The sequence below is a fragment of the Aythya marila genome (genome assembly GCF_965140915.1).
Source record: "Aythya marila genome assembly, chromosome: 9".
NCBI lineage: Eukaryota > Metazoa > Chordata > Aves > Anseriformes > Anatidae > Aythya > Aythya marila.
In genome coordinates this window covers 22,562,951-22,621,151 of record NC_139050.1, presented here as the reverse complement: position 1 = coordinate 22,621,151, position 58,201 = coordinate 22,562,951, and the positions used below count along the sequence as shown (strand labels likewise).

The 58,201-nt window shown below is 41.8% G+C and overlaps 1 protein-coding gene across 3 annotated transcripts; it reads right to left on the bottom strand.

The window, feature by feature from the left end:
• Positions 1-12,157: 12,157 nt before the first annotated feature.
• Positions 12,158-44,663, bottom strand: GOLIM4 (golgi integral membrane protein 4). Of its 3 annotated transcripts, none has more exons than XM_082767539.1 (16): positions 43,839-44,663; positions 30,188-30,262; positions 28,927-28,976; positions 28,234-28,287; positions 27,573-27,723; positions 26,174-26,256; positions 25,528-25,611; positions 22,495-22,662; positions 21,376-21,708; positions 19,878-20,116; positions 19,217-19,296; positions 18,639-18,748; positions 17,221-17,391; positions 16,419-16,487; positions 14,383-14,463; positions 12,158-14,035 (listed from the first exon to the last, which is right to left on the bottom strand). In XM_082767539.1, the coding sequence occupies exons 1-16, from the start codon at positions 44,023-44,025 to the stop codon at positions 13,883-13,885; spliced, it is 2,088 nt and encodes a 695-aa protein (XP_082623665.1). In that variant the 5' UTR covers positions 44,026-44,663; the 3' UTR covers positions 12,158-13,882. The 3 variants fall into 3 exon arrangements, with proteins under 3 accessions (XP_082623665.1, XP_082623667.1, XP_082623666.1); XM_082767541.1 differs by lacking the exon at positions 43,839-44,663 and adding an exon at positions 43,351-43,384; XM_082767540.1 differs by lacking the exon at positions 25,528-25,611 and having other exon boundaries at positions 43,839-44,658.
• Between the last annotated feature and the right edge of the window lie 13,538 nt (positions 44,664-58,201).

The window sequence follows — 58,201 nt, the reverse complement described above, 5'->3', positions numbered from 1 at the left end:
GGACGAGACAAGCATGGATAGTAACAAATTGGGAATGACCAGAAAGTTCTTGAATAGTCAAACTATAGGAAACTGTGCAGTCAGCCCTGAGGATTGAAATCCAAGCCTTTTTTTTCTTTTCTTTTCTTTTCTTTTCTTTTCTTTTCTTTTCTTTTCTTTTCTTTTCTTTTCTTTTCTTTTCTTTTCTTTTCTTTTCTTTTCTTTTCTTTTCTTTTTCTTTTTCACACTGATCATTTTATTTTTATTTTTGTTAACATAATAAATTTCCCACTTCTACTCTATGTACTGTCTGTTTTCTTTCTATTAGATTGCTGGAATTACTGCTTTCAATCTGAGCACTGAGCTGGTTTAAGGATGCTCCTATTAAAAGCAACTGATGATGAAGTCAGATGTTTCCGTGACACAACTGCAATTTCCTGCATAAAATGTACAAAGCTCCATTTTTCTGAACACAAGGGAAGTCAAACAGGAGACTGCATCTATGCTGGGGGCTCCAAGCCCTTTTATAGTCAGTACTTTTCTCTCATCTTTTCTCAGCATTGCACATCTTTGAGTTTTACCCTTTGGGGTCTTATCCTGCATCTTCTTCTGTGTTAGCTCAGTGCCAATCTTGTAGCTCCAGAGACCTTCTTTGTGTTGGGCCCATGCTTCTCTTGAGCATAAAACTCCAGCCCAGGCTGGGTCTGGTCACTCCGGCTGCTGCAAGCCTTTTGTTGCCTGCCAGGCCCAGCTGTTCTCCCAGTTTCTCCCAGTTTCTCCCACTTCCACCTTCAGGTCCACCACTGCATGTGGTATGCTTGGTATCATGGAGGCAAAGCAAGACCATTGGTGCAGCAACAAGTTCTGTGGATTTAAATAAATCAGTAAAATAATTTAAATTAAACAGACATCCATTCTGTATGAGCTGTCCCTCTTTAATCTTTCAAAGGCAGAGTTCTTTGTGAGGACAGATGTCTAATTCAGGGCACAAGATTATAGAAGAATGAGTTCAACTTGGAGGACATTTAAAATCAACAGTGTCTACAAGATAAAGGATAAAGAGCTTAGACCTGCTGCAGTTCTTCACTCAGCTTAATGTTTTACCACTGATTCTAACTTGGCAGTATTGGCATGCTGTTTTCCTCTGCTCTTTTGCTTTGTTTATTGTCTTTGTCTAAACATTGCAATGCATACAAGCCTAAAACCACAGCTTAAGTTCAAAAGTATAGATCTATGCCCAGAGAGAAATTGGAATATAATGTTAATTTAACTACAAAGGGAAGTGTTCAAAGTACTTATCATGTCCTGTGCCACAAAAATTAGATAAAAGTGTCCTAAGGTTTTTCCTGCGACAGTATCACACTTGGGCACTGTGAACCAAAAAGAGACTCACAATAGCAGAGTGCCTAATTATTATATGTGTCAGCTTGAACGTACCGGAATAATTCCAGGACAAATTTGTCTCCAGTTATAATTCCATTTATTCTAGTCGGGTCTATTTACTGTCCAGATGTCTGCCAGTTACTGAAAAGGCTATAATTATGTCCACACTAAACCTGCCTTTAAATTTTGGATTGTCACATCCCAATGCCTGAATGGGTGAAGGAGCTGCATTGTTGGAAGCAGGATAACGTTAGCACAACGTGTGTGAGCCTGGGCAGGGTCACACTACAGTGGTTTGTGCCATGACGACGAGCCAGACCAGGCTGCGGGGATTCACCGGAGGGTCGGACGGCTGGGGACCACCTTGGGCTGGGCCAGAGCCTGGGCAAGGGCTAGAAGGGTGGTGTTGGAGAGACATTTCAGCTCTACAGCACTGCCTGATGCCTCGGTGGCCCAGAAGCTGGATTGCCGTGCCTTGCTTGTGACTGTGATGCAGTGCTCAGTTACCTTCAGGTGTGCAACCACAAACATGGCTGAAAAGGTAATGTCTTCTGTGGTAATTAGCAGTGGTGAAAGTCGTGATAAGTAATTAAAGCCCCAGATAGCCCAAATATCTACACTTATGGCAAAATATACTGGGACATAGTAACTCCGTGTGTGTGTTTAACATCAAGCAACTTTACAGTAAGGGCAGCTAGAAAGTGCCGCTTGTAATGTGAGAGAAGTGTCAGGGCTTTGGGAACATGGCGTGGTTTGGTTGGTAAATGTATGTAAATGGTCGTTTCTGAAATACACTAGGCCTTTTTTAAACAACTGCAGTGGAACATATCTCGTGACAATATTGGGAGAAAAAAATATCTCAGTTTCTGTTTCTAATTATAAACATCTGTGTGTAAGCGAAAGCCGTTTCTGCCTCTATAAGCAGATTTCCTCCATGGGCCTGATTCCTCTGAAGGGCCAGAGTCCAGTATGGCTGCTGCAAGGCCTATCGCTAAGTGAGCTGGACTCCTGACGTGCTCATATTCCAGTTGCTACTGATTGCTCCCTCTCCTCCTTCCCCTGCCTCTAAATTAAAAAATAGGCTTCCCTCCAGGCCTGGGGCCTGCGCAGCCATCTCCAAATACAAGGCAGCCCTTCCAGTACAGGCAGGGCTTTTGTGAGGCTCTCAGGAAGCTGAAGACAGGAGCCATGAGGCCCCCACCAAACACAAATGGTGAAGGACATGTTTATAAGGCCCAGAGCCAAAGCATGGCCAGCAGACCAAGGCATCTGTGGGCTTTGCTTAATTAGGTAAAACTTGGTCACCTGAACTTTGGAGCCTGCAAAGAAAGAGTAGATGAAGGGTTTGGGTGTGGAGTGGCAGGGAAGAGGATCACAGAGGTTGAATTTTTTTGTGCAAGCACTTTGCCCCTCAGGACTTACTGTGGGTTGCTCCCCCAGCCTCGGCCGACTTGCTGAAGCCCCTTCCCAGCAGTCTGAGGACAGCTACCAACACGCGAATGGAAGCAGATAAGGAGGCAACATGGTGCTAAACAAGGTAAGCTAATTATAACACATCTTTCATAGACCATAAAGCTTGGGTTATTAATTACTGAATGTGACTTTGTTGGGGGAAAGCAGCTGGTAAACAAGTTTCTTTACAGGATATATATTGCTGAAGGTTAACGCTCTCTGTGCATTTATCAACCTTCCAATAGTACTGTCTGCTCTCCAACATGGGGCAGCATGCTGAAACACCCTCTTTGGCGATTTTGCTGTAAATTAAGGGTGCATTTTATGCTATGCAAGTATCGCATCTTCTATGCTGTCTGCTGCGACTCTAAATCTTTCCAAAGTAGCCTGCTGCTGTGTTCCCATTCAATCTCTGCTTCTTTTTGTTTCTAAATACAAGCTGACTTTGGAGTGAGTGATTTCTGTGCTCGGGAAGCACGCTGTGGTAAAGAGGTACATTTGTGAAGCCATCTACCTGGGAAAAGTCGTGCCCCCTGGGAATAACTGATGGCAATTCCTGTGCTGGTGATGGATGGTAACCAAATGTCTTTTTTCAAAGTGCTGCTAGGGCTGGAGTTCCCTTAGGACTGGCCTGAATTAATCCTTCTTTCCCCATCCTTCTTGTGTAGTTTTAATTAAGTTATAATTCATCTCTTTCTTTAGAATAAATTGTTTTTCTAATTTACTCGGAGACGCATCCTTTAGTCTGAGATAGGGCTATACGGATGGTGTGCTATTTGCAGTAGAGCCTAGGTGCAATCTTTCAAAGAAAACAAATAGGGTTTCTCAGATATGCTTAGCTCTTGTTCTCTTCTGGAGATTGGTGAAGGGCAAATCTGCATATCACCAGCCCATACACAGATCCTTCCCAAAGCAGGGGCTTTGTAACTCTCTCACTACTAACTGTAGTTACTTGCTATAAAATCTTCTTTTATTCATCTCATTGTCAAGCTCTGTTTCAATAAAGCACACTGATTGGAAGAGAAGATAGATCTACACAGAATTGGTGGTGGTGGTTTAGCTGTTAGATACCTGTATGAGCTCTGAAAACTTCCACAGCAATTAATATTATCTTGGGCAAAATAATAGGACCTGAATTATCTAATGAGAACAACAGCAGAGAGCAGAGTAGCCACCAAACCTGGGCTGATGAGCTTCAGTACAGCTGTCAAAAGTTAAAATGAATGAGTAAAATAAAAAGGTTTTTTTTTTTTTTTTTTTTTTTTTTTTTTGTCCCCCTGTGGAATGAACTTCAGCCAAACGAAAGACTGATTTCACAGAGAAACACTGATTTTTTTGACAATAACAATCAGCTGCAATTTGCTGCTCTTTCTTTCTTTCTTAAGCCATTCTGGATCCCTCGGTTGTTGACTGTGCTGAAAGTGTAGCCTGTTGTGTCCAGCATGCCTGAAAGAGCCTACCTGAGGCAGCTGCCAGCAGGCCTTAGGCTTAAAGTGCTTTTTCCCGTCTTTGTGATAATTTTGGGGGTTCTGCAAATTGTTCTTGAGGGCCTCCTGGTGGCTTCAAAGAATTCCATGTCATGGAGTTCTCAAAGGAATGAAATCTCTTTATCACAGCATTTCTTAGAATTAACTAGATGTTCATTTTAAGGGTGTCTAGACTCACAAGGTGCCTTTTCTGTCCCAAGATACTCAGCTCTAACAAGCACTGTACAACAGAGCACATTCAGCTCCGCAAAGCACCCCAAGTATCTATCATGACCTGTTTCTGTTTAACCACTTTTTCCTACAAAACTATGAAGTTTCCTCTTTCCCTGTTCACTTACATGTTAAATAAAGTCGTATCACTATTGCCATTCCTCAGTCTGGGCATGGGGGGGAGCAGCCCCTGTTGCTTCGTGCAGGTTTTGCACCCTCATGTAGCCATCCCCTCTCGCCAAACACCGCTGCTTTTGATGCAGGTCTCACAAGTGTGTCTTGCTGGAACACTTTGTGGTGCTTGGTGCACTCTGTGCAGTGCTTTCGATGGAAAGGTTGTGTTGTAGGAGAGTTCGAGTTGAACGAACATCTCTGGAGGGCTTCTGGCCCAACCTCCCCCAGAGAAGGGAAGCTCCTGTGTTGGAAAGACTTCTTTTCCAAGCTGGGCAGAAAACTGATGTGTCTTACATCTGTTCCAGGTTCCCTGTTGGTTATACCCAGGATCTCTGTTTTCATATAATCTCTGTATTAATGAGTACGTGAAACATAAGCCACACAGAGTGCAGCACTAAGCTGTGATTTGAGAGCAGTATTTAAGCAGTAATGTCAAAGAAATGGTGTCCGCTATTTTGCTTGGATATCAGCTGACAAGCTGAAAGGAATTTTAGTCAATAGGTATTTATCCAACGGTTTTTCTAGCTGTAATAATACCCAGTATAGGGTTTTCACCCACTCAGCTTGATTCAGTAGGAATCAAGATGTTATATACAGGGAAAAGAAGTTGTCGTAGTTTGTTTTCGAGGGCTTTTTTAGTTGACCTTGTGCAGTATAATGGGAAGTTCAGGTTGCTTTGATATTGTACAATGTCTGAGCTAATTCAGCCATCCGTATTTCCTAATCCTTTCACAATAAAGCAAATATTTTTCCTTTATTGAGAGATAACAGAAATCCCTCTTAAAACACAAAGCAGAGCTAAACAAACAAACAAAAACTTCTTGTAAAATTAAATTGCATGCGGTAATACTGAGAAGACATTTCAAAGATGGTGAAGCCCATACAGAAAAGTAACTCCAGCCAGCAGCTGCTGTCTGCAAGAATACTTTTAAAGTATTTCCACGTTTTTCATGCTCTTTTATTTGACCTTTAGTTCAAGGCCATCTGTGCTGAGCTACTGACTTTTCTTGGTCCCTTGAGTGACTGCTGAAGATAGGCTTCAGTATACATAATGAGGAACAAAACCTGTTTTTAAACCTCCCCCCTTCCAGATAACGTATGATAAAACTAATTTAGCCCTTGAAGGAGCAAGTCTATTAGCCCTTTGATAGCTAATTTGATTCCTGATAATTTATTGTGCTGTATGAGCTGGGAAAACAGATTCAAATGTCTTTTGGAGGGCAATAAGAAATCATTATCAGGAAAAATCACTATGGAAGAGGAAAACAGTTGAAAGATCAGGCAGAGATAGATGGAAGTGCCTGCCTGACATGGGCTCTGCGAGGATTTGGCAGCTCGAAGGAGGAAGCCGAAGGCAAGCACGGTATCTAGGGAGAGGATAAGGCTAGGAACTTGGCTGGAAGGCAAATACATGCTAGTTTTAGGCTGGTTTGTTGTCTTGAGGCTTCAGGAGCTCGTGCTTTGTCAGATAAAAAGGTCTCTTCTAATTTCTGTGTGAGAAGAAGTAGGTAATGTTAAAAAATGATAAAAATTCTGATTTTTTTTTTTTTTATTATTTTTTTTTCCCTGAACCTCAGGGATGTATATAATTTTTTCAAATTCATCTATTGTTCCCACAGACCTTTATTTCTACTTATGGCCACAAAGTCCTAATTTGTAGAGATCCCCTGTTGGCTTTTCTTGTTGTTGAGTCAGGAGGATGGCACCACGGTCCCTAACTGAACAGCCAGTGTCAAAACAAGTTATTTGTATGGTAATCCAAAAAGAGATAATTTATTGGCACATGCTAGGCGTCTGGCATACAAGGGTAGATAAATGTTCTGCCAGCAAGCTAAGGGAGCAGCAAAGCTACTCGTGTTCGCAGGACATCTTGCATATTAACGTGCGCTTTCCCTCAAACTCAGCCATCCTGCCGGTTCGGTGAGCACAGCACAGTCACCAAAGTCCAAGTCTCTCATATATGCCTCTCCTCCTCTTGTAATGTATTTTGTAGCGCGGCAGTTGCTGCCAGTCTCATTTGATGACTGCCATGTGTTAACAATTTTCCTACCATAAAACCAGCTAGCTAATGCCCGATCTTTCTGTTTTGGTTAGGCTCTGGACTGGGACACAAATTTCAAGGCATGCAGGAGCACTGGTCTCATTTCAATTTGTGGCCTTGTCATAAATTTCCCGTTTGTTTTCAGGCACGCTGCCTTCCCTCTCCGTGTCTCCTTCTTTAACGTGCAGTGACAAGATCATTAATGGAAAATTTGGTTGGTTGAAGCGTAAGGTTGTCAGGCGGCCATCAGGTAAACCCACTTTGAAACCCCGTTGAGGCCTTCACAGTTGGGCTGAACCATGCCGTGTTCCCTCCTGCATCATCCTCACGTGCCATGAGTTTTGGTGGGGTTGGCCCTCCAAGCACTGAGGTGGCCTCTCTGCCATCCCACAGTGTTTTGGGGACCAGACATCGGCCCATCGAAGGGAAGGGACAAAGTGGGACAGGCACAGAGGCTGCGGCCGCGGCGGCTGAGAGGCCGGTTGTCTCCAGAGGCAAAGCTGTCAGGGCTGGCAGGTTGTTAGAGACGCATCTTCATTTATGAGCCATGAAATAAAGCTCATCTCCCCGGCAATTTACTGCCATGCAGTCCCATCGATTTTATGGGAATTGCCCGGTGTGTCATGGCAGAATGTAATTCTGTTTTTTTTTTCCTGAACGTTTCGGATTTGACAGTCTTTCATTTAATGGTTCAGTCAAAAGCCCACTGAGCATTTTATGGTATTTAGATGGCAGGCATTAGCTTAGCGTGGATATTTTAATGTACTTATATATGAATCTTTAATATATTCTTATTGATCTAATCCTCGTGTGATAGCAAAGTGCTTTTATCCCCGTTTATAGACAGAAAATTGAAACACAGATGTGAAAATAACTTCAAATGTCATGCAGGATTTAGCAGCAAAGACTCAAAACTGCTTACTCCAAACCAAGTGTCCTGGCTTCTGTATCACCCATTTCCTTGGAGAAGGTTTATTTGCTAAGGTTTGTGGGTGTCAGGTTGATGGCACACACAAGGGGATTCTTTGTCTCTGTCCCTGTGGTGTTCCCTTGGTTGGGGGGGCTTAGGCCTGGCCCACACTGAGTCTTGATTTACAGTTAGAAGAGATGCAAAGGAGCCAAATGAGGTCCTCGGGTTAAAAAGCCCTGAAGTTAGTTATTAATTAATGAGGGTAAATTGTTGGTAAGATTATGTGAGCCTGTGGAAACAACTCTTGGGGTCATTAAAAAACACACGCAGATTTATTGACTGCTCAGATGTCAGCAAGCTTCCCTTACAAGTGTGGACATCGTATCCTGTGAGGGAGTAAGAACAGGCAGGGAAGGTATCTGCGATTGCTAATGCAATATTAAAGAGAAATCCTCTCTACTTAATCCTCTTATTAGGTATTGCATTACGTCGGCTGTTAGCGTGCTTGCTACCTGTTGGTAAAAGCAAGTAATGAAGCGACCTGTCAGTGCTGAGGAGGCTGTAAGTGGTTTGTATGGAAAGGGAAAGTTGGCATTGGTACGGCACAAGAGATGATGCCCATATGGGCACAGATCTTTCGAGGGTTGGGGCATATTTACCAAAAGTGAGACGAATGGCCTCTCTTGCAGAGGATGAGCATACCCTGTGGTTCTGCTCCCTGAGTTGTTGAACATGGGCCCAGTAATGCACAGTGTGGAAGGGCTTCACCTCCACGTGAAATCAGGGGGAACCAAGCAAACCAAGGCCCTCCTGGGAGGGCTGAAGCCCCTCTTTTTGTTGCTCTGCGCTGTAAGGAAGTTTGTGGGTTTCAGAGGCAGGGAGGTGTTCAGAGGGGCTGAACTCTGTCACGCTGCAAATTCAGCAGCTGATGCCAGGCTTGTAATGGCAGCGCACCGCGGTGCTGAGTGCCTGTACAGATGGGGTGTTAATCGGTGGCTGAGTGATCGGTAAACAGAACCAGAGAGGGAGCTCAACAGAGTCCCCCAGAAAGCCAAGCTGGCAGCTGGCTGGCTTCTGGACAGAACTAGCCCAAGAAAACAGCTTCAGAAGGAAAAATATCATCCCATGCAGGCGAGTGAACAGAAAGGTTTGAAAACTAAGGCCCAACTCTGTGCTGATACTTAAAATACGTCCATCCCGTGCTAGATCTTAGACCATACATCTGTGATGCCTTATGTTGTATCAAAAATCCCACACTTCTAAAACACCAAAAAGGACAAGAAAACTGCTTTCAGTGTCGCATTTAAGAGTGGCAGACCAATAGTTCTTTGTGTTAGTGGAACAAAATGACAGGAAGGTTTGTCTCGATGGGGAGCATAGCGGGCACCGAGGTCAGGCGTGAATTTAATGGCCTTTGCTTGAGGACAAGCCCCAAGGAGAGCACTGGACAGAATGGCATCACCTGCAAAACGACCTGGGGAACAACTAATTACATCACAGTAAGAATCGATACAGCAGGTCGAAGCAGGCTAGCAGCTCTGACATATTCCTTCCTTGAGCTTGCACTAAATCACCTTGGTTTTTAACAGCCACCAGGTAATCTGCACAACCTCTTGGAGTTTTCAGTTTTCAGGACAGCAGAGCTAGATCTGCCTCCTGGAAGAGCTTATGAAGCTCTACATAAAAACACCAATGAATTCCTTTCTAAGAGACTCGTCTATTATTCTGAAACTGGTCCAATATTCTGGTACAAAGAAACTTTCTCTAGAACAAATCTCAATGCCTTTTCAGGAATAACATGATTTGTGACCTCTCACATTTATCACTGCAAACTGTAGTGCTTCTACAAAGACTTGTTCAATTTCAGCATTATTTTCAATGTTTCATTTAAAAACATCAGAATATTGATCCTGAGATGGGAAACATCTCAGCCTACTTAGTCATTGCACCACGTCCCCTAATTTCACAAGCGGATCGATTGGATAACATGGCCATCTGACATACTGGCAAGACAACTGGAACCATTTCCACATCTTCTGGAGCATTTGGAAGCCCAAAGTGTGTACAGGAGTCAGTTTTTTCTGCTGCGCCATGTAACATTATTGCTCCTCAGTGAAAGATTTGCACATTCAGAGAGGTGTAGCGCAGATCCCAGGAGATCCTTCCCAAGTGCCTTGCATCCCAGCTGCACCCCGGCGTTGCTCTGGTGCAGGGCTGAGCTTGTAAAAGCTGATAAAGCAGCCCTGGTGTCCAGGACTTGCCATGAGGTTGCTCGTAAGCTTTCCACGGTGTCACTGCTGCAGCAGGCATTTGCATATGTTCATTGCTCATACATCTTGGTCGGTCCCACGGCGAAATAGAAAACTCCTTTAATCTTTCTTTAATGTCAGATTTCTGGCACGGGCCCTGTTAGCTGTGACTTGAATAGAGCAGTTTTCGTTGGCACCACTGCTGCTTTTAGGAGCTGATGCTGGAGGTGCACCGAGGTGTCTCTGGCAGTCGTCCACCTCGATTTGTGCTCTGCACCAACTTTTCAGCAAACACTCCAAGCATTTGTTTTTCTCCCCAGAAACTGAGTTTACTCTTTGACACTGCAGCATAAAACTGTTAGTAAAGCTAAATCCGTGTAGGATTTGGGGCTGAGGAGCCTTTAGCAGTATAAACAGTCACTGGGGCCTTTGTGTTTCTGGCCTGTCAAAAGAAAGGACTGAAACATGTGAGCAGGGCTGCTCCATCTCTCCTGCAGATGAGCAGCTCGGGGTCTGTGCCCTGCACAGGGCCGCCCTGGGCTGTTCACCACAGTTACTGGGGTAGGACGGTGCCTTGCAGCTCCTGCCAGGAACGATCGAGCTCGTCTGTCCCACAGGTCAGAGAGAAACTGCAGGTCTTGCCACCCGCTTTGACACCGGTAGAATAAGGCACCTCAGACAGATTGTGCATTAATTTCATAATCCCATTTTTACATGACTGTGGCTATTTGATTTTGGTGACGGCTAACAGTATCATTTGTTCATTAATTAAGGATGCTGCCTTTTCCCAAATGCCATCTATGACATTTTGTTCCCTTGGCGTAAGGCAGTGTATAAAATACCCCGTGAAGTTTAACCTTTCATTAAAGCTAACCTTCTTTATCTACTTCAGTACATGGCTACATTCTTAATTGCATCTTGCAGACAGATGTGAAATGGTCAGCACTGACATGAATACGAGCTCCTTCAGGAGTGTAACTCTGCGAACATTCGCATTTGTAAGCCAAAATCCCTGGTAAGAGGGGTGTTTCCATCAGACATTTCACAAATTCATGGTAAATCTAGCAGCCTTTGGAGGGACACCGATACAAACACAGACCCTCTGTGTTTGTCCTCTGATGCAGGAGCTCCCCTAATCCTGCCCCCGTGCCAGCATTCATTTTGAACTGTATTGTTGAGTGATGTTTTGAGTCATGCCAGCCTCCAAGGCAGCCAGCAGCAGAGGTTGGCTGGGAAGCCCTGGGGAAGCCCCAGCAGTCATCGCTGGAGCTGGAGCTGGGGCGTGTTACGGAGCCTGTACGCTGCTATTGTCAGCCAAGACTTAAATCTCATGCAGAGTTGATCTTCAGTCAAGTAACTCTTCTCTGAAGTGAACAGGCCCTTGACGAAGAACAGAAGAGGCTTTCATTAAGACTTTCTTGGCTGAACTTGTTATGCTTGCTGAAGTAAACATTGCATCTGCTGCGAACACTGGCTCACACAAGACATAACAGGATCCCTTTATTCCGTTGCTTCTGATTCTGGGCAGTTTTGTTGTCACTCCGGACTTTTGCTGGAGTCGCAGGTTATGCAAGTGAAGCCCCACTGCCTGACAGCACACCGAAGGGTATCATCATAGCTGCACAATAAATATGCTCTGTGCCCAGGGGCCTTGGCAGCACTACAGCCCGTAATCCAGCAAAACGTGCAAGCACCCGTGTAACTTCATCTGAGAATTCCTCAAGCAATTGCTTTCTTGACTTGGGAGGAACAAGCACCAGCTTATTTTGGCACGGTGATGCTATAGTGGTAGAGACTGCAGATCATTTGCATCTGCAGATGATTTTGGCTTTTTCCACTTCTGCAGAAAAGACAGAAGACAGAGAGCCTCCATTCTCAGCATCTTTACCAGCACTGAAGCTGCCATATGCATTCTGTAAGAGGTAATGCTGTGTCATTAAAGTAACTGAAGTACACCTCTAGGTGTGAGAGGTACTGTGAAAACAGAGCCCTTTGTATTCTGAGGTGCAGCTGAGTTCAGTTTGTGTCCCTGTACCTTCAGAGCTCCAGTCCTGTCCCTCTGCCATGGGGCAACAGAAGAGCTGCAAGAGGAGGGGAGACTCAGCTAAAGCTGCCACTATTGTTAGCGCTGGCCTTAGCACAGCTCCACTTCACTGCAAATGCCACCATGGCTGCTCCTTCACCTCTCTGCCAGTCTCTGCTGTACTCTATCTTAAAATATAGCATGAACACAGCATTTGGAAAAATAAAACAAACTGCCATGCTTGTGAAAGTTCAGTGACTATATTCTAGTTTATTGACTGCAGTCAAGTTTTATTATGCCTCAAATAATTAAATACTGTAACAGTGACATTAAAAATACAGGCCAATTTACCAAAATAATTGTATTCTGCAGATTATGTACATATTATACATTTTACAGTATCATGTAAACTTTTTTTTTATACATAAGGTAACTCTGATTTATGGTAACTAAAACCCAAAATACTTGCTGACGAAAATATTCCTATGAAACATAAGCGTTGTGTCTAGGATACTCAGGAAAATTGCAAAAAATGGAAACCAGCTATAAAACATAATTGAGTTAGTAGAAAAATGAATTAAATTACATTCATATAAAAAGTTAAACTAAAAACATTGCTATGCGTCATTATTTAAAAAGGGAAAAATCCCAAACCTTCTCCTTTTATATATTAACACACACTTTCATGGGAAGCTACAGTGCGCCCCATTTCCAGCAACGGGGCATAGCCTAGGAAATCCAGATTCCCATTCTCCTTATAACATATATTAAATAACTAGGGTCTGTACCAATACAAATATTGTATATATTCATGCACTGTGATTATGTTCCTAGTAGCCTACCAAGGCACAATTTTGTGTCATTCCCCACCCCCCTCTCCCTTACATTTAGGCATGCAGCGCTAGAGATGCTCGCTGTTCAAAAAGCTCCTGTAGGATGTCTCTAGTCTGATTTTCACACTAGAGGACACAGAAATCTTTCCAGATTAGACTTAAAAATAAATAAGTAAAAGAAGGTAAAGGCCTTCGTTCAACACCTTGCACCGATCATGTCAACTCATTTAAAATGCCTTAACCACCTCCACAGTCTCCAGAAAGCAGGTCACTAAGGTGACGGAATTCCATTTGTCCAGTCAAATTTATAACATATTAACTAGGATGACAAAATTGTCCCTTCTGGAGATTTTCTTCGTGTGGCAGCTGTAGTGTTTTGATTTGGCATAACGGATCGTCAAGTCTAAATAGATTTCTAGCTCACATCTCAGCAGAGCACCATTTACGTTATCTGCTATGTAGTGCATGTAATTGAAGTACCTAGGTATGCTCATTAAAATAAATGCATAATTTAACTGTATATAAACAGCTGCCAAAATGAGCAGCTGTTAACCTGGCTGTCTTTTGAAGGCTTGTAAAACTTGCATATTTTATAACCGCCCTGCATCTATAAGAGGCTTGGTCCTGCAGATAGCTGGGCATGTGCTTATCTTTAAGGATTTGAAGACTCTCATGAGATTACAATGAATGAAACTGCCTGCAGGCCTCCAGGAGCACTGCAGGTTGTGCCTTGGACACGTAGTGTGGCCAGCCATTAGTCCCCTATGTAGTGTCAAGGAAGATGGAACTTGACTACTACAGACTGGGTTTAGGCACTAGATAGATTCCCTCAGATGTTGAACATATCTGAAATTAGACCAAACATCTCAGACTTGGATAAGGTGAAAATGTGTTACAAAATGGCCTCTTAAAACATGCCCAGAATTATAGAAAATGAAACCTATATGATGTCTGTTTATGTACATCTTTAATAGAAAAGAAATCCTAATCTAGAGTATCAAAATACTGTATTCATATAAACATATGAGAGCATCTAAATAGAAAAGTAAAAAGTGTAAAACACAAACTTCTTTGGGGAATTAAATATCCTAAAAAAGTTTTTCTTAAAATCAGGAATGTATGTGCTGCAAAAGATTGAGGACTACATCTCCCCTCGTCTACGTGTTTTTGCTGCAGCAGCTCCACGTTCCTCCTCCTCCTCCTCTTCATAATTTTCTTCATGGACTTCTTTCTGGTTGTTCTCTTCTGGCATTTCTTGCTCTTGGTCTGCTCCCCCGTTATTCTTTTCGTCTGCCTGATTAAAAAAAAAAAAAAAAAGTAAGATTCCATGGAAGTGACAGTTTTATTATAGTTTAATCTTGGGCCATGAGATGAAGTTAAAGAACACAAAAAATGACTCAGAGTTGTTAGAGCCTATGACCAAACACAGGAAAAAACTTTTCAGAGGTCTTCAAGCAGCAAAAATGTATGTGGGGGTGGAAGGATGAGCAAAAGGAAGTTCAGACAGTGTGAAATATTAAGGTTTATAATCTAAAGAACGCTACTACAATTATTGTGCAGTGTCGCTGTGACATGATCACAGCTGTGTTAAGCGTTTAATCCTGTCATGTCACCGAGTTTATGGGTTTACGCAGTACTCACATTTTCATCATTTTCACCATATGGCTCTTCAGCATTGCGTTCCAGTTCTCGTTTCTTCTCTTCAGTCAAATCTTCCTGAATCTGCAAAGCACAGAGATGTTCTGTACATTTTAATTTCCTTTAAAAAAGCAACCTGTGGCATAAGGGTGCACATTTTCACGGCTAAACTTTTGCAGAATTAAGACAAGGGCATGGAGAGTTTAAGGGAAAAAAGGAACAAATCAGGAAACTCAATTCCTCTGAAAGTGTATTTAATTTTAACTGCAGTTTTTACAGACCCTCTTATCATCAGCTAATTTATTTTAAATTGCTTTTCCACATTTAACTCGATGCATACGGTATTTTCTGCTTGTCTTTTACAGTGAGAGTATCATGACAACGAAGAGTCACTACTAACATTCCATCCTACCGTGGGCTCCTATAAATATATCAGCTCTGACAGGTGATGTGCGTATTTAATGCTAATGCTGTCCATGTTTTCCTAGTGGTTGAGTGATCCCTCTGCTAACTGCTCTTGGAAAATCAGAGAAGAGCAAGTGGGGACTGGTAGGAAAGGATGATCTCTTCCATCCTTTCTGTGAGCACTTTCCCTCACGTCCATGCCCCTTCATGTTTCTTTATGTTTAGGTCCAAGTTAGAAAGAAGTAAACTTGATTTTCTGTTGGAAAAATGTGAGCTTTTGTGCACAGCTGCTCCAAACAGTGTCCTATAAGTTGGGGAAGATGCTTCCCTAAAGCCTTTCAGCTTCCCTCATGGAAAACAGCCATTTCACCTGGCTGGGGAATATTCACCACTCACTGCTGCCACCTACCCCGCCACAACAGCAGGAATACAACTGCTGCTTCTGACTGGGCTCCCTTCCTGTAGCAGATAGCAGCAACAGCCAAATACTTTTTCTCTCCCTCCTTGTATCAACCTTCACCAGTAGCAGGACAGTTTATTTATCAGCTTCTTCCATCAGGAGGGGAAAGCTGCTTGAGAACATGTTGTTTGAGGTTAGGTATTACTGCTACCAGATAAGCAACTATCAAACCTGGATCACTGAAGAATTTATTGGAAAGATCTGAATAATCTTTCCAGTGTGCAGTATTTTAGTCACCACACTAAAGAAACTGTTCCTAATTATAGCATCTTACCTCACTCTTGATTACCCATTCAATCGCTGCTCACTCTTAATACTTCCAGTAAGCACGCTGGTTCTAGTCCTTCATGAAACATGCATCAAATTATTTCCTGTAAGCCAAGGTAATTGCCAAAGGCCAACTATTCCCAGTTCCTGATGACCTAATTTGATTTAAGTAACCATATTTTGGAGTGGTGAATTCTAATTGCATTCCAGCTAATCTAGACAAAGTACTCCCCACAACTGAATAATGAATAGCCTTTTCTATTGCTTTTTGTAAATCATTATGTATGAAGTAGAAAACAGCAATTGATTAGGTATGGAAGAAATGCAGAGCAGAATATATGCTGCTGCATGCATTATGAGCATGCCATTCAACATACGAAGGATAAGTCCCTTCTTCCTCCAGTTCAAAGCAATGTGCTCCACGAATAGTAGGAGCTTATGTAACTTGGGCTGCTCAGGAAGAGCACAGATAAAGTGAAGTCAGTCCTAAAGAGTAAATAACTGACCAAGAAAGCAGTTGGCCCAGAACAGTGGTGTGTGATTAAGGGTGCAAAGTTCATGAGGTTTTCAGTGACCTCCAAAGGGCTTGAGGTTTGCAGGAATTTTTCCTTGCATTGTGAATGGCTTAATCTTTGCAATTATTGCACAATTAATGCTGTGTTGTACAGAAGGCTAATAGATTACAACACTAATAGATTACAACAGGTAAGCATGAATAACACTAAATGTGTTCATTAGTGGAGAGCAGAGTAATGGCAAAGACTCCTTAGGTTTCACAAAGTCAGAAACTACCATTGGCAAAGTGATTTGGGTTCATTTTGCAGTTAGAAACGGTACCAGCATTGAAAGTTAACGAGCATTTGCTATACTACCTGAGTCCACATACACCTTACATCTGCTTTCTTACCTCTTCTTCTCCTTCTTCCTGATACTGTTCATCCACATTATCTTCCTGCTGGTCAGGATTTCCTGCCATCTGCAGAAAGATCATGTGAAAATTTAGCTCTGCGTACATATCTATTAACTTTAGAAGACCAAGGGTTAAAGCTTCTTGTTCTGGGACTAAAGACTTCATGTCAAGACAAAGGAACAATAACAGCGTACGAAGTTATAGTGCTTTCATTAGCATTAATGATAGCCTGGCTACATGATTTAGAATTGCCCTAAATAAAAAAATAGACAGCAGAATGATTACAATAAAATTCATTTCACAGAATAAAGCCAGACTTTCCATACTAATCAGGAAGACAATGACACAGTCTTACCAGTAAAGACCGATGTCAGAAAAATATGAATTATCTCTGCCTAGAGAAGTTTACAGTGAAGACAACTCAAGTGTGCAGCATTCACTGGAATGGCCATAGAAGGAAATGGACACCACTGCTTACAGCTGATTGAGTGCTGATGGCATGGAACCAGCACAGCAGGAATTTGTGCAAAAACAGTAAGATCGTATGAACAGGAGTTCCTGCAGGCAATTATGTGAAGGGAAATAGGGAACCCTTAAGCATGACATTACAGAACCTTGGTGAGTGAATCTCGTGGTGAAAGCAATCCTGGTATATCACCAGGAATAGTTTCATACTTCTACCTGCACGTCGTATGTGGTTTAATACAGATCTTTAAAACTGGAGTTCAGTGTTCTATCATCAGGCAGTGCTACAGTGTTCCTAAAAGGGACCTGCAGATCTTTCCTTCCCTTTACTGACCACTAGGTGCTCTTCAACTCCCGGATGTCCTTGTTTCTCACTGTTCTGCTTGTGCTTTTCATTTTCATCTGGTAGATTTTCTTCTCTCTCTTGCTCAGCCTCCTCAAATTCATCTTCTCCCTGGTTGTTGGGGTCATCAGCAGGGTTCAAATCTTCCATGGCTGCTGCCTTCTGTAATTTTCAGAAATGAATATTAAATACATATTTGTAATTTCACAGCTGAATTCCACTTCACTTCAAAGCTACCCTAGAGCATGAGCTATAGTAGAGCCAACTCCATACCCACTGAAACCAGCTGGAATCTCGACAGACATCAGGGGTCACTACATCAAAACCTAGTCACCAGAGAATAGTCAGTTCTGAAAGAAAGAGTACTGAACACACGCTAAGAGTACAGAACTGCATGCTAAAACCTGGAATGAAGCTGGTGACTTATTTCTCATCAGCTGCTGAACTCTGTTTACTGACTATCTGACAACTGGCAATGCCTAATAAGACCAGCTTTAAAAAAATACCGAAGAGTTTAATTAGTGTTCACAGCTCAAGAGCTGATGACATCTTTCATGATCAATCTGTCCTATAATATTGACCTCATCTATGGTAACAGGAGCTTGAAGGAAAATACCCAAACACACACCAACACATGCCGTCTTCATTATAGTTTACCATTCAGAAAATGAGCATTTTATTACTGCTTTTTTTTTTTCAAGAAAAGCGTTTCCAATATCTTTATAAATGACAATATAAAGTTCCTTTGAAATATCTGCTATACAAATAATTTTGCTGAAGAGAAGGGGAGGAAAAATGATGCATTTTATGTTCTACTACACCAAATAACATGAAACTTGGGGAAAGCACAGTACTGAATCTCCTGAATCTGTGTAATCCATATTATGGCTGCATTCAGCACTGCAGTTATGTTCTCTTTCAAGAGCTCACACTTCTTCGATACTGAAAAGGTTTTGATTTAGTGATCACAGATTCCTGTGGGAAGACTCCAGCTGGTTTCAGTGATTATTAAGTTGGCTCTCACCCTCTTATCTAATGATAAGAAAAAAAAAAATATACTGTCACCACTCTTTGACTGACCACCAATGAATTACTTCTGTTATTTTTTTGAATCCAATTTTCCCTGTTCAGTCCCAGCTAAGTCCAAATCCTTTGTTCAACATAAAACACAGATCAAAGGAATGTAGAAAAGCAACTTGCTTCCAACAAGAAAGCTCTTTTTTATTTCTTCCCAAATCAGTAACAGCAACTTTAAATAGATTGCGGATGTAGCTTTAAACTGTCAAACTTGTCTTCCTAGCAGACCTCTGCTTCACCTTACTTCTGCAATGTATAATTATGTTAGATGAGACTTCTGGGTTTTCATTTCAGTAGCAATTGCAATCCATAGCATCTTAATTCATACTCACTGATTCATCAACCTGCTGATTTTCTACTTGATGTTCTGGTTCTTGCTGTTCATTTGCATTATTTTGATCATCTTCACCTTCATCCTGGTGCTGGTTGTCACGTTCATAAGCTGACAAATTTTTGATATTATTATTGTATTACAGAAGTTTCTACTTAGCCCTTTTAAGAAACAGTCTCCTATATAATAGCTTCCATACGTGCTTTTAGCAGTAGGCAGCTTCTCCCTGAAGTGTTTACTAAACAGATAATACCAACAAAATTGTTTTACTGCTAGTAGGAGACCAACGCTGGAAGATTATACAAGTTGAAGACATCAGACAAAATCATAGGCAGAGCCAGGAATGTAACAGAGACACAATCCTAGTGGCTTAATCAAAAGGGCACTCTTCTTTTCAGCAATATGGATAGGATCTTTATTAACACCTGTATTTCAGTCAGTTTAGCCAGTGTTATTTGAGCTTGGGATTTTAAACTGAGTTTGTATTTCATTTAAATCCAAACTGGATATTAAAATCCCACATGAAAGGAGGTTCAGAGGGAACCTATGAACATGGTAGGGGCATAAATGTTATCTTACCTGCTTCTTCTTCCTGAATACCTTGCTCTTCTTCCCCTTGTACAATGTCATGGTCCATGTTATCATAACGAGCCTGTTGACTGAGAAGAGTAAATGCAAATTCATCATTTCAGCTTCAAAAAGAATGTTTTTGCTTCAAGAAACAAACCACCCTACCTCATCTCTGCCTCTCCCAGCTCCTGCCAGAATGGGTTTCAGTTTAGCTCTCTATTAGGTGTTATATTTTTGCATCATCTTTCCTGAAAGAAGGTGCTCTGTGTAGAACAAAGTCACTTGTTCCACTGCACTAACTTCTGTACTTACATTTCACTATATACCAATGGGATCTGCCTTGCATTTTTAAAACTCCTAAGCTAGGGTAGTCCTTAATCAAAGCAAAATGCTATGAACTGGAACGTGCACCCATTAGTCCAGACATCAGAGCTTCTATAGTAAAAGGGGAAAAATAAAAAAAAAACAACACCAAAATCCACCGAAAACCACCCTTAAAATAGCAACCAGATTTATCCTTGGAAAGAAGGAGATGAGGCTCACTGTATTTATTTAGTTTCTGGGCAGTCCAGGTTTATAGCTTTCAGCCAGCCTCTTGTCAGTGATTGTGCGGTGGAAGCCATGAAGCCCAGAGCCCTGACCATAACAAGCTTACATAAAAGATTTTAACCTTAGCCGGTTTTTATAGAGTTTTTCCCCTTGTTCTGCCTCCTTCTGTAGCTGAAGCTCTTTTTCTTGAAGCTGCTGCTGCCGCAATAGCTGTGTTCGCAGTCTTTGCTGGTGCAGCGATTCCTGATGTTCTCTCAGCTGGTCGGCCTCCTCTGCTCTTTGGGCTGCAAGGTGCTGCTGCTCCAGCTGTTGCTCATAGGCTGCCTTATATCTTTTTGTTACAGCTTTTGTTGGTGTTATCTGTCAGAGAAATGGTTTAGTCATAGTTTAATCCTAGATTCAATGATCAAAAACAAGCATGCAGAAACTTATAGCACCAAAAAGAAGAAGGAAAGTTATGCTGATGCTACATGCAATCGAGAAAATTACAGAAAAGATTTTTTGTTTATTTTTGTCTTTGTTTAAATTTATATTAATTTTTCACTACACAGACCTTGGAAGTTTTGGTGTGTTTGTGGAGAACACGGCTAAGGGGATAACAGACCTGGGGAAGCCATGCATTTCTTACAGGTTAATAAAAAACCCAACATATTACCAGATAAAAAAAAGCTTTGAGGGCTGGCAATAAAGACAGTAAATAGGCTTCCGTTGACTATGGGTAGATTCAGCAGGGGCTGCTGTGTGGTAGTTAAGTGAGACGCTGCACATTCTTTACAGCCAAATTGTAAGTCCTCTTTCACAGCTTAACCTATCGCTGTTGTTCTAATCCGCTGCACCTGTTCAGCAATGACTTCTCATCCCTTTGGAGTTGCACAGTTAATCTGCTAGGAGAGTAAGTGTTTACAAGGCCTAAAGTGAGATCAGTAAAACATATTTTCCATTGGAGATCCGATCCGGAATGTAAATCCACGTTTCAATGGTTTTATTCAGAGCTGTACAGAGCAAGACTTGCCACTGCTCTGCACTGGTTTTCCCGGACTATTTTAGTCACGTTCATCTTGTTGTTAAAAAAACCTGTTAAATGACCCTCAGATGGAAGCATTTACAGAAAGCAGGTATACCTGAGAAGGAAACTGCAATTTGCTGAGATGCCTCAAGTTACTAAGGTGGGACACCTCCTCACCAAAGTGCTGAACAGAAGTCCTTTCCAGCTCAAGATATTCTATGATTTGTGCTCATCACGTGTCTTCCTTCCATCAGCTACCACAGGCCTCAAATTTAAAGCGGGAGATAGGATTCAACCTGACAGCTCTTTTCTTCCATCTGTTGCTTTTTATCAGCAGAATTAATGTTCATTAAGCTGCACTTGGCAAGCAGAGCAGTGAGCATGTGCTAAAGCTGAGCCTGAATCCTACGCATCTAAGTGCTCTGAATCCCAAATTTTCTATAAATATGACATTAGTTTTACCTAAAAACAGGTGAGTGCTCTGAATCCCAAGCTTTCTGTAAATATGATTTTATCTAGGAACAGCTGAGTGCAATATAGGGCCAGCAATGATAAGAGATGCCTCCATTTCAACAGCAAATCTAATCAATTAGTAGGAAAAAGCTCTCCATACCTCTGACTGAGAACGTTCACCCAACATGTTGGTTTCTTCTTCCTTCTGTTCCTGTTTCTTCCACTCGTGTTCTTCTGGTACTTGATCCTGTTCCTCTTCTAAGTGCTCAGGCTGACCTGCCTGCTCCATTTCTTCCTCCTCAAGTTCTTTTTTGTGTTCCTCTTCAACTTGGTCAACATGTTGCTCATCATCCTCTCCAGCTTCTTGTTGCTCCTGAATGTTGAGTTCTTTGGCGTGATGGCCCTCATTAGGCCTTCTTTGTAGATGAAAAGGCTCAGCTCTGTCTTCTCTTTCCTGGGTGTTTATTTCTTCTCTCTCTTTTGGTTTCTCATCCTGAAAAACACGCACAAGACATTAAGGATTTCATATTTTCAAGAGAGCTATAGACCAGATATGGATACCTTTAATCCAGCCTGCAGTAGTGAATCTGTAGTCAGGAGAGCCAAGTGCCTGCCTCAGAACAAACTACCCTTCCTGCCAAGAGGGATGAGTACCTGGCTCCTGGCTCTACATAGCTAAACAACTTGTTGCACAACAGCATCATAAAAGCAGTTTAAGCCTCACTTTATTCTGAGGTGGAACAAACTATTACCATTTTGCATCTAAAAAGAATGCTCTGTGTTTTTATTTCCTGTAGGTTCTGCCAGTCAATAACTCTAGTAAAACAAAAACACTACTGGTATTTTAACCTGTAGACTTTACCCACATCTTTGCCTTTTTTATCTTTGAGCATCAGGTAGTATGTCAATTTTAACTATACTGACTTCAAGTGTGCCACTGAAACCTTATGAAACGCATGACAAGACAATTTCTTCAGAACTAAGCTAAAGCTTTTTATAACACATGAAATATCTAAAATGTTATGGACAACGTATTATTAAACTTCATATTTTTAGCAACTTCTGAAAACAGCTTACATAAAACAGTTTTAAAGGCCTTTGAACATCATCTTGACCGTAGTTTTCTACTACTCAATCAAATTAAACTGTTCCTAACCACCTTATACAATAAGTGACAAACACGTATAATTATCCACACGTTTCTAAGGGAAGCTGAGCGCACAGCTAGTGTTTTGCTGAATGAGAACTATTTCCCACAGCTCCAGTCAGTGCTGCGTACCTCCTTAGGCTCTTCAGCCACAGCTTCGTGGTGTACTGGGAGGCTGCTGTGGGGAGACGGTGCCCGCACCTCTGGTTGCTCATTTGGTTGTTCCAACCTCTCAGGCTGCCGGAAACTTGGCATTTTGTTGAGTGTGTCCTTCAGCTGTTTGTATTCCTCCACCTGGGACTAAAGTCAACACATTAATTACACCGTGTCCCGATCAACAAAAACCAATAAAAGTGTTTTAATAAAACAGTCACCCCTGAGTGAACTTGCTGGCAAGACGTATGCTAGAACGACTCGATATTCACATCAGAGCAAAGACTGGGGAGAAGCAGGGATGAGAGCTTTTAAGATTGGTTGTTTCCATGCGCTAAACAGCATTGATTCATCACGATCTTTTCAGCCAAAGTGCACATGCATACAAAGATGCTGGAAAAATCCCCATGGGACAAAGACAAAGATTGTTTTTTTCATGCCAAGCAGGAGAATTTTCAGAAGAGGATGATTCAGTTTTCTTGGAAGACTAAAGCGAGGGAAATTGAGAGCACCACAACTTCTTTACTGGTAGAAAGCAGTGCCACTTTTTTGGAACCAGGAGTTTATATACACATCATGAAAACACCAACTCCACAACATTTAGGCAGGTGTTATAAAAGACAACAGTCAAGGTACGGAACTGAGGCAAAGAAAGTCACAGAACACCTTTGGTGAAGAGCAAGAAACAAAGGAAAAGAAAAAAAAACGATGACGACATGTAAATTTGTCTTCCTAAAATGCAACAGTGGGATGTTGTATTTTGGTTTGCAGCTTAACTCTGTACAAGATCAGAGTATTTTCAACAAGCTTTAAAGTCCAGTGTGAGAAGCAAGACCAGCTGGCACACCAGTCACTGTCTATACAGCAGAGAATAGAGTAATAATTTTAAGGCATAAGACTTATAAAAGCTGACCAACAAGAGGTGGTGCCCCATGACAGGGTTCCTCTGTTGCTCCAGGGGAGGTGGTGGGAGTGTTTACTGTTCTGAAGTCAGAGGTGCTTTTTGTAAGTCATTTAAGAGTTGGGGTTAGAACCATTACACTTTACACTCAGCACTGTGTGTGCCACTTTGTGTGTGTTACGTGGTATCATAGCAATCAATAGTACAGCAGACAGGCACGATGCATTGATGTACAATGCATGATACTCATACAAAACAATATCCACAGTGCTACGGATTGACATGATGCAATGCATAACAGCTCTCAAGCTAGACGCACCTCGAGGCATCTTCAAAAGACTATGGCATCCATTAAAACGGATGGGCCTAAAAGCAAAGCAAAGCAGAGTTCAAAGTAATTACACTCATCATTCCAGAAGGGCACTGCTGTTCCCTGATTAGCTGCTGGAGAGTGCAGTAAGAAACTTTAGAGTAAAAACCAGTATTTATTTAGCCATAGGCTAATACAGAGGTCTTTGTTTTTTCTCCCCGCTCGCTGACCATGCAGAGAGACTTAATACACGTGGATATTTAAACTGTGCACGTCTAGAATCGACGTACTCCACCCCACCATACAAATCATTCTCAGCTGAACACTGTGATCCAAGGCCACAGCCTAAAAGGTATTAATGCTGGCAGACAGATGGGGTTTGTAAAAATATATGAAGGATCTGTCTGGCTGTTTGAACTATGGGAAAGGACAAAGATCACAAAGTCTTAAAGATTCAGGTCACAAATACATTAGTGCTGGGTTGACTACTGATATTTTATGTCTAGAATACACCTAGAAACAGCGGGGTAATTTACAGAGCTGTGTTTCTAAGCAATAATCCCCTGTGAACTTTCTGTAGCTAGTTTGCAGGAGAAACTGCGTGACTGTGCTGAACACCTTCTGTTCTGAAAGGCTCCACAAGATCCTCAACTCGAACAAAGGCTCTCCATGAGAAATGCCACATTCTGATTGCAGACAGGAAGGCTGTGTGAGACACAGGTGTTCAAAATAAAGAACTGAATAAAAGCCAGAAGTAAGAGGAGCCTCCCTTTGGCTTTGGTGGACCTTAAGTCAGACCTTCCATCTGCTCTGGGTGAGTTTCTGATATAAGCAAATATGTACCACATAACTAATAGGGCCAGGGGGAGAAGAGGTTACAATTAGCTTCCAGTATGTTTTAGTGCTGGAAATTCAAAATCTTTGCATATTTATTCTCTGAGTGACTTTCCTGGTCTTTCCCTATTGCTTGAATATCTACATGTGACACATAAAACAAGCAGAACTCAAATAAATTCAGTCCTTTTAGTGCTACTCATGGTTTTTTGGACCTTGAAAAACACTCAAATGAAGAAAATTAGTCAGGAATAAGAGTATCTTCATTCTACCTCATTACCTTCCCTCTGATCTTTCACAGAAGTCTTTCTTGCTCAAAATTACCTTCTTTACTCCTAATTTCCAATTCCCTGTGACCTACACAGGTGGTACAGCTGACTGAATTTGCCACAGCCTAGCAAAGTTTGTGCTACATGGATAGGTCATTTGAAATTGGCATTTAAGACACTGCTGCTGATTTATTTTTTAAACAAAAACCTAATTTGGGTTTCATATGGAGCTTGCATACTTTGGTATATACCGGACCCCTGTAGCACTGATGTATATAGCTTTCTAAACATTCTAGGTGTACATAAAATGAAACTTTGAAATATCAATAGATCTGCATTTTAAAAGTGATACAAGTGAATGTCAGAAAGTGAGACATTAAACTAACAGAAGCTCTATCAGAGAAGACAGAAAGGTATTCTACAGCTCTCGTGAATGCAGAGGTACTTTTCTTACCAGTAATACATGCACTCTTGGGCCTACAAACAGAGCTTTGTGTTTTCTGACAGCCATATAAGCTGTTGCAGCTTCTTCTTAAAAGCAACCTCTTAACTCATGCAGTTCCCTGCAGTGTGCAGCATGGTGCTACCTGCAAATTCCCCATGCGAAAGGCTACATGCAGAACATTACAGTCAGCTGAACTAGGAGAAAGGAGTTTTAAGGAAGGTTAGAGCTACTACAAGCTGCTTTCCTTTCTGACCTGTGCAGCAGCTAGTGCACTCTTGTGGTCTTCCAATGTCACTACAAGCTGGTTGTGCTGGGAGAGTAAATTCTTATGCTGTTGCTACACAAAAAAAAGAACATAACATGTTTCACAAAGTTCATTCTAAAGGTAAATTAGGTAGCCTGGGGGGTTCTGAGCTAAGAAGATAATTCAGTGTATTCTAAAATGAAAACACTGAGTTGGCATAACAGCATTTATTTATTTAACCTGGAATGCATATTAAGCATAGAGAAAGCGAGCGGTGCCAGGAAAGAAAATCTGAAGTCCAGAATTTATGCAACTAAAAATTGGAGTCGATTTCAATAAATGCTTGATAAAATAGAGCTGGGAAACATTCTTTTTGGCAAACACACAGTTCATTACTTACAAAGTCACATTTCCAATTCCAATTTCTATACTAAATACTTCTCTTCCAATTTAGTCTTTAGTTCATTATTTTATTGTAAATGAGCATGTTCCTTAAATGCTGGTGGCAGAAGACAAATCCAGTTCAGCTATATTCTTTTGCCACAGTAGAGAAACTACAACTCTTTGTTATTGCCCATTTCTGGCTTGTTAGAACTTGGAAAATCTGTTCTTGTTGCTAATTGCTTTGACAGTTCTCCTTCAAAACAAAGCCTACCTTTACATCTTGTAACTGGGTATGAATGTCTTGGTGAGCTTTTCTCAACTGTCTGTTCTCCTCCCGTAAATTATACAGGGATTCTGTTTAAAAGGAACAAAATACAGAGGTTAAGCCCAGATTTATAATACTAAAGCACTGTAACATTAACTACAATTAATTCTAAACAATTCCTGTAGTAACTCTGGATTAGAGTAATTGTAGGATTTGCTTACCTTACATCTCCCCCCCACCCTGTACAGAACTTTACATTTTTAAGCAGAAAACTTAATAGTTGGTTAAATTTCATTTTGGTGCACCCACTGTGCAACTGGAACTATGCATTATTGTTCATTCTAGGGTCTGCAGATGGCAAAATTCATTATGGTAATCCAAATCTTTAAAATGCAGAGAGGAAGACACCCTCTGCTCTTCCTTCTTCCCCCACATCGCATCTGGTGAGTGAGAGTTTTGTTCTGTAGGACTACGCTATTATTTTGGAAAAGGTGCCCAGATGGCCAGCATACTTAAGCAGCACTACATTCTGGGACCAGGGAGAGGGGCTTTTCTTCCCACTTGTTACATTATGGTGATGTGGAATACTGCAAGCACACACAAGCAAGCTCTACCGACACGCCAAGCTGCTAGGCTGCAATCCAGCTCAGTCCAAGAGCTCGCTGTATGACTTCACTGGTGTGGTGCCAAGGCAGAACTAATGAACACAGCCTCTGCCTGCAAAATACTGTGCAGACAAAACTGCAGACAGCTCCAAAACTAACTCGTGTTAGTGACACATGGCAGAAAGTGGCCAAAGGCCCTCGATGGGAAATGCCTCATCCTTTTGTTCTATGCTATTGTATTATTAGGATTGAAAAGTTCTGCAAACTGCAAGAAATCTCTGTAATAGGAAGCTGGATGCTAAGAGTAAAAAAATTACTAATTCATCCCCTAAGTATACAGGTGCAACATGTTTCAGAGGAGCTGAGAAAGAGAAAATTAGGCCTATGAGAAATTATGTAAATTATCTTCATAAAAAGGCACATTTAGGTCTCTAATAGAAATGACAAAAACTCTTTACCTTTTTTGGTAAACAAAAGGCAAAGAGGGAGACCTATTTCTCCAGCTTTTATATGAATTTTAGAACTAAAAATGAATGGTAGGATAAACCAGCCTCTGACACTTGATGGGCTTTTGAGTGATCTGTTTCTTACTACTTCCCTAATCTAGATTGAAACAGAAAGCACAAATACAAAGAACTTTCAGAAAGAGGCCATGGAAAATCATCAAGAAAGTGTAACTTATCGTAGGCATAGGCTGTGCGTGAATGACCTGTTAGTGAGAACAGAGACACTGCCTTTGTGTCACATCACACAAAACACGATGACAGACACGCACTTTAATATGGACAGCCAGCACATACCCTTCAGCTTAGAGATCTCCTGCTCTTTTTCCTGCTGCAGTTGTAAATATCTCTCCTTGTGATCACTGAATGTTCTGCTAAACTCTTCTCCTTGTTTTCGGTGATCTTCCTCAAGGTCAGCATGCTGTTTCTTTAGTTCTTCATGTTGACTCTGCAAATACCAAGTTGGACACCGGAACAGTTCTGTATTAGCATATCCGCCTAATATTGTCTTTGGCAATTTATTTAATAAGTCCAGATGAATACGAAGCTTTCATAAAAGGAAGCTTATTATTCAAAGCATGCACACTGCAGATCCTTTCAAACACAAAATGATCTCTGTGATGAGTAGTCTCCTTTTCTAGGGCTACGTCACCTCACTCAGCAGTTGCACTGTCCCATGGGGAGCTGCTGAATGTGTCTAAGAAATTCCTTAGATGCCAAAATATGTGAAGTTTGATTAGTCACTGCTCCATGCAAGTAATTGCATTTGAGAAGGTTAAATTATCCACTGGAAAGCCTGACTAGTGAAAACCACAATAAATCATCTTTCAACAGTACTGCTGCGCGAGGAAGGCACTGTCAATGTATTGATGTTCTGGAATGAATTTCCAGAAGCCACTGAGGCCGTACACCCTTCGAACTGCATTGTCCTGTGACACCGGTTACCTCAGTCACCTACCTTCAACATCTGGTGTTGTACACTCAGTGCACTGTATCGGCTGTTTGAGTCTTGCTGTAAAAAGAAAACAAAACAGTGTTCATCAGAACAATATTGTCATTCTTCTAACCTCTGTACATGCTTATTTAGAAGTCACAAGCCAATGGACGTAACTTCACAGGAAACAAATTAAGCTCTCCACTTGTTTTGACCATAGCAAGTATACATATTTTGCACTTGGCTGCAGCAACTGTGTAGTTGTAACATACCTAACTCAGCTCACAAAGTCTTTCCACTTTCAACCTGAAGTGTCCATAAAATACTAGCTTATTCTCTTCTTTATAAAGAGTTCTCTACAGGTCTCTGGGTCCTTTACCAGACACATCCTTCTTTCTAGCACTTGATATCTAAAACAGGTTCATGATTTACTTATTTTTATACTTTTCAGTTCAAAGACCACTTGTTAGAAAGTTGTCGCTGTTCTTTTCCCTGCAGACTAAGCAATGAAAAGATTTCCAAATCTTATAAAGTAAGAGGTAAAAATAATTAAGAACAGCAGAGCAGAAATGGAGTGAGAGCTCCTTCAATTAGCACTTGTGAGACCTCTTTCTTTGAACAGCTATAATTGCAAAGCACTTCCTTGTTCTTGCAGCTCTAATAGCATCAAATATTAGCAAAATATTAAAAGCTGGTACTAGGAATGATGAGACTTACCCTTCCTTTATTTAGTGTTTCCTGTGCTTCTAGTTTATAAACAAGAAAATCTAAAACATAAAAGGAAAAATACTGATGAATAAAAAAACATCCGTACTTAAATAGCATAACTGTCTGTACATAATTTCTCTTAAGAGCCGAATACTTATGCAGTTACAATTTTCCAAGAGATCTTCACTAACAGAGGAACTTTAAAAAATGTTCAAGTTTTGCCCAAATATTTTCATTCAGAAAAAAAGTCATAAATAACAATGTATTTTAAATCTTTGTGTGAGATATAGGGGATATAGACTATAAGGCTCACATATAAAGGCTCAAGACTATGGAAACAATAATCATATACCACATGAGCTTTCTCAGTAGAGGCGCAGTAGCATCATTCAAAAGGAACAGGACATTTATAAATCGTGCATATTTTTATTACAATAAAGATACATACTTCAATTTAGTTTTGACTTCCAAACTTTTTGAAGTGCAACAACAATCTCCTCTTTTTGCTTTTTTTCAGGATTTAAAAATGATGACTCACCTTTGCATACCTATGAGGCAGCTGTCCACCAGATGGCACCAGACAGCTATCAGGAGCTGCACACTAAGAAGTTTGTTGTTTTTTTAAATGCTCTTAACCTTCGCTAAAGTAGTTATTTGAATGCAGTGGCTGAGTCATCGGTTTTAGGAATAACGCAGACTTCACTCCGAGAATTACAGTGAATTTACAACTACAAAAGTCTCGGAGAAAACTCAAACTTCTGCATTCTGCTAAAGTTTTGTTGAGGGGAGATGTTAAGAAAAAAAAGTAAGAAATAAAATGTGTGAACACTTCTCCATCACACACATCAAGAACTTAATTTTAAATCAGAAAAAGGTATGCAAGCATGCGTGTACCTTTAAGTAAATCAGAGTGAATCAATTTAACTGAATCAGTCTAATTTCACATTGGAATGCAGGAAAAGATCTTATGTTTTTGTTGCAAGGTTTAAAACTTTGTTATGCTGTAACAGGATTTACACATGCCCATACTCCACATACATTTTTGTTGTAGGTATATCCATATATATGTTTCCTGTGCATACTGTGCCACGTTGTAGTGATCTGTGAAAAGCACTAAAAATGTATTCCACAGATCTGCCAAGGTGGTCCTCCTGATGTGTTGTTTTTTAAATATATTGACAACTCATTTAAAATTGAACAATAAACATCTAAAGTCACTATTTTTAATAGTCAATTTATCATAGATATCAAGGTGAAAATCATATTTTACCTTCTTTTGCTTTCTTATGTTCAAGCCTTTCTTTTTGCAATGATTTTTCTAATCTTGATCTGTGTTCATATACAACTGAAAAGACAGATTTTATACACAGTTAATTTTAAAAGCAGGATATTAAAATATATAAAAGTCCCCATCTCCCAGAACACCCAAAGAAAAAAAAACATACCCAGAAAATACAAGTGGAATGAGGTCATAAGGTTAAGGACTGCTTACATCTTTTTTTATTTTTATTTTTGCATGTGATATTGGTCCTGATTTTTTTTTGTTATTTCTATTGCAGTACAGAGTACAGTTACTGCATTCTATCCTTGGTGCAGTCAGCTATGGTTGTTCTACACGAAAGCTGTGTAGATCATCGTTCCTTCTAGGGTATGTACATACGCATTTTTCCATGCTTTCCTCATCTTCTGCCTTTTTTGTAAAGAGACAGAAGATAAAGCAGGAAGAACAAAATAAGCCATCTGAGGGGCTAGCATAGCTAAAATAAACAAAAACAAACAAACAAAAAAAAAACACATCCCATAGCACTTCTCTGTAAGGCTTGGGTATCAGAGATTGCTGGTCGTGGATCATTTCAGTTTGAGAACAAAATTTAATCTTCACTGATTCTTAACTCCATTTATGCATTTCCTTTGAGTCAAAGTACCCATACGATATTCTGGAGATGAAGAAGTGGTCTGCGTGCAGCGCTTTGGGCAAAGAGCAACAAGCCGAGCTTAAAGGCAAAGCTTTCAGAGCACATCCCACAAAACCCTTGACAGGCCAGGCAAGGCAGGCATGTATGGTGCCTGCATCTCCTCCACAGGGGGCATCTGCTAAGAAAAACTGCATGTGTTCTCTGGGAAAGGTGTCCCGATGTCTTTGATAAGCTCTTTTAAAGCCAAGATTGTGTGAACACCTGCATGCAATCTGGATAAAAATGAATTGACATCTAGTTTTACCTGCCAAAAGGTTTTTGCTTTTAAGAATTTATCTGTTTGTTGTACCCACACGTACTTTGGACGTGCTGTATCCCCTGGCAGAGGGTTCCACCACTTTGGTACATGTTGAGCAGCTTTTCAGGCAGCACGTGCTTTGGACAGTGAGTTTTGGATGTGTCTCAACAGACAGTGAACATCAGACCCTATTTACCCTTTCCTCACCACTCACTAGACAGAAGGATCATTATCTGAAATAGCTGACTTTGCAGCAACAATATTAATTAGATCTCTCATAAATTCACAATTGGATTTGCTAAAGCTCAGTTTGACACCAGCACCTTTCACTGTTTTAATTTTAATTTGCACTCTTGCACCAAAGAGCTGTTACACAAATTAAAGGAACTTGATTTTTTCCTTCAAAACTAGGAAATGTGTTCTCTGAATATCAAACCATTGGTGTGCATAAGCCTTCAACAGGAAGTCTCAAAGATCAGTATCTTGACAGCCACAGAAAACTCCTCTTGCACCTTAAAAAGCATTCTTAATTCCCCCAAGCTTCGTTCTGCAGGCTCTTTAGCTACTGGCTTATCTCGAAATGTTTACAGTTTGGCTTAGGTGACAAGGATTGATTAGCAATCCCGCCTCTATCCCTGCCTTGCCATTTATCATCTAAAGTCAAGGGCATCAGTCAAGATGAACTAATGTATCAACATCCTCTGCAACAAAACAGGCATTTAATGAACACTCACAAAGTCGCCAGCAAGTAAGTTTCCAGAGAAGAAGAAAAGATGGCAGCACTACAGTAATGGTTTTATCTAGGCACCGAAGATGGTGAATGCTGAATCACATTGCAAGAGGAGCAGCGGTTGTAGCATAGCAACTCAGGAGAGAAATGAAAATCCATAATGGTTTTCCCCTCCCACGCCATTAGGAGTGGAAATAGGCTTTTTGGCAAGCAGACTGAGCCACAAACGGATTCTGAGGTAACATTTCTTGTTGCACTTCTTTGTCCGCAGGCGACCTTCCGCAGCTCCTCCTGGTGTTTTAACAAGTGGGGAACTCACACCAAAGCCATCACGGTAAGGGCCGGAAGAAAGGAGACGAGGAATGCGATGCTTAACTTTCACACAGTGCTCTTTCACTTCCGCACCCAATTTTGGCTCTGCTGAGCTGTGGCTTTGCTGCCCTCACCCAGCACTCGGTGTCACTGGTGCCCCTCCTGGGGGGTGCATCCTCACTGCCACCTTGTGTGCGACAGCCCCTGAAATCCTGGGATACAGCCTACAGCGTCCTGAGGAGTCTCTCAGACAGCCAAAAAGCAACCAAAGAGGAGGGTAAGAAAAACTTCCTCCCACCTCTCTTCCCACCTAGTTAATGTGCTGGTCGAAACATGTTCTGCAACATTTTTTCTCTAATAAAAACCCATAACATGCAACATGAAGAATGATTTTTAAGAAAGCGTAGCTGCCGTATATTCTCACTAGCTCTTTTCGGGAGTAGGGCAGAGGTCAGATTTCATACAGGTTGGAGTTTATCTCCCATTAATGTACCAGTAAGGTGGAAATCGTGATGTAAACTTTCTAGGCAAGAGTCCAAAGGCTTGTTGCCGTAGCAGGGGATTTCTTTCTCCACTACCAGCATGGATATGCCTGAGCAAGAATTTCAAATATATATATACACATATTGAAAAACATGGTTTCTATTACAGATCTCCCATCCAGGATATGGAAACTATACAAGGGAAGGGATAAATTCCTGGCAGCGTGATGCACAGACACAGCACTTAAACAACTTTTGTCCCAGGGTAAGTTCTCCCACCCCTAATCTCCTACTAAGCTTTGCACAAGTAACTGCATTTTGGTGGTATGTTATTCAATAGAACGGTACAAAACAAAGGGAGAAACATAATTTAACTGTTAATATGCACTATTCCCAAACCAAAATAATGGCAGGTATCAAGCGTAGGGGACCTATATAATGTCACCTATGTGACTAAACAGACAACACAACAGGAATGCACAGAAAGGTGATCCAGCCTCAAAGAGCAGAGCCCAGAAACACAACCAGTAAAATCACAGCTAGTTCAGACACCCTGTCTTCAGTAAGCAGACAGCTAACAGATCTTGAATTAAGGTGTGAGAGTTTTTACCATTCAGGAAGGGAAGTGGAAGAACAGGTAGTAGGGGAAGGGGGGAAGCTTCTCAGCAGATTGCATCACCGCGTTCATGGCTGAACGTTAATTGCAACACCGGAGTCCAGTTATCTGATGAAAGCAAGTTTATTTAACAGTCATAGTTAGCTCACTTGGCCTTGCATCTCTAAGCAGTCAAACTATTAGAAAAAATAAGCCATTATAATACATATAAAAGAATGTATTTCTGATTTTACATTATCAGCAACTCCAGCTGTGTTACTTTGGCATTTTGGTCTGTCTGAAGCATGACCCAAAAGAGTCTCAAGCACCCCAACATCCATCTTACACACTGAAAAATTAAGAACATACTGGAACTTAAATATACATGATGCCAGGAGTTTCACTAACTGCAGTGTTATTGTTTCTTAACTAATTCTGCAATCTTTTTCTGAGCTCACAGCAATACCATCTTTGGTTTTAAACCAGCAGATTTCAGTAGTCTTGGCAACATCCAATGTTATTTTGTCTCAGACTGGGGCAGAGTTGAACTGAAGCAGCAGAGCAGGGCCCACCACACCAGCACTTCTCTGGTAAGGCTATGCAGGGCTGTAGAACACAGACTTGCTACAGAAATACAGTTACATCTCAAGTTCTTGTCACTTCAAAGAGAGCCATTTAAGTTGTGAACCCATGCAAATAGCTTTTCTGTTCAGAGAAAAACATTTCTATTAGGCAAGTAATCCCTTCTAGAATAGATTTTCTAGTCCAATGATAATAATTAAAATGTTGATCTCAGAAAAGATTTCTTGACTCATCTGATGCTAATGTTTCATGCTGGGAGAACACGTTATTAGTATAGCACGACTTGCTCTCCCAGCTCCAAGCTCTGCATGTTGTTAAGTCAGTGAATCTGCCTTCAGACTGGAAGATCTCCTGTTTCACCTTCACCGCTGACAATCCAACCAGTACAACCCATACTGGTCACAGGATGCACTCCTCCTACTTGAAAGACTCATTTGTGAGGTTCACAATAAATCAATATTCCAGTGACAGTGCAAGTATCTAAGAAATATAAAGCTAAAGAAGCATTCCCACAGCAGTAAAGAGTAGGAAAGCTGTTTTTTAAATAAAGTGCAAGTAAACAGCATTACAGAAATAGTACAGTTACAATATATTGAACAAAATATTGAAATTATTTCATATTTTATGCCCTTTAAAATTTCTGTTTTGAATTCATATAAAAAGAACAGAAATAGAAGCCAAGATAACACAAAGCTGATCGTGCGTGAAAAACAAGCTTTCTTCTGGCTTAATTAAGGAACAGCTTTGTATACAGGCAGGAATGGGCTGCTCTGTTTTGTTCACTGAAAACCCCAACTAGCACTGCAGGCAGTATCACATTTATGTTCACTTTAAAACAAAGCCCTACACTTTTCAGTTTTCACACATAAAAAAAACAGATAACAGCTTTGTCACATTACAACAGTTACAACAAAGGAACGGGATTTCTTCTGACAAACTAAATCAATGTGGTGGTAATTGTACTTAAAAATAACCACTGCTTTGACTTAATTCTCTGGTCGTTTACTTTGCCCATAGCATTAATGAATTTAAGAGAGGTTTGTACTTAATACATGGATCTCCATATTCAGGGGTTTTGTAGTGCCCATCATAAACCGGGTGATGATTTCAGCTGCACAAGGCAAGAAACCAAAACCCCACCAAAAATAGCCTACCAATTAAAGTAAGTCTGTTCCTTTAGCTCAGTCAGCACTCCAACATTAAACTAGAACTGGAGAATGGGACTTGAGCAAATTTTGCAGCTTTACGCTGCCTTAGGAGGCATTTATGTCAAAGTTTAAAAATCAACCAGATAAAACCTACCCAAAGATAATGTAGAACTGAAGACTTGCATTTTTATGCAACTTTTTTTTCTAATCTTGCAACACAGGCATCTCTTCCAGGTAAGTCAGATTGTATCTGAAAAACTAGAGGGTAACTGAGGAAGTACCTGTATCCTGCTGGTCCCTACCACAGAGAGCACCGGGAGCCCGTTACAGCTCACAGCTGATTTCTTACTGAAAGCTGTGAGACTCCTGCTTCCAGCACTATGAAATCCAACTCGGTCCCTGGGGTGTTGACAGGGACAAGAACGCTGGTGCTCTCTGTGGAACATGCCCTACATCAAAGGGTTTGGACCAAGCTCTGCAACATTGAGTGTGGAAACAGATTAAAAAAAGATACCAGAACTCATCATGATAGAACTTCAAAACCCACTCTGGAATGTGTGCAGAGGTCAGATAAGCATACAAGAAGTTTCATATGCTTATCAAACCTTCAGCTTTGCATCCTCAAATAGAAAAGGAAAAGCTGAAGCACAGCACATAGAAGTGTTGCAGGTCTTAAAAGTTTGCTTTTTTGCAGTTGTGGAACGGGAGAATTCAGCACGCTACTGCAGTTCACCCCAGAAACATGCTTATGTTTCTAAGAAATAGTCTTCGCCTCTATTCATTTATCAGGATGATGTGAAAATGGATTTCTAAAGTGGAGTAAACATTTAAGTTTAAAAGACTCCATATTTCACCCTACCTCATATATGCTTTTCTTTCTTAGAAGTTAAGACCACCTCTAGGAAACAACATGTTTATAAACAAATTGCAAGCAAAAGAAAACAATGAGGTGGGATTCGGGGAGGTATTTATCATGTTGAAGCAGTGAACTGGAGTAGGTGCTGCTCAAAACAGAAGTTTGAGAAGGAGCATTAAATGTGATTGAATGTTTAATGCCTGCTAGGCTTCAAACATGATTTTTATTTGGAAATAGATCACATTTTCCATCGCAGAAGAGATTTCCTGCACACTCCACCAATGATTTCTTCCAACCTCTGGTGCCACCCATGATCAGATCACCATCTCACCCCGCATGTGGCATTTCCTATCCACCTGCCTATGCTGAAGTGGTTTTTAATTTGTTTGGTTTTGTTTGCTTTTTTAAAGTGATAAATGCAAATTGTTCAGACAAAACCTGATTGGTGATTTTAGACAAATGCTTAACTTTATTTTTATGATTGTATTTAAAACACATCAGGTACATGGCTGTTCTACTCCTTGGCTGGCAAGTGGCATGAATGCTGCTTACATTGTCCTTCACACAGGGTGATTAGCAAATTTTCTTCTAACAGGATTCCTCTCCCCTTTTTATTTATTTTCTTCTCTCAGTTCTCCTGCCCTTTGTGTCACAACACACAGGCTCATTTTGTAGAGACACACAAACATGCAGAAGGGCTGTGGCAGCAAGTTTCCATTTCATTTCTGAATGTCTGGGGCTGCTCACCTCTTGCCTCCAGAAAACAAGGGCCTGTTCCTTCTCTCAAAAATTGTTTTAGAGCTCTTCCAACTTTCTGAAGAAGTCCAGTGACTCTATCTACACGCTGCTAAGATTCTGTATCTTTTTCCATATATATACACTTTTCAGATATATACATTCAGCTACTAGTTTAAAATTGGCAGTGAAGAAAAATGGTGTAGATTACTTCACATGTGCATTCTAACGGTCTGTCCCAACAGAAACCTACATTTGCACTTTTATCTTAAAGTATGGCAGAAATTGATGCAATAGCTACAGTTATCAACTTACAAAACTGCTAAACCGCTTCCTTAAATTTGTTCAAGAGAGCTCTAACATAGGGGACTGGGAGTCAGCTTCAGTTGTACATTTCAAAAAGCTGCATACAAAAAAAAAAAATCAATACTTTAAGTTAATGTATCATCGTTTTTATTTTTTAAACAGAAAATCACTATCAAACCTTACAATATACATCTGAGCATGACAGATTGACTGGAACACCAAAAACGTCATTATTCAGTGGTGGCATGAATAGGAATAGGCCGCCTACCGTGCCCTCCAGGAGGGCAAACAGGCCACGCTTCTCTCAGCATCTCTGTAATTATCCCTGGAAATGACTGCCAAGTTCGGGATCTGAGTCACCTCTAGGAAATAAGATACTAGGCTAATTTTGGATACCTTGGAGGAAAGAAAAAAACTGCAAAGGAAGAGGCGGAACAGTTGAAGTTTCTTTAATTTTTCAATTAGAGACATAGTGGAAAAATCTCAGGAAGTTTGGGTTATGCTAGATCACCAGAAAAAGAACAGAACTACATCCATCACAGAAGACATTTTTAAACAAAGAACAGCATCCAAACAGGCTGTGTTCCCTACGTGCTTACCTCAGGCTCCAGTACGACAAGAAATTCATACCCCTGACTCATTAAAAAAGTCACCCAACAACAGATTCTGCCTTAATTACTGAAAAAATGGAGTACACAGAGCTATTAATCTGAATTATTTAGCTTTCATTACAATTAAACCTCAAAATAGCACCTGACTTTTTAGCAGGGCAGATGTAATTACTTTTTGCTACACAACGATCCTATTCCAAAATGAGCAAAGCAAACTGTACTAACCACAAATTGCTGATGAGATCCTCACGACTGTGTAAGAGATGCTACAATGCATACCCAAATCAGAGGGCGGGTGGAAACTTTATTCCTACAGAAGCCCCACCTAGAGACACCCGGCATCCTGCCAGCCAAAACACGCAGTCTGGTGACACAATGCGTCTGGAACGTTTTATTTAAGGCGTAAGAATCTTACAGTATTAGCTGAACCCTTCCAGCAGTACCTAACTCTCTGACATTAACTGCAAAAATACTGTCAGTGCAACTGCAGAGTCACAGCTAGACACCACTTGACCTGTGCTGGGGACTGCAGGACTCAGGCTCAGTTTGCAGCTGCATCAGGTTGAGGTTGTGGCATCTGCTCCTTCTCTACAGGTCTCCCTCACCAAAGCTGGAGATATTTAGATGATGCAGAAGCTCCTGTCAAACTTCACCTGCTAGTACCAAACGACAGAAGGTGACTGTTGAAAACGTCAAACGTAAACCCTCCAAAGCATTCACCCATCTTTTCTCCCTCCTCTCTCAGCTCTGAAATGTTCACAGATCCAGACAGACCCATCGCTCACAAGCTTGAAAAGGCTTTAATTGTAATCAGCAACACAGAGTTTCAGGATAGTGGCTCTATCTCATATTGCCCAGCATTCATCTAGACTACATGCTCTGTGATCTGCACACCAGATCCCAAGCAGGTGTGAAGTTGCAGCACTAGTACATATTCATCCAGGAAGTATTATGCCCATAAGGGAAGTGATTTTAGAGTATTCAGGAATGTATTACAGGAGTAAAAAACACCCACCCACCACCACACAGAACTATAACTATGGGCATTTTCTCAATTTGCTTTTTCCAGTCTTGGAATTCAGCTGCCCAGACCTATCCCTCTGGGCCTAGAAGGAGCAAAGCAGCTCCCTGGGTTACAGAACTCAAAGCTCCAGCACCTTTTCTGTGCTCAGAGTATGAAGAAATACTGGGAACTCCAGGTAACCTTAGATCTACAGGTCTTTTGTCTTCAAAACAGACACATACATATTTAGATTGGTTCTAAATATGCACAAGCACAGCACTTCAGAATAAGGGGGCAGGATACTGCAATGGTAGCAGAACAAGGGATGCCATCTTTGCTATTTAGCATGGTACTGATGCAGAAGACTCACTTTAGCAGGTGCATGTTGCCCTCAACATCAGCAAGTTCAAAATACAGGCACTGGAGTCTTACTTAGCATGTAAGACAAACTTCCTTAAGTTTGTGCACATGTTAAAGGTTGCTCTGCACTTTTTTCAGTTTGACCCATTTCCTAAAACTGTAGGGGATCGTTTTATAGCGTTAGGTACAGTCTGACACTAACGGGATCGACGGGACTTCAGGCTGCTGTTACAAGGAACAATGAAACCATGCAGGAGCTGCACTGGTGTCATTCTACTTGGATGATGCACATGAAGAACAAACTGTCAGAAGTAATTAGTTCTAGCTCAGCCAACTTAAGGAACAAGTTTCAATACAGTGCTACAAAAAGGAGTGCAAGAATGAAGAACATCTCCATGTTTAAGTACTTCACTATGAACAGTTTGGAAATCTATGGATCCAGTACGGTGCCACATTGTGCGAGTCTCTACACCTGGCTGCTACAGATCTGGTGAAGTTTCACCGGGTCACCTGCAAGGAGGGGCCTTGGTTTAGGACACACAGCACAAAAGGCCCAGAGGAATCTTCATTTGCTGTTCAGGTGAAGCTTTCTAGCATTGGATGGAATAGTTTTGTGGTAGACATTGTCTACAACAGTGCATGCTCTCAACTTGCAAATCCAGAGCCCCTGCTGGGTTGCCTCGCACAGCCTCAGCCTGCAGAGATCACCTGAAGCCATCAGACATTTAAACTCTAAGAGCAGGAAAATAAGGGAGTAAAAGACACTAAATGTATGCTGTTATTAGGATTAGGGATTGAAACAGATTAAACAGATTAAAACAGTACACAAGGAATTACCTAATACCCGGAAGATGAGAAGCCAGAAGTTGCAAAGGCTGATAAATAAATAAATAAATCCTGTAGATACATTAAATCTTGAAGCAAAGATATGATCGGGTTTGTCTACAGCTGTCAGTGCAGATCTGTTCTAGTAACTGAAGTCTGTTCCAGTAAGCCAGTAGCTTAAGACTTCATTTGATGCATCTTTGCAGGAGGTGAACAGTATCAAGTTTTGGTTTTAATCATTTTAAGGAATATTAAGTAAGATTATCTTCATGTTTCAAACACATAATGCTCAGAGAATGAGACTAAAATAATCAGCTTACTGGGGAGATCTGCTTCTCTGTGAAACACCTGCCAGAAAACAAGGACTTTAAGATAACAATGGCTTAGTTTTCTTAGCAGTCACGAGATTCTGTGTCATCTCAAAATCTTGCCTCTGGCATTCCCCTTGTTACTTACAGAAGCAGCCCTGCTTTCTCCTTGCCCATCAGGACATTGTTAAGAGATGATAATACTGAAGTTTGCCGTTCTCTTTCATGAAATGCCCTGGAAGTCTAGCTTTCAAACACGAGATCTGCTACAACGTGAGCTGGGCTAAAGATCCAACTTTTCCAGCCAGTTATTCCTAGGCTTCCCAAGTCAATCATTGCTCGAACAGCAACCTGATCTTATTTCAGGAGGCACAAACACTTCTCAGCCCAGTACCTTAAGCTGTGAGCTCCACAGAAAGCAAAGCTCCCTACGACAACCATCGTATGCCCCATTCTTCAGATCAGCACATGAGCTAAATGATTTTGATACCTTTCCCATCACTGTTTTTCAGTGATCTGTACCTTCTGCCATGGCAGGTTGTGGTGCTGCTTTTGCCCAAGCGTGCAGCAGATTCAGCCTGCTTCACATGCTGCATTTGAACAAAGCAAGACCGTGAAAAAGATTAAAATCTAAAAAGACTGGCTTTTCAAGCAAAAACGGAAAACACTGCTCATTCAGGCATAAAGAACTGGCAAGTACTGAAAGGGAGGCTCCTATTACATAGTGCAGATGAAAAACCTGAAAAACTACGGAGAGAGAAAACAGCAGATAGCAGGAAGTTAAGGGAGGCTACACTCCAAGCTATATCCGAGGAGCCTTCTCAAGATTTTGGGGAGACCAAAGGCTTTCAAGTCTAAAACTCTGGCACCGAACTCTGACTGGATATACAAACCTAGGAGTCACCTACACTGCCTTAAGCATTTCCCAAACCGACTCATATTTCACCCGCAAGCCCTAACAGCGTTCCTCTGTGCACAATCAGGAAAGCAGCTACCCTTATAGGCCCGAACAGCCACAACGAAACCCAATGAGATTCAGAGACCGGGTGGTATTTTGCTGGCATCCACGCGTTTCAATCCTGCAGGCTTTCCAGGAGCACAGCCAGCCCAGCACAATACAGCCTCAGGATCCTCAAAAGGCCAACTTTAAGAAGTTGCCTTTTTCTTCTTTTTTTTTTTTTTTTTTTTTTAATTAAATAAAAGCTTACTGATGAAATGTTTGCTCAGGAAGCAGAAGTCCAAGGTTCAATTCTCTCCTCAGCTTGTAATGAGCTTTAAAGTCTTATTCAATCACCCAGAAAAGAGCAGTAAGCACTAAGAAATCAAGCATTGTGAATACACCCACTCTTTTCCTCCTGGCACTACTATGCAAGTGAAGCAGCCCTTTTAACTGCTTCCCTCTTAAAGATTTCAGTGCTCCCAGCACACTGCAAGTCCCAAAGTTATCTCTACACCAGTATCAGCATCTTTCAGAAACCAATTACGTCATGAGGAAGAGAAGTTGTGCTGCATGTGTAGCAATGACACATTTTATTGTTCTCCTAAAAGGATAAATCCAAGGAAATGTATCTTGCAATGTGAAGGACAGCAAAGATATATAGCCTAGATAGTTGCAGAGCTTTTTTGTTTGGCAACAGAGACATTGTTGATTTAAAATCCAGGCTATTTAAAAGTTCAAAGTGCAGTCAGACGCTGCACCTGCAAACACAAGGTTTTCTGTTAGCATTTGCATTGTTTTCAAGTCTTCTCTGTTTAAAACAAATTCCCTTCTGTTGTTCCATGTGAAAGAGTTTAACAAATGGGAAAGGTTCAGAAATAGCTTTGGTTTTGTATTTCACCAGTTAACGTGGTGTTTGTGTATCTCAGGGTGAACTGGGCATAGATCCTGACTTCTCCATGTTCTCATCCCTAATGAACTCCTTCTGCAGAAATGCTGATGATGACACAAGGCAGCTCATCCTAGCAAGTGTCATGTGAAATCTACAGGGAAATGCAGGGAAGAGAAGTTTACTTTGTAGCTTCCACTTACTGTAGCAGGAGATCAGGAACCTAACGCTTGCTGCTGCATTTAACGTGCCTGGAGCTCCCAGCCTCACCCTCTGTTAGTTCCATTAACTGTTGCCACAACATAGAACAATTTTTAAGAAACAATTTTATTTTTAAATCATATTTTTCATTGTATGCTCTGATTTAATTGTAAGTATTTTTTCCCCAAAGTTTACAGCTACCGCATTAAGCATAGCTAAACATCCCTATTTATTAGGCTTGATACACTGGCACGCATCCCAGAACAATTTAAAGATATTTCATTGATAATCAAATGTATTTGCATTTTCAGATCCTGGTTCATATTTTACATTTCTCATTGCTGCATTTTTATATAATTATTCTCTTACTTTTTTTTCAGTGCATCATTGTTGCTGCGTTCATCAGCTACTGATTGCCTGCTGCTTCCATGAATTCATTTGGGTAGATGCCCACTTAAAATAACGTTTCAGAAGGGGAAAGTTAAAACTCACAATCCAGACCCAATGCATCTGATCAAGAGACTATCGCTGTTAGGACAAAGTTTATTGCATGACCCTCCTTGGTATAGCCACAGCAACAGAAAAAGCCAACTCGTTGAATTTTAACTTGAGAACAAGATGTTCCTGTTTCCCCTTCAAATACCGCTGGCAAATATACAGACTAGCAAAAGTAGCCTTTTAGCCCACTGCCACATACCCATCTCCCAGCCAAACACTCAGGCCTTTTCAGTGACAAAAAATGAAGGATTTTATCTTTTTTTTTTTCCAAGGCATTGCATCATTATTTCCTGAAATTGAAATATGAAGCAACAACGGTCTCAGATCACAGATAAGCATACTCCAAATTACAAACCGCTATGAGAATCTAACAGCATAAGCCTAATTCTGCTATTTCTGCATAAAAGCAGTATGCTTCTGGACGTGCTCTTATGTACACTTCCACAGTAAAAAAGCATGGCAGAAGATCGCCCTGAACTGAAGCAGATCACCTGTATTCATGATTTACACAACCTTGAGAAAAAAAAATCCTGTTCTGAAGTTTGTCTTTGGACTCTGTACACGTTGGGCTGATAACTTTGCACCCGACAATTAGCGAGGTGCTGAGGTCTTGCCCTACCTACAGTGCTGATACTTCACGTAGATGTTTGCCACTTTGCATCTGATTTCGGGACATGCACGTGTCAGAGATCGGCATTTTTCATCTTCAAGCACTGAAAGCCCACGTTTGGTGCAGCCTCAAACCAAGATACATATGGATCTGTATTTAAGTGGCAACTTTAAGCCAAGAAATTCAAGGCTGTTTCAACAGTTATGGAATAGCTTTATCCAAATAACTTACCCTTTGAAAAAAACGTTTATTACAATATTCCTCACCCTGCTGGAGCTATTTAACTTTCACGCTGTCTTCCTGGAACTGCAGCCTTGCCTTTTTACAGCCGAGTAGCCGCTCAGCACCACTAGCACTGCTAAGACAACACAGAAGCACACAGAAGTCCCAGAACTGGATGTGGTCTGTAGGACACGAATGGGAGCATCCCTGCCTTTTATACCAGGAACTGCCGAGCGATGTGCAGCCCTTGGGGATCGAGAGGCACTCCAGAAAGCGTGCGGGGGCGAGGGAATAGGGGAGCTTTCTAGGAACCAGCCGTGAAACCTCCCACTGACGTCAGCGGGGCTGGGGGCTCACCACGGCCTGACAGCAAAACCTCACAGGGAGAGAGGAGGGGGAGAAGAAGGCAAGGAGCAAAACTTGGCAAGCATCGGGACGGCTGGAGCTGGGGTTCCCCAGCAGAGTGTACGGGCAGGGGACCTGCCTGGCAGCGGTACCTTGTAGCTGGGCCGAGAGGGACTCCTGATGCTGCTGGTACTTGAGCGCCGTGGCCTCAGCCTTCCGCAGCTGGCTCTGCAGCTCGTAGTACAGCATGGCCCCGTAGATGAAGCCGAACACCACGGTCAAGAGCAGCAGGCTCTGGAAAATCCGCTTCTGTTTTCGGGAGCACATCCCGTTGCCCATGTCCCCCGGCGGGGTCCCGGGGGCCCCCCGCCCCTCACGGCTCAGCGGCGGGCGGCTGCAGGCGGCGGACGACGAGGCGGAGACATGGGAGGGAGGGAGGGAGGACCGGGAGGGGGGTGGAGGAGGGACAGAGGGGCCGGGAGGGCTCCTCAGCCCCGGGGCACCACCGTGGCGACACCCGGGCCGCTCTCCTCCTGCCGGCGGCCCCGGCGCGGCGAGGCGGAGCGGGGCCGCTGCCCCAGCCGCATGCTGCGGCCGCGGGGCTCGGAGGGGGCTGCGAGGGGCTGACCGGAGAGGACTGCCCCCGGCGGTGAGGCCGAGCTGAAGCGGGTCCGGGGATCCCCGGCTCCCCCTTTTTTCCTTCCTTCCTTGAAGCCGGCCCCGCCGCCGCCGCCACCCGAGGGGAACAAAGGCAGCTCCCCCGGCCCCTCACTTACGTGTCGCCGCCGCTGCCCCGCCGCAGCCGCCGCCGGTTCCCCGGAGGAAGTCCCGCTCCGGGCGCCGCCTCATTGGGCCCGGCCGCGGCTCTCTCCCCTCCCTTCGGGGAGGCAGCGGCTGAGCGCATTGGGTGCCCGCCGCGTCTGTCCGGCCCGCACGGGGCTTGCAGAGCCCGCAGCGACCCCTCTGAGGGGGCTAAGTGTGAGGGCTGTGGGTGCGAGAGGTCCCGCTTTAATATCCCAGAATCATTAGGGTTGGAAAAGAGCTCCAAGATCAGTTAGTCCAAGCATCCCCCAAGCACCGTCACCCACCGAACCGTGTCCCCAAGCACCACGTCCAACCTTCCCTCGACCACCCCCAGGGATGAGGACGCCACCACCTCCCTCAGCAACCTGTCCCCACGCCTGGCTGCTCTTCCTGAGGAGAAATGTCTCTGAATTTCCAGCCTGAACCTCCCCTGGTGCAACTTGAGGCCATTCCCTCTAGTCCTATCACCACTTACCTGTGAGAAGACACGACCCCCAGATCCGCACACCTCCCTTTCAGGTAGTTGCACAGAGCAATAAAGTCTCCCCTGAACCTCCTCCAGACTAAACGACCCCAATTCCCTTATTCACTCATACTTATTTCTCTTGGTCATCCCATTCCTTTATTTTTGTCCGCGGGCTGCTGTTTGCACCCAGGAGGTGCTGCCCTCGCCCTGCTTGGCCTTTTCCGTCGCCCAGAGTCTTGCTGAGGCCACTGCTGGATTTTGGGTCAGGTACACAGCATGGCTGTGCTAGGGCCCTGCTCCCAAATGCTGTTGTCATGCATAAAGAGGTGAGGAAAGTTTTATGGGATTCATCCCTCACCAGCATGATGTCAAGAGTTCTCTCTGCTATTGTATCTTATTAGAAAGAAAAAGAAAAACCTGCTTGTCTCAAGCTAAACTAGTGGCATTAACAAAAAATCAAAGGCGTACTCCAAAGTTCTTTTTCTGAACATATCCAACTCATTGATCTGTGTTTTTTTCACAGGCATTATTCTGGCCTTAAAAGAAAAACAACATAAAAGAGGTTTAAAACTTTGTTATTCAAATATTCTACATCTACCAGTACTAAATAGCAGTCGGTACAACAAGCTGGTATGACTTCTGTCTAGATGTATTTCAAATTTTTATTCATTGTCTTTTAATTTAACTGAATGCCTTGCTTTCTTAATTATAAGATAGGGGGCTTGTTCAAAGCTGAGAGGTAAGCACCCAGGAAGTGATTGTAATTGCTTTGAAATAGTGATGTTTTTAAAAAATTCATTTTCTTTTCCCTTGCCTTTAGGAAGCTTCCTGAAGCCCTCAAAGTTACATTTTCAAACTTTTGTTCAAAACCACAGGTGTTTCAAATTGCCTTATTTTCATTCAGTATCCATTACTTTCACAAAGTAGTCATGGTAGGCTTATTAATATCATCACGCAGAATCCAAATCCAGCTCCCTTTCCTCCCCAAGAGTCCTTCAGAGATGTCCTGTGCATTGTTGCTTTACCTGGCTCATCAGGATGAGCTGTGATGTAGCATGAGACACTTTTTTATCTTGGGACTGAGGCTTTGAAATCACTGAAAGTGATTTATACTTCAGTCTTGCAGTTATTCAAGTTGCTGAACTTCTTGTGTGTCCATCTGTTGCCTGCATTACCTTTTATAAAACCAGTCTATGCCTTTAGTTTTGATGACTTTGTGCTGAAGAACAATTAATTGTTTAACCAGCTACAACATGTGAATGCATTTGTCACTTTTGGTAATCATTATGGGTTTATACTCATTGAATAGACATCATAAATTTAAGAGGACACTGAATTAACATCATTATTTAAAACCTATTCCAAACACATGTAATTGTTATGGTAAATCTAATTTATCTGCTTGTAGAAATTGGCAATATCATTAACAAATGCTGAGAAGGAAAGGAAATGAGTCTCTGTCTCTTTTGCTTAATCAAATATTACCTACATTCAGTAATAGCTAGTTACATCTCATCTTCAGCTCATGTAAATTGTGATTGTTCATGAGCAAACCAATTAGTTAAAATAAGTAATTTATTGGGAGCAAGGGACAATTATGTGAAGCTATTACGCAAATTTGAATTGAAAGTCTCAATATAGAAAGGTTTGGACCTAAAAAAGACTGTAATATATTAAAAAAATATATTTAAAGTAGTAGCTAGGAGAGGAATATTACTTTGATTAATTACTGAGTAAGTTCTTGATGCAATCAGGAAAGAAGAGGGATAGGTCCTTTCTGAGCCATGTTGTACCATAGGAAGCACACTCAAAGGTTACAACAGGGAATTCATAAGCTGACATTTATACAGTTTTTTTCATGAATGATCCAATGAACACAGCAGTTAAATAGAGCGGACAGCAGATTTTATATGTATATATATATAAACCTACCAGTTAATGGATCAGGGATCCAAAGTTGTGGAAATGTACAGTGAAGGTTGTCCTATACAACTCACAGCCCAGTCATTTGGTTGCCAAAAGTTAAGGAATGTCCTGGCAAGGCATATGTTATTACCTCTCCAGCTACAAAGTACATTCCAACTGCAGATGTTTAGGCAAGAATGACCTTTTTGTCCTGTGACTGAAGCTCACTAATGCATACAAAGTTCGTTTTAACACACAGTGTCATTTATTAGTGGCCAGGAACTGAAGAAATAAAAAGGTTGGACTTCATGAGGTGAATGCTCCTGGTAAAATTGAACTTATCTTTGCCTGAGGTCATAGGCTGTGGCGTTAGGGGAAGTCACTTAAACCTGGCTTTTGATAGCTGACCTTTCATCTGCTTTTGTATGAGTTTCCAGCTTATGTAATCAGTTGAACTCTGTTGACTGATGTCCTAATTTGAGGTGAAGACAAGCAGGGCTGTGTTTCAGTATAGAAAGTGCTGTGCTCCTTAATCTGAAAATAATAATAATATTAATAATAATAAATATCAAAAATAAGGTATCCCAAACTGGAAACTCAGCACAGTTTTGACATTTGCTTTCTGGACCTTGGTTCTGGCTGTAGAATAACAGATGACTGACTTCTACCTCTTGGATACAAACGAAGATGCATTTTTCTAAACCACTTAGCAGTCATGATAAGAATGGGGATAAAACACCAATCAGAAATTCTGTGTAGGTGCAGAGTAAAATTAAAACAGCGTGCTGTGCTGAGGTGAGAAAATGTGGTTACTAGTGCGGATGAATACGGAGGACACGCTCAGACCTTGAGCATCTTGTTTCTGGTGCTTCATGACTCAAACAGCCTTGTCGCTTTAGTGGCTCCAAAACATTACCCTTGTAAATAATTAACGCAGGGGAGCAGATGCATTAAAATGTGCACTTGTTGCAAGAGGACAAGGAATTAGCAGAACTGTTCGGAGCCACAGATGCATTGGCAGCACGACACGTCTAGGGCACGCTGGAAACTGCCTTGCCCTGCTTGACTTGGAAGCACAGGAATTTGAGCCAGCCCTTTGCTGCAATCCCCAGAAAAAGCTCCTCACACCATTATATGCCCCATTGTTCTCAAGATGACAGCGTAAAAAATATTCACTAGTAACAGCTTAAAGCAAATATTAGGATCCCAAATCAGTTAGATACCAATTGTTGAATCAGTAATCAACTTTAAACAATCGCCTGATGATCCCCCTTACAAGAAACTTGCAGTTGGAGAGTGCTGCGATTCCTGACAGCTGGCATTTTACAAAGCAAAGAAAATAATATTTGAGTGCTGCTGATAATATGAATGTTTGTGTGATTAAGGGGATGACATTTGAGTTGTTAGCCCCCTCCTGACAGCAAGGAACAGAAGCGCTCTGAGGCAGGGATGTGTGCGGTTTGGTTCCGCGTTTTGTTTGTTCTACAGATCAGCCTGAACCACTAAGTGAAATGCAAACAATGATAATGTGCAGCCTGACTCATGCAGGTGGATGTGTTTTGCAGGAAGAGCGACCGCATATAAGCGATTAGGGTCTGAGCCTTCGGTGAGGTGTGAACAGCCGGGGAGAGTCCAACCTGGGGGAGCACTGCGCAAACGGGAGAACAGCTGGGGTACGGCAGCCTGCTGGGGCTTCTGTGTCATAGGGTTTTAGGTTGGGGAATCCTGATTCCTACTCAAAAAAGTCCAAGAGGGAAGTGGGCGTCCCAGTTTTATCAAAAGACAGCATTTGGACTCTTTTGTGAGTTAGAGGAAAATGTAGGACTTGGGAACATCGACTACAGACGTTGTTTTTTCTGACACACGGAGTAATCCCCAGTGATTTCATTTTCCTGGTGCATTTCCCATCGGGCTAGCCAGGCTGGAGGCCATGGCAGATGGAAGTGTAAATAATCCAGTGAATTTTGATGTATTCCATCCACCGTTTTTTTCAGTCTTGTCAGATGAGTCCATTTTTTTTTCCCAGTCTTCTGGTTTTCCAGCACCTGAATAAAAGCCAGCTTCTGATAGCCAACGGCCATGAAACTGACCTGCTAGGAAAGGGAAATCTCATTTTCATGATTGTTTCCATTAACATGTCACCGCGAGATAAAGACAGTGACTGATGAACTAATGTACATTTCACTGATGTTTATATCTGTGATATCTTTGGGATTTTTTAAGGACCTGAAATGGGACTTGCAAGGGAGTTTGGAAGGGACTGCTTACTTTCTAGCGTTAATGCAGGGAGAGAAAACAAGCAGTCTGGAATCTATTTACAAAATCTGCAGAAATGTAGATAAAGAACTTTAAATAAGACTAAACTGCAGTCAGAATTTACCAGCCATGTTCACATTCTTTTTCATGTTCACAGGGCTGCCTTTTCCATTAGTGAGAGTACCTTGGCCTTCCACACTCAGAAATAGAAGCTGTTTTTCCAGTCAGTTTCGGGGTTATCCGTGGATTGAAGTTTTATTTTAGTTTTAGTCAGCTTGCTTCTAGCTTTTGTGCTGCTCAAATGCACCAGAAAAATGCACACAGTCTTTTCTCTTAATTTACATCAAAACCTGATTCATTTGTTGTGTTTCGGGAAATTTTGCAATTCATCTGATTTATTTTTTTTTTCCCCTAGTCTTTAGGACTTCTTTTTTTTTTTTTTTTTTTTTTTTTTGTGGAAGTGTTTCCCTTGCTGGTAGCTCAGATGGCTTTGAAGAATTCCTCATGGAACTCTGATGGAATTTGGGTGAAATTCTGCCTTACCACATGAGCTGCTGGAGGTTTAGCCTCAGTCCCAGTGTCCAGGCAGCTCATTGCACATGCCTGGACACCTTAAGGGATACGACGAGCCTGGTCAAATATATCGTCAATCTATCAAACCAGTCAATAAATAATATTTCCTTTCCTGAGTGTGCTCCGTTCAAGGGCTTTGTATTCCCAAGTTTCAAAGGGCTTTGTGCAGGACTCTCCCCCTGCTGGCATTTACCAGGAGATAAATACCTGCGTGCAGCTCTCAGCTGCTGCCACAGCACTTTTCCTTGCAGCTTTCCCAGTCTGCCCAGTTTGTCAGGCTGTCTGGGATAATGGGAATTCGTGTAGAGGTCAGCTTTATTCTGCATGCACCCATAAGTGAGGTGCGCAAAGCAAGGAACTTCCAAGAACCTTTTATATGAGGGTGGTCCTGACAGTTAATGGTTATGCAGTAAGTTTCTTGAATTGGTGTAGAAATGACATTGGAAATTGATCTTTTTGTCCATGAAAAGGAATAGCTCGTCTTTTTGGCTTAGATCCGTGCAGCACTGTAAGCTCAGGAAAAAAGATCCCAGGAGCTGTTTGTTTTTGAGGTTATTAAAACCGGTGAGCTCAGGGGCTGGAAATGCTGCAAAAACAAAAGGAGAGACCTGGAGCAAAGCGAGGGAAATAAATCTGCGGGCGGAGAGAAGAATCCCAGAGACTCGGTGCCACCTAGTGGGGGCTCTCAAAAGGTTCAGCAGAAAGCCAGGCTGCTGCTTTGCACCCTAAAAAAGCCACAGAGGTGTCAGGCCACGAAATAAAGGCATCATTGGGGAGGATCTGGGTGCTGAGCAGCATCAATAAGCGAGGCAGGGAGCGAGTGAGATGAAGGCAACAGCTGGCGGGCCATGTGTGGGGGAAAGAAGTAAAGTTAATTAAAAGTCTGATAGAGCTCAGCTGTGAGGGGACTTGTGTCTTTTCGAGTTAGCTGACAAAAGAGCTCCTCACAGTGAAGAGGAGCTCCTTGTGATGCAGCCCAGTGAATGTACAGCTCCGTGTCATCAGCCAGAGACATGGGCTGGTGTGCATGTGTGTGATTTATTAATCATAATCTGCCTGTAAGTGCTTTGGGGCAATGGAGCTCATAAAGTTTTACAAGCATTTACGCAGTGCATTTACACGGTGAATGAAGAAGTGCCATAGCTGCTATTATATGAAATTACTGCCTAATCAATAATGAGCCTTCAGAGTAAAATCTACTCATTTATGTTATCAGACCTTCTGATGCCCTGGCCGTGATGATGGACAGCTTCTAAGAAGCATCAGGACCAGCCCAGTGTGAGACTTTTTTATTTTTCATTTGCTTTTCTCATGAAATGAGGACGCTGTACTCAGCTCAGGGGGGGTGTTTGTGTGTAGTTCTCCCTAAAGCCTTGCAATTCACGGGCTGATTGCAGCAAGCTTATCATGGGATGATAATCTCAGATATTGCATTCCTGAAAGTTCACACAGATAGGTGGCTGGGTAGAGCAGTGAGGGAAAGGCTGGAACGAGGTATCAACTAGCATCGAGTAATATGGAAATGCTTTGTAAATATGGGGAGAACAGGAAAAGCTGCATTTAGTTGTCACAGTCAATGGTAAAATGCCAGACTTTTAAAGATAAGCTTCTATTGGAGCTATTTGTTTATGCAAAAGTAACAGAAAACTGGTAGTGAAGCAGGCATGTGAGCAGGAACAGGGTGTTAAGCAGCGTCAGTGGTTTCTCTACTGATGTCCACTCTCTGAAGTGGAATCCCCTTGCAGCAGTACAGTCATCACTGCACCCCAGCACACTGCCTGGTGCCACGGCACCGTTTAATACAGCAAAAGTTCTTGGCTGGAATGCATTTATATCCTTGGCAGAAACCCAGGGACAGCGCTTGTCTTCTCTAGGTTTCTCATGCAGTTTTATAGTAGAATATCCTAGTATTCTGGGAAAACATTCTGGCTATTTTCTACTCATCCTATTTTAAACATGAGATCCTAACCTTGTCTCCGGGTGAAGGTTCAGAACTACAATATGTTGCTGCCAGCAGACCGAGGAACTGATGGTCCCTCCAGAAGGTGCCCTGTAAATTAGAGGGGGTGGCAATTTTTACAGGTCCTAGGAAGAGCAAAGTGGGATGGAATGAGCTTCCTATCTCTGTGCTGCCCTGGGCACATGAGGTTTTACCGGCATGTTATTTCTAGCTTGCTGTTGTTTATTATCTACTCTTCAAAAGGAATCTCCCTTTCAAACTGAGCCCCACAGAAGTTCCTGTGTTTAAAAATAGCCACCATAAAGAGCTCGGATTCTTGTTTTGGCTTTTCTTCTTACATATTGCATGACTGAAGAAAAAGCTTAAGCATTCAGGGAGGAAGTGACACAGACACATTGCTTGTGATGAGAGCACAAAGCAAATGGAAAACAGAAAACAGAAATTTGGCAGAAACAGTGAGGAAGATTAAAGTACATCTGGAGCAGAGCTGTTTTGCTCCAAGGGGTTAAATATCCAAAGCAACTGGAAATCAAAAAATGTCATTTGATATTTTAGCAATCAAACATCAGCAATGAGGAGAGGGAATTGCCAGATTTTGGTAAAATAATATTTCATTATGGTCAGCTTTCTGCAGTGACTCAGGTTAACTTCCTGCTTGCTTAGAATTAACTGGTTTTATCTGAAAAGTGCTTCAAAGAAGGGAGGGGGCTGTTGCAACATGGCTTTAGCATTCATACAGTACATGCAGAATGAACGTGCTCTCAGGAAGCTGATGTATTTCTCCACTTCCAGACAGCAGAAATCTGAAATCCAAATCTGAAAGTAACAAGTCAAATAATTCCTGACCTCATACCCCTAAGAATGGTTGATATAAAGTGTGATTCCTAATCAAATCAAATATGCACGCATATCTATCAATGATCTTCACCTCTCAGAAGAGGAGCATACTCTGAGATGTGTATTATGTACATAAAACAAAGACTAGAATTCCTTTGGATAGCTTTCTGGGGTGACATACTGGTTCTGTTATATTCAACATCAGATTGTTGAATATCACAAACTTCAGATTTTGCCTTTTCTTTCTTTTGACTTCACAATTCAATACGTGATTCCTTTGTTTTGACTTGACTTACAACCTAATGCATGACTAATGCTGATAGGCAGAGATAAAACTTCCTGTTAGAATAAATCCCAAGAAACTCCAGTAATTTTATTGTCAATTTGGACTCACACCAATGTTACACTGGAGAATTTTTTCATCTTTATTTCCATAGTAAAAGTAAGAGGCCCCAGCTGAAACACGACAGCCAAGCTGCAATTTGGAACAGTTTAGGTCCAGAGCTAGACCTGTATTATGCAGTCTGAATCTTTTTCTAATTAAAATACACTTGATCTGCTGTTACTGACTTGAAGAGCTTTTGAAGTCAGGCTCTTACTTTTTCACTTTTGCTATTTCGAGTGAAGAGGATTGTCTTTGCTTTGGGAAATATAAATGAAGTTTGGTTAGTAGATTATGGTAACCATAGACTAGGTCACATTGTAAGATTTTTACCCATCCTTAATTTGTTCATCCTGAAAACAGGGAATTTTTACATTTATCACAATGGTATTCTGAGAGATGTTTCAGAGTGGGCTTACTGAACTTTCTGTCTTTTTTTCCTTGGGTCAGTGTACTCTGTCTTTTAGGGCTCTGTGTTCATGTGCTTCAGCACAAATACTGAGACTAGTTCAAGAGGTAGGTTTTATATTATTTTCTGAAGACATGAAGCCTCAGGATTAGTAAGGATCTCTCATCCTCCTTATCCATCACTTACATGCAAATATGCGAACATTTTTTTAATAAACATGAAATGTACATGGACTGGCCTGAAACAAAGAAATTTTTTTTCATGGAAAATTAATTTCTACTCTGAGTGGAAACCCAAGCAAATATATTACATTATCTGATTTGTGTGTGATGCTACGCACAACTGATAACGTCAGGGTTCACAGAAGCTGGATGACACCCTGTAATGTCACTTTTGGGGAAAACAGTTGTCCCAAAAGAGCAGAATTTGCTTAAAGTTGATGTTTGGGCTATTAACTACCTCTCAGGCAAGCTAGTACTCCCACAAAGTTCCAGCTTTATGAATATTGACCTGTAAACTTCAGAGGGTTGTAGAGTGCTGTGTGTGACTACATGAGCACATTCAAAAGCTACAGCATCTGCAGGTTGTTATGCTTGGTGCTGTTGGAGGACCAAAGCACAGCTGGACACACGGACACCTTGCTGCGGAGTAAGATCTTTGGCTGCCCTAAAAAGGAAGACATGGAAGAAATGGCACTTAGTTGAATGAGAAGCAGTAAAGAAAAAAACACATAGACATCATTTACCTCCTAAGGCACAAGTAGAGCACCTTCGGAAGATAAACCTGTAAGTGCCCCATATTTTTATTTAAAGCAGAATTTCTTCTGGTAGTAATAAACACTTTTGAAGGTGCCAAAGCTGTCATCACTCATCAAAACTTTGCGATGCAAGCATTTAAAAACCTGCAGAGTGTATTCCAATTGGTTGGTGCTTGCCCAGATTTTATGTCAAGACTGCAAAGCCACAGACTGATGATAATAGTTTTTTTATTTTTTACTCACAAAGGAAATCATGCAATTAAACATATAGCAGTCCTGTAGAGTAGGAAACTTCACCCAAGAGATCTGATCGTATGCCTTGAAATCACTGGAAATCTTTTCAGTACTGCCAGAGCCCCAGACCCTCTGTTTATAAAAGAGATCCAGAACACACATCCAAGCTTTCTGTCCTGTTTCTGTGCCATAGTGCTTTGTTGGGACACAAGTTAATTTCCTTTGAATTCAAATTCTCCTTGACTACAAGAAACATTGACTGGGATCCTGCCTTTAAAAACAAAAGAGTAAATTAGCCTCTACGCTCAATCACAGACTGTTAGGGCTTTGTTATCTGAGCTGCTTTTGACATAAAGATCTCCTCATATGCAGAAAAAAATTAAAAAAGAGCATTCAAAAGAGCACATTTGTCAAAGCTCTGTTCCTGAGATGGAGGGATAAGCCTTGTCAGTCAGCAGCATGATGTACAGACAAAAATTACCTGAGAGGTGGGAGGTGCAGGCTACAGAGCCCTCTTTGGATCAGGGCAAGAGAGAATTCACTGCTGGCATCTGCACGCTTTGTTGGTGTCCTAACTCCTGGGCTTCTGACTGTTTTGGAGACCAGCTTGAAAAGTCTTGATGTCATCCAAAGCCAGATGGGAATTGTACTGTAAATCTCCAGTTTTGCAGGCAGGAGGAGAGTTTCTCACTTCAAATAATAAGCTGTTTTTACAGAAACTACCCATTAGGAATGTACTACTGCCAATTTAAGTTGTTTTCCGTTGTACCTAAAGATTTGAGTATGGCAAAAATATTTTCTGATGTTATACTCTGGATATACTGCTTCTCTGCACAATAGCTTATAAATACCTTCTGCCTTGAAGTTTAAGCTGACTTAGAGGCCGTATTGACCCCTGAGACCAAGGTCCTGTTGTTGAACCCAACTTGGAAAAGGGATTACAAAATAAAGGGTATGACCACTTCATTGTGGACATCGTAAATGGGCATTAAGAGATTTAACTTGTATGTCTCCATCACTAGAGTCTGTCTAGCAGAGGGCTATAATGTTGATCCTACTGAAAAGACACGGATGATGGAGGAGACAAAAGGAGAAGCAAACAGGCTAACTGCTGATACCGAGTTTCTTAGTAAGTTTTTTAATGGGGAGAACACCCCAAAAGTATCCTTCTCCAGCTTCCCCAGTGTCTTATTTCCTATGTTCCTTCTAGAACACAGTCTGGAGAAATGCCACCTATGTAGGGCCTTATTGCATGCTTCAGATACATCAGCAAGGAGCTTTCCCATGCCTTTTCATCCACCTGGACTGAGAGGTGTATAGCCTGTAACATCATCTCTTCATGACAATAAGCACCACAAAAGTAAATGACACATATAAATATACTTATGGCAGTGTTTGCAGAAACAAATAAATAATAATAATAATAATAATAAGTTGGGTTCTTAGTGACCTCTCAGATGCTGAATAATGACTGCTTTGAGGTGAGTAAGTAATCCTTCTTGAGGGTTTCCAACAAAATGTGACTTCATGTTTCAAGACGTGGCAGTGAATGGAGGCCTCTGTATGCAAAGCCACTGCACCCGCGATGTTGTGCCTGTGAGAAAATGTTTTAATGAGACAAGAAACACTCGCTAAAGTACAGCCATGTAATACATTAAAACGGAGCAGTATATTTGTTAGCCAATTTTAACACCTTGTAATGAGAATATATAGTGACAGAAATATTTCTTACAAGTACAGCCTGGTGGTAAAGTGCTGAAATGTTCTGGCTCCCAATTAGCATGGTACAATCCTACTTTCTATTAGCTATGTATGCTGTCACGATGGGTTGGTTGCTCTTCAGACCCTCAGGTGTGGTTCAAATATTAATTTTTATGTCATGTTTATTCAATACAGTATGTGGATGACATTGAATTTATCAGCAGAAGCAGAGCATCCCTGGGCACTATGGTAGGAACTGCTCTGATTCGTGGTGCTGCTCTCTGACAGGAGGTGTTTGCCCTTAGCTCTGATTCCTGCCCTTCAGGCCTCTGAGCTGGAGCCAGCACAAGATTCCTCCTTCATCTCCTTTCTTCTCCTTCAGTATTGTTAGATCTTTAACTCTGACTGTTTAAAATTTCTCTGTGATTCCTCAACAGAAATAGCGTGTGTTCTGCTTTCATTTATCGCCGTGAGGAACGTTCTGCGAGGGTCAAGCAAAACACTGCTTTGTGTGACCGTTCACTCTGCGATGTCTCAGACCTTCACACAAGCTGGAGGCCTTGGGTGTTGTTCCCGTGGGCTACAGAAGAAGCAGGGACAAACAACACAGATGTCCTTTAAGCACAAACTCTAGTTCAGGGAGAGTGTTCAGTAACCTTGCTGCAGATGATGCCCTAGGCCTCCAGTGTCTGTCCACCAGATGGCACCAAGTCACTGATGCTTATAAAATCCCCTGACTTCCCTGTGCCTTGGTTGTGATAGGCACTAACACTGGCTGTGTGAGCCTCAGGGAGTGGTTGAACTGAGCCAGGTGTGCTTCGGCTTTATCTTTGTCTCCCTTTTCCCTGGCAGTACTTAAGTCCTCTGAGAGCTAAAGCACTCAGGTTAAGATTGCAGACTTAATTCCCATTGCCCTTCCACGAGGTGACTACAGAGATTGAAATAAACCCCAAACATTCAAAGTTCCTGAAAGCAAGAGTGGAAAGCCAGTGGAAAGCCAGCACTCATCAACCCACCCCTGGCTTGGGGGAGGTTTCCTACAGAGCTGTAGCTGAATGGGTCCTGCTGGCTGCATGGAGCCACCGTGGTTGGCTTTGTTCCCCTCTGCACCGTGCGGTGCCTTATACCAGGGGTATAAGAAATGTTTGCCAGCTCTTGGGAAAGGAGCTGCAACGTCCTGTAATACGTTTGGGCTTTTATTCTGGCCTGGTCTGTTTCTCACAGCTTCAGTAAAAATTCTGGTTTTAAAAGTACTTCTGGTTTCTACTGGCTTGAGCTGGCTTTGTGTGTTTGGAGATGGATTAATAGGTGCACTGTCGCCAAGGCATACTGTCTTCAGGGTGTGACCACCTGGGACATGCTTAAATAAAACAGGATTTTTGTTTGTTTTGATCTTATTATCTGCATCGGGCAGATTCTGGCACTTTGCTTGGGCAGTGTGACTGAAGAGGTTCGCTACCTGAAGCAACAGCATTTCACCCTCTACAAATACTGTAAATACTGTATCGACACTCCTCTTCCACTTGGCTTGAGAGTGGATTCTGTCCAAAAGAAATAAAAGCTGGCTGGGGCCACCTGTGCTCATGTCCTCTGTAGTATTTCGGAGCCAATAAAAAGATGAAGAATAGTAAATAGAAAAAATAAAATAAAATCCTTCCCCAGTTGGTGGAGATTTCATCACAGAGTTCAAAGACGTTCGCTATGTCACTAAATAAGAAACTATAGCTGTATGTTAATGTTCATCTACAATTTCCATCAGCTGATACATCTTCATGTCTCAGTTGCATGCCCTTTACTACCTGAAAACAAACAAACAAACAAACAAAAACCAACCAAACAAAAAAACACCTTATAGGACACTGGCACAAGCCTCAAGATACCTGCTCTGAGCATCTTCTCTCTGCTCCAAGCATCTTGTCTCTGCTTCTGCTTTACTTCGGACATGCTACACAAATGCCTTTTTCCTCTCTGTAAATTAGTGTGGTCATTCTCTTCTTCCCATATGTTTATTTATACTTTAAAGATTTTATCACAATGTGTTTTTTCACAATTTAACTCATCGCTGTGGCTATCCCTAGATATTAATACAATACTTGAATGCTATTATTTTTTATTGATTTTTTTTTCCCTGTCCATAATTTACTAATAAGACTCAGGAAACTTTTCCAGAACTTTAAGGCAGCCTTTGCCAAAGGGTTGTAAAATGTTTTTGAGATTGCCAGGATGAACAT

Bases quoted from the DNA above. Each gene is read 5' to 3' on its own strand.
- GOLIM4 (XM_082767539.1), bottom strand. From the start codon at position 44,025: ATGGGCAACGGGATGTGCTCCCGAAAACAGAAGCGGATTTTCCAGAGC. The intron at 22,663-25,527 runs GTCAGAAAGGAA...TGTTGACTTTAG, and splicing joins GTGCACTAGCTGCTGCACAG to TCCCAGGTGGAGGAATACAA. The intron at 16,488-17,220 runs GTCAGTAAAGGG...ATCTTTCTGCAG, and splicing joins GAGTTGAAGAGCACCTAGTG to ATGGCAGGAAATCCTGACCA.